General features: G+C 50.7%; 3 protein-coding genes and 4 non-coding genes across 8 annotated transcripts in view; 5 read left to right on the plus strand and 2 right to left on the minus strand.

The window, feature by feature from the left end:
- Positions 1–10,936: 10,936 nt before the first annotated feature.
- LASP1 (LIM and SH3 protein 1) lies at positions 10,937–46,256 on the minus strand. 2 transcript variants are annotated; one of them, XM_059379622.1, is made up of 7 exons: positions 45,974–46,256; positions 38,897–38,991; positions 29,617–29,701; positions 22,454–22,561; positions 13,645–13,771; positions 13,125–13,228; positions 10,937–11,228 (listed from the first exon to the last, which is right to left on the minus strand). In XM_059379622.1, the coding sequence occupies exons 1-7, from the start codon at positions 46,040–46,042 to the stop codon at positions 11,055–11,057; spliced, it is 762 nt and encodes a 253-aa protein (XP_059235605.1). In that variant the 5' UTR covers positions 46,043–46,256; the 3' UTR covers positions 10,937–11,054. The 2 variants fall into 2 exon arrangements, with proteins under 2 accessions (XP_059235605.1, XP_059235606.1); XM_059379623.1 differs by lacking the exons at positions 29,617–29,701; positions 45,974–46,256 and having other exon boundaries at positions 38,897–38,977.
- A 664-nt stretch (positions 46,257–46,920) lies between these two features.
- Positions 46,921–46,992, plus strand: TRNAC-GCA (transfer RNA cysteine (anticodon GCA)). The gene has a single exon. It is a non-coding gene; the product is annotated as a tRNA-Cys (tRNA).
- A 1,709-nt stretch (positions 46,993–48,701) lies between these two features.
- TRNAC-GCA (transfer RNA cysteine (anticodon GCA)) lies at positions 48,702–48,773 on the minus strand. The gene has a single exon. It is a non-coding gene; the product is annotated as a tRNA-Cys (tRNA).
- A 3,638-nt stretch (positions 48,774–52,411) lies between these two features.
- On the plus strand, positions 52,412–52,483 carry TRNAC-GCA (transfer RNA cysteine (anticodon GCA)). The gene has a single exon. It is a non-coding gene; the product is annotated as a tRNA-Cys (tRNA).
- Positions 52,484–58,990: 6,507 nt separating this feature from the next.
- RPL23 (ribosomal protein L23) lies at positions 58,991–64,309 on the plus strand. Its single transcript, XM_059379625.1, has 5 exons — positions 58,991–59,093; positions 59,666–59,749; positions 60,042–60,170; positions 63,957–64,070; positions 64,175–64,309. The coding sequence occupies exons 1-5, from the start codon at positions 59,081–59,083 to the stop codon at positions 64,255–64,257; spliced, it is 423 nt and encodes a 140-aa protein (XP_059235608.1). The 5' UTR covers positions 58,991–59,080; the 3' UTR covers positions 64,258–64,309.
- Positions 59,781–59,915, plus strand: LOC132004621 (small nucleolar RNA SNORA21). Its single transcript, XR_009400575.1, has one exon. It is a non-coding gene; the product is annotated as a small nucleolar RNA SNORA21 (small nucleolar RNA).
- A 4,076-nt stretch (positions 64,310–68,385) lies between the features above and the next one.
- The window catches only part of SPMAP1 (sperm microtubule associated protein 1), a 3,927-nt gene continuing 3,025 nt past the window's right edge, over positions 68,386–69,287 (plus strand). The window contains exon 1 of the mRNA XM_059379624.1: positions 68,386–68,592. Coding sequence (XP_059235607.1) covers positions 68,386–68,592 — 207 coding nt within the window. The remainder of the gene's footprint in view (positions 68,593–69,287) is intronic.

Raw genomic sequence — 69,287 nt, forward strand, 5'->3', positions numbered from 1 at the left:
CTCCTCATGCCCTTCTGATCCCTCAACTTCTTTATCATATTCACAATGCAGGCCGTAAATTACTGTATTGGGGAAGCAGCTTAATCATTCCAGAAGTTCAAGTGGTTGCTTATCAGGCTGCTCTCCAAAGCATGAACAATAGACACCTGACTTCACACTTTCCCCGTCCTTTGATGACTTAGTTTATGCTTCCTGTTCTTCCAACAAGAACAAAGATTTTTATTGCCAGGACAGTCATCCACCTTAAGTGGAGATTAGAGCAAGCATGAGGTGTGCAGGGAAAGATGCAACTGGAAGAACCATCTTATGTTAATAAAAACAAACCTTTATCTCTTCGTGTGATTATTACTTGAGACTCAGTCTCTTTAAGTGAATAGGACAGTACTCGATTATATGATTACAGATTTCTTTTCAGTTCTACTAGCAGCTAGCAGTGAAAACTGTAGGAAATCAGGTCATGGACATACGCTCCTTGGTTTATTGAAACATCACTAAGATAGGAAAGATGACCCAAAAGACATCTATATTTGATAGTCTTCTCTAAGTTAAAATAAAAAGTGCTGAAGTACCAAGAACACAGTTTTTTTTTCATCAAGAGAGCAAATATAATTCCAGAATATTCTTCAAGTAAACAGAGACCAAAAAAAAAAAAAACCAGCTTAGCCCTCGAAAGGCTTTCTTAGAGATATGTATAAAATTGAAAAATATGCATTGTTATTTTTAAAGTATTGTATTTATGGCAAAATGTCTTTGATACCTTAATATTTGCTAACTTTTATTTAATTTGTTATTTATTCATATTAATAAAATTTAAATTAGAAACATTCTGACTTGTATAGTGTTTGTTATTATGCCAGTCATTGAGTATAATTCCTTTATTTCTTATGGAGGAAATTTTTTTTTTAAGATTTTTTTTTTTTTTAAAGATTTTATTTATTTATTTGACAGAGAGATATCACAAGCAGATGGAGAGGCAGGCAGAGAGAGAGAGAGAAGCAGGCTCCCTGCTGAGCAGAGAGCCCGATACGGGACTCGATCCCAGGACCCTGAGATCATGACCTGAGCCGAAGGCAGCGGCTTAACCCACTGAGCCACCCAGGCGCCCCTTAAGATTTTTTTAAACTTATTTATTTCACAGACAGAGATCACAAGTACGTAGAGAGGCAGGCAGAGAGAGGGAAGGGAGCAGGCTTCCCGCTGAGCAGAGAGCCCAGGGCTGAATCCCACGACCCTGGGATCATGACCTGACTGAAGATAGAGGCTTTAACCCACTGAACCACCTAGGAGCCCCAGGAACTTATTTTTATTTAAGCTGTTAGTTGTAGCTCTACCATGATGAAAACACAAAACATCCTAATATAATGTTGCACGTAGCCATATGATCTATGTTTATTTATGCTTAGTATTACAGTACATAAGTTAATTAGTTAAATAATTTCATTTACTAGCAACAATTCATAAATTGAACGATAATCTATAAGTAGAACAGTGTTTTGTACTATTCTCCTATTTAATTCAGAGACCAAATTCCCAAGCAATTAATGTTCCAAATACTATAATTACCATCGTTTAACATCAGTTTCAAAAAACAAAGTGTGTAAGTAAGTATTGTGGATTACCTGCAATTTCCCATGACCACAAGCTCTCTTTTTCTAAGAAAAAAGAAGTTCTTAAATATGTCTAAATGTATCTGCCTTTGCATCTTTGAGTTCATAATGGAAGTTGTGTCAATCATTTTTTCTGTTTCCTCTTTTATAAATGAATTTGGTTTTTTGTTTATTTTATTTTTTTTTAAGATTTTATTTATTTATTTGACAGAGAGAGATCACAAGTCGATGGAGAGGCAGGCAGAGAGAGAGAGAGAGAGAGGGAACCAGGCTCCCTGCCGAGCAGAGAGTCCGATGTGGGACCCTGAAATCATGACCTGAGCCAAAGGCAGCGGCTTAACCCACTGAGCCACCCAGGCGCCCCGGTTTTTTGTTTAAAATAGATGGGACAAAACTAACTTAGAATAGGTCATTCTAGGTTTAGCAAAATTTGGAGTGTCATAAAGCCAAATCATGTAATTTACAATTCTCCACTTCAACTATGCTAAGTCTTTTCTTAAAGGAAATTCCTTTTTTTGAGTAATTTAAAATTAAAATGATACTTTTAGGGGATTTGAAGTCTGAATAATGCTAATTTTAAGCCCTTTAAAAGCAAACACATTTTCTGAAATTTAATAAATCATGTCATGCCAAGTTGCAAACTCAGAAAGTTTGGATTTGATTCTGTATACCCAGAACAATGAGTCTTAGGTGGCTCAAAACTTAGTAACATTTATCTTTCCATTATTTAAACATTTCCCAAAATATATCCTCTTTCTCCTGGAATAAAATACATCACTTCCCCATAAAAATCTCTATTTCTTGTCAGGAAAGCAGGAATTAATGTAATGCCACATTAATTTTTTCTAAGTAACCTACAATTATTCAGAGATGTTTTTAATGCATCGATATGGGCCAAGTACAATATCTACTCTATAGTACAGGATTGCCATATGACAGATTCGTAAAATTTATACAACTTCATATTATAGAAGTAACTTTCTTCCGTGTTTTATTATGTATGAGAATGCTAATATACGCCAGTATACAAATAGTTTAAATGTGAAATTTAAAAAAAGTATCAAAATGATGAACACCATAAAACTCTGTTATAAACTGGCATATTATAGCATGGAGATGGGCACAAAGTCCTAAAATTTCTTCCAAAACATAATCACTTACTTTTTTAAACCATAATATTTCACAGGTAATATGGGCACTCTTTCTATGTCCTTTCATTACATGCAATACCAGTGATATGTATCAATGGGGTATAACTGAAACTGCCTGCTTGTTTTCACTGAATGTTTAGTGGTTTCAGCTATGCATGTGTATAGGCTGAAGAGCCTTGACCTCATAAAAGTCTTCAGAGTGAACTTGGTTAGAGACTAAACCGTGAAGGTCCATACTACTATAATTAACTGTGTAACTTGGACCCCTCCAAGACACTGACATTCGCCTTGAAGTAGAGAAAATTTTAGTTTGAAACACGAAGTAACACCAAAGAGTCAGAGGAATGTTTTAGTGTCATGTCAAGGACTCCCCAGATAACTGGAGATCATCCCTGATTATATATATATATATATATTTTTTAAAGATTTTATTTATTTATTTGACAGACAGAGATCACAAGTAGGCAGAGAGGCAGGCAGAGAGAAGGGGAAGCAGATTCCCCACTGAGCAGAGAGCCCAATGTGGGGCTGGATCCCAGGACTCTGAGATCATGAGCAGAAGGAAGAGGGTCAACCCACTGAGCCACCGAGGTGCCCGCATCCCTGAATATATTAATGTTCAGACCCATGCCTCCTACATCAGTGTAGTGTTTGTCAAATTGCCTCTTGCTGTTACATACCACCACATAGCATTGCTTTTGTTAATATCCCCTAAACAACTTGGGCAAATTGTCACTGCCAAATGTTTGGAATAAGTAAATACTGTCATTTTCTCCTGGCAGTGTGGTTGGTGGTGCCAAAAAAAAAAAAGTTTTGCAGTTGAGTTTTTATTATAAAATGTCATGCGGAGAGAGCAGAAAAGCGAACTACTGGTAAACTTAAAAGTTTGTTCCATAAGAATTTTGCTCTCAAAGGTGTGGTTTCTAATGATAATGCATCCTAGAATTGTAGAATTTTCAATGGAAAGGGAAATTTTAAAATTAAAACTAAGTTAAAATTTAATAAATAATAGCATAATAAATAAGTAACAATTTTCTAGTCCAACTCTTTCATTTGTCAGAATAAACAGAAGCCCTGAAGGTTAAGTGACTTATTGAAGGTCATTCGTTACCAAGACAATGCTTCTAGAGCAGTGTTTTTCCTTGGCCAGAATTTTAAAATGCAAGTTTCCATTTTAATTGGATCATATGTTGTAGTGCCTCCATTTTACTTTTTTTTAAGACATGGAAATTGAATACAATATCATAAATCAAAACTCTTAAGTTAATCTTTCTCTTTGTTTATTTGTAAGCTAGCAAGGAAAGTCAAACGTAGAACAATTACGATGGACTTTTCACGGGAACAGGAACCACAGATTTGGGGCCCAAATCTACTCTGGATTCCACAATATATGGTTCCTTCAACCCTAATCAGACCCCTTCAAAAAAAAAAAAAAATATATATATATATATTGAAAGTTTTTCCCCCCCAGATGAGGAACATTTGACAATATAAAAGACATTTATTTGGGAGTGAGAGACAGATCCCCCCCCCCCAATAACAAGTAAGATGAGGTATAGCTACCCTATTTCAACAATTTATAATTCAGCCAGTCACAAAGAATGAGGACTATATATATATAACTATTTCTCTCTTGAAATGAGAAGCTGGGCCACAAATGGTATGGAGTGGGGGAAAAAAATGATAAATCTTAAAAATTCAAACGACAATTTCCTTCTTGCTGGGGAGCAAGACAAGGGCCACCACACAAGCTCACACTGCGGTCTGTAAAGACAGTGTCAAAGTGACTATTTCAGAGATGAAGATATACAATGTGCTCTTGAACTTACAAGGGGCCCCCTGCCTGTGAGAGGGAAAGGAAAGAACATATTTTAGCATCATCTGTTGCATTTACACCTAAAGAAAGGCTGTCACGATGAGTATCTGAGCAGTTCTCCATGGTAACTTTAATGAGTCTACATTTCAGCTAGGTGTCCTCAACACCCTCTATCCACAGCTGGAACGCACACAGCATCTGCCAGGCGTGCCCACGAATTCCTGAGGTCCCCACGGAGGGCCTCTGCGTCGGAGCTCAAAAAGCCCCTTGCTCGACAGTGGTTAACCATATCCGGAAAGCTCTGGAAGAGGTCTGCCGGGTAGCAGGACCGGTGCTGCTGCTAAGAGGCCTCTGGTTGGACTGGAGACCAGGAGCTGCAGGAAACCCAGAAACAGGGCTCAGATGGGAATACCCAGGACGCTCTCAGCAACCCCGTATTGGCTACGGATGAACAAATGAATGCGTTCCTCTCTCCTCGCCACCAAACCCCACAGCTGGAAAGAACTGACGTCTTCCCCCAGACCCCACACCCAAGTACATTTCATTAGCTACTTCATCTTCCGGTGAAAATGAGACACTAATTAATTAATGCAACTATGAGAGCTTAATTGCAAACCACTCTGCCGACATATAAAGATGTGTTTTACCTTTAATTACCAAGGGGGATGGGGTGGGAACAACAGACAGCTTGGAGTCCGAGCACCTACTAGGAGATAATAGTCCCCCCCCCCCCCCGGACCCCCCTCCCAATCCATTCTCTCTAAAAATGCTTTGCATTGTGGGTTTTATGTTTCATTGTAAAAGCTTGTTATTTTAAATTAGGTCTCAAAGAAAGAAGTTGGCATTTCTTATTCTTTGCAGAGTGGTCTGAGAAAGGCTATAGGAATGCATCGGAGGGGGGCAAAATACGATAATAAGATCTCTTTCAATTTTGTTTTTGAATCAATACCCGGAATAACGACCAGAAGCAAATATCCACCGGTGCGTCAGCAAAGCAGGATGCTCGGGCGGTCAGCTTCATCCTGCGCTGGGTTCAGAGGGCTCCCCGCCGCAGCTGCAGGCCCCTAGAGCAGATAGATAATGTAGGACAGAATGACCAGGCCTATGATGGCAAAGAACATCAGGATGAAAATATCCAGCATTATGGAGTCCTTGGCTGGGGAAGCCTCTGGATTCCGGGCAAACGTGAGCTGTGACCACGGAGGTTGCAGCCCGGAGGTTGCAGCCCGGGGAGAGAAATGGCTCCCTCTTCCCTCCACGGCTCCGTCTTTTCCCTTCCCCCTCCCAGGGCCGGAGACGAAGGGATGCTGCCGCTCCATCAGCAGCCTCCCTCCCCTCCAACCCCCCGCCGCCCCCCAGCCAACCAATCACGAAGCCCGGCAGCGGGTAACCAAGGCACTGCTCGATTTAGAGCCGGCCGAAGCGAAGAGGCTCAATTTCTCCGCAGGAACCCAATCCCAGCCCTTCGTATCTAAATGGAGCCGGCATGATAGGGACGGAGGGGGAGATCTGATCTCTATCCGGATCCCCCAGGAATGAATCCTCCTGGCTGCTCTCCTTCTGCCTTTGTCCTCTAACACGTTGGTGGCCAATTATCTCGGAAAAATAATGGCTGGACGTCGGGCCAGGGGGGGCCATGGGCGGGTTGTAAAGGTCGCGGTGTGAAGGGACATAGACAGGGGTCTCGTGGGAGTCCCAGTTGGCCTCTCTGGGGTTGGATTCCTTTACCGCACCCCGGTTGTTAAGTTCAGCCTCCCTACAACTCTTGCACAGATGAGACTCAGAGTCGGTCAGGAACTTGACTGATGTTTCACTGGGGGGGGGGGGGGGGGGTGTTAGTGGTCCAAGATGGAAAAGGAGGCTTACACACTCTGGAGTCCATATTCCTCTCTCGCCTCCGCCCCTTCCCGCACTGGCCCACCTTTGGTGTCCGACATGCCCCTCGGCCCTCCCGACGCTGCTCAAATCCCTCGGTGCACAGTGGGAGCCCCGGAGTCTCTCCAGCTAACTCCGTCTCTCTTCGTGGTCCTGACCCTCGTCCTCGTTCTCGTCTGTGTCCTGTTCCGAGAGCTCCGCGCAGTGTTCTACCCAAAGAGCGCGGTGTGGGCTCCTAGGCCTGTCCCTGGGCGGGGAGAGAGTCTAGGTAGGCAAATCAAGTGATGCCTTCTGAGGAGAGAGGGGAACAAATGTTTTATTTTTTTTAACTGGATGGTGGGTACTCAGTTCTGTCTTGTGTTGTTTTTATGTCTTTTTATATCTTAATTATTCCCTAGTAAACTGAAAACACTCCCCGTGTCATCTCTGAGGCCTGGTGTCCTCAGTTCCACCCTAAAGAGTTGTTTTGAAGGCCCCCAGGGTGGGGTCAGGGGAATGAGGGCATTAGGGACCCTTTGCACAGGCTCTGCGGAGGGAACTGAGGCCCCTTCTGGAAGGGGGTCTGGAAACTGCTCTCACCAGCCTGTGCCTAGAAGGTAGAGCCCAGAGCTTTCTGTGAGCAGGGAGTGGGGTCACCCCTTCCAGGCAGACTGCCCCCTCCGATGGCTCTGGTGAATGAAGCCTCCTGAGAGGGAGGACTGCAGCTCCGCACACGAGAGAGGGCAGGCCAACAGGAGGCCAGATTTGTCAACTCATAACCCCTCTGCTGGGAGAATATTAGTCGGCCTGCTCCTTTGGAGAGGGAGTGGGTGTCCATCCTGTCTTTAACGAGCCGACCCCCGCCTCCAACACTCCCTACACCTCTCCAGCCCTGCAGACCCACTTTTGTCCTTCTCCCTGTGACCAAGGCTCAGGAAGGGCCCTTCCAACTCCGCCATGGCTCTCCCAAAGCCAGAGCGCCCTCCTGCCGTGCCCACAGTGGGAAATGCCCCTTTCCACAAGGCAGCTGGATGGCTTCCTTCTCTACCACGGTCCCCTTCCCAACGCCACAGAAGGGAGGCCACCGGGCCTTCTGATGGGGGATCAGACCCAGGGCACCTGGAGCAAAGGACAGAGTGGTGGGGGAGTGGGTGGGGACAAAGATGTGAGGTGCGGAGAGCAGGGGCGCAAGGCCCACTGTGGCAAGGCAGAATGGAGTGAGGCTGCGGGTCCTGAGACCTCGGGCCCAGCAACATGCTATACAACTTGTGCCAAATCACAGCCCCCCTGGGCTTCAGAACCCCATCCGTCGGTACCCAGCTGATGAATACTGCTTTGGGCTGGTAAGATGGCTTCATCTCGTCTTATCCCACCCAGATGGTCCCTCCATCATTTCCATCCTCACACAGCACCAAGCTCTTTCCAGATGCTGGGCAGTGGCAGAGGGCGCAGTGCCCCGGGGCTGAGCTGCTGCATTAGGGCAACAAAGATTTGTTGAGCAGCAATGGGTCTGGCCCAGGGCAGACCCTGGGGCTTTAGAGGAATTAGATCCATCCCCTGCCCCAGGAAGGCACTGGCTCGTGCAGAGACAGGTGCGTAACTCAGGAGGTCAGACAGGAAGAGGGAAATAACAGCTCAGGGATGTTTTGGGAGTGTCACCAAGCTGGGCAGAGAGATACAGCCAGGAGCCAACTGGCTGGAAAATTCTGCACGAGAAGCAGGTGCCAAGTCCCCATCCCAGAACCGACTGCCGCGCCAGGCTGACAGCTTTCAAACCAGTCATCCCCTCCCTGAAGGGCATCAGGATTCTCAGGAGGGTGCCAGGCTAAGGCCCTGAACACTTGGCACGCGTGCACATGCACACACACACCTGCACGTGCACACACAGCAACACTTCAGAGCCAGAGAGAAAACCAAGTCCACAGGTAAAAATTATACTTTTATTATTTGAGTCACCAGGAGAAAGATTCACTTGTTGTGGTCCAAGTCAAATGTTGAGAATCGTTAACAGGCCAGAAAGAGTTGATCCCAAGCACAAGCCCACGAGGGAGGGGACCAGAACAGACCAAGAAAAGACAACCACCCCATATAAAAAGATGAACGGACAGCTTCACACACATACACACACATACATACAAACACACACACACACGGATGAAATGTTTGGACAGAGGCAAATTTCACATGGTCATTTGTTTCTTTTTAAATACAGGCTTGTGGGGTGGTATTTTTTTTTTCCAGCTATTTAAAAAAAAAAAAAAAAAAAAAGGCCCAAAAGTGCATATGTGAGAGGATAAAGGCAGAAATGAAGCAATAAAGTCGTTTTCCCTGGAGGGACATGAGGAAGAAAATAGGAAGCAGTATGACAGAATTCACTTTTCTCACCAATGGACTTCCTGCATTTTCTTATTGGTCCACTACAGTTATATTCACATTCTAGCTTTGATGCATCTTCTTTCCTGGGATTAGGTTGGCCAAAGACCTTTGGAAACTGTACGAGAAGGCCAGGGACTTGACCCAGCCACCGGCTCTGTGCTATAGTAGGGGTGGATGGTTCTGGAAAGGAGCAAGGATGCCTTAGCAGCCCCTGGTCCCTCAGCACCAGTATGACAGTCCTTCTCTCTGGGGGTGTGTAAGAAAAGGTCCCCTATTTTTAGGGCGGGGGGAGCAGGGGGGCTGGCAGCGAGATTCCAGGGGCTGGCCTGCCTTGTTGTGGAAGGAAAACGAAGCAAAGGGAGAACAGGCTGCTTCTTGCTCCTCTAGGCTTTCCTCCCCTCTCTCCCTGCACAGGTCCTCCAACGACAGGACGCGTCTCCGACCTTGGTCCCCAAATCCAAGCTGTGCTTTGAGATCAAGAGGAAAGGTAATGGGCGGCTCCCTCATCGCCCCAGATCGCCCAACATAGACCCTCCAACTGCCTTCACCTCGGCTGGGGCCACAGAGAGAGAGAGAGACAGGTCAGGCAGGGCTCTCCCCACCCCCAATGGTCATTTCTTCATTGTTCCGATTTGGGGAAGATATTCCAACGTCAACCCCCACGCACTGAGGACCTGACTGCTGAAATTTGCCTGTAGGGTCCCCCCTCCCCTGAAGGAACAAGGAGGCGAAGATGTCAACTGTGGAGCCTGAGGGGAAGACAGGAGGGGGAGACCCAGGATGTGTAGAGAAGAGCCCAGAAGAGATGAATGAAGCCAAGCAAGGGTCATCACAGCCGCCAACGAGCGAGAGAAGGGACTTGGAAATAGCACCATCTTTCCCTTCCTCATCCCGGGGTCTGTGCTTCCAGTTTTGAAGCCCTGGGACCTTCTCCTTTTGCTTCAAGGGGGCCTGAGGTTAGTAAGGGGGAGGGCACAGGGGTAGCGAGGCACCCCCGGTAGGGGTGACAGAGATGGGAGGGGAAGAAGAGGCCTAGAGCCATGGAGCCTGCCCCCACCCTCACCCCAGCAAGCTGCCGGCCCCCGCATCAGCCCGGCCAGCTCCACAACTACCCCCCTCCCTGACCTCTGCCCAGCACCCTGGAAAGGGGGCAGGTGGGCTTCCACCGTTTGGCAATTGAAGGAAAGGAGGAATTTTCATGCCAAAGAAGACACCAGGGACTTCTCCCCCACTGGGGTCCTCCCAGAGACTCCCACAGGCCTGGACCCTGACTGCCGCAGATACAGAAATGCTCCTTCCCCCACAGGCGGAGTCTTGGAGAGGCGCAAAGGCTCTGTGGCTTTGCACAGTTCCAGTCCACTTGGCTTTGGGCCGAGGACGGGCGGCTGCAGGGAGGCCTGAGACATCTTCCCATGGGGAGGAGGGGGTAGGACCCCCCTAACCCAGAGCTCAGGGGGGCTGGCTCTCGGTGCAGGAGCCAGCCAGGGCGCCTGGGGACTGAGGGGAGGAGGAAGGCAAAGGGCTCTGGGAGAGAACACCCTGTCCCCCGCCTTCCCGCAGCTGTCCCTGAAAGTAAGAAAGGCGAGCACTTGACCCAAGCCATGCTTCCTAGGGAGCTCCTCGCCCCCGCCTCTGTGCGTGGGCAGGAGAGCGAAATCACAGTGTGAGAAGGAACACATGCAGGGAGGGATGAATGAACCCCGAAGCGGGAACGCTCCCCTCCTCTGTGGTCCTTGAGAGTGGGAGAGGGTGGTGAGGGGCCCCCTCAGAGGGCTGGCAGCCCTGTCTTTGAGAAGCAGAGGCAAAGCCCATCCCAGGGACAGGGGTGGTGGGGTCCCATCTCGGAATGTACGGAGCCCCTCCCCTGGGAGTCCTGGAAAGTTGGGGTGTGTGAGGAGGGCAGGAAGGTCTGGGCGGAGGGGCGGGCAGAAAAGAGAGAAGGCAGAGGCCTGGGAGCCAATGGGTCTGCCATTCCAGACCAGCTCCCTAGGCCTCAGCCTCCCCCAGAGAGGTCCACACCTGTTCCGTCCAGAGAGAACACCAAGAAGTTGGTCAAGGGAAAAACCTGCCAGAGAAGAACCCGCGAAAGTGGCAGAACAAGGCTTCAGTTGGCAAAAGAAGCTGGAGGAGGGTGAGAATAAACAAGCTGTCGCAGATTTAAAAAAACAGACACTGAAGGGTGGACAGGTCCGCCCAGGACAGATGTGATGCAGTGGAATGCACTGAAGACGGGCGGGTTGGGTGGGGGTTTCAGATGGCCTCCACGTAGTTGGCCGGCAGCATCCCCGTGTCGCCAGTGCGCTCCACGGTCCCGTACATCCAGCCATCGTCGATCTGCTGCACGTTCACGATGGTGTCCCCATCCTGGAAGGAGACCTCGTCCTCGTCCGCGGCGCTGTAGTCATACACAGCGCGGTACCGCTTCTGCAAGAGTGGGGATGCGGTCAGCCTGGGGCCCGGCCCTTCTTTCTAACCCCATACGGCCCAGGCCTCTGATCTGTTCATCCACTGTGATCTCAGGGGGAACTTTCCAAACTGCAGACCTGATCATGTGACTCCCCGGCTTTAAGTCCTTCAGCGGTGTTCCACCTCCTTCAGCACCAGATTTTTCTTTTTTTAAAGATTTTATTTTTAAGCAATCTCTACACCACCTAACGTAGACCCCGAGATCTGGAGTCCTATGCTCTATGGACCCAGCCAGCCAGCACCAAATTGCAAACTTTCTTTCAAGCCACAGAAAATAGCTCCCATCAGCACCGAAGTCTGTATGTGGGGTAAGAGGTTACACCCTGCCCCACAAAGTGACCTTGGTCTCTTATCACCAACTCCGCCTCTGCCTCTATCTCTTGGGCTGAATTGCTGCCAGCTACGCCTGCATCCCGCGACAGCCTCCTCCCTAGTCTCCCTGCTTCCGCCCTCAACATTCTGCTGCCACTTCTCAAGAGCCACCCGTGAGCCTTTAAAAACAGAAATCAAAAACGTCCCTCTGCATAGCTCACCAATCACAAAGGCCTTCCTGTGGCCTACAAGTCCCTGCCTGATCTGACCTTATCTCCTACCTTTTTCCCCTCTAATTGCCTTGGCCTTCCTGCTGGCCCCAGGGCCTTTGCAGTTGCTGCTCTCCCTAAACCACTCACTCTCTCATCTTACTGAGGACTTTGGGGCTCTCCCTCCCAACATCCTGCTTTTTCTTCCCAGCATGTGCCACTATCCGACCTTATATGATTTACCTACTTATTTATTGCCTCCTTATTTGTCTTCCTGACTGAAATATAAGCTCCAAGACAGCAGGAAGGTGGTCTTTTATTCAGTGCCAAATCCCTAGTGTCCAAAACAGGTTTAGCTAGTATTAGAAGGACTGGCTGGTCTATCTGGAATCTTACCCTGCAGGTGACTTCTCAGTCCTGCCCAGCAGCCCCGTGGCATGGACACTCCCTTGTTTATCCCCTTAGGTCCAGGGCATGAGGCTCCAGGAGGACAGGTATCTCAGGGCTATTTTACTTCTCTAAGTAGAGTGTCTCCTACTTCTTCCTCCATGAACTACTTCCAATTCCCAGGAACCCAGCACAGAGGAGCTGAACGCAGCCAGGAGCTCAGGCTGGGGGTTCCAGCAGCCCCCTCAGTGGGACAGGCAGCAGAACTTACAGACCAGGAACTTTAACTCTAAGCACAGTAAGCCTGGTCCTGCCCCAGTTCCTATTTTGCTCATCACTGACTTGGCAGCATCGTTGAGCGCTGGCTCTGCACCTGGTTCAGAGCCGCTGAACCAAGAGGACGTGGCCTTGCCCGCACAGAGCTGCAAACCCAGCAGGGGATACAGACACAAGTTAACAAACAGAACATTCTGAGTTGCCAAAAGTGCTCTGAAGAGAACCAGTGGTGGGGAGTGACAGATGTGTCAGGGGAGACCCATGTGACATTGGGGGGTTTAGGAGGACCCTTTGGAGACAGGACTGAGATCTAAAGAATGTGGTCGGGCTTGGGGGTCATCCTCATGGGGAGTGGGGAGCAGGAGGCAGGAAACTGAGCAGGGGAGGTGACTTGTGCAATGTACACCCAGAGCTGGAGCGCTGGGCCCCAACCCCAGCCCAGGGCTCGGTGCATTGACCACACAGGTCTCTATCACCTGCAGAGGGCAAAAGGAGCTGGGGTCAAAGATCTGGGGAAACCAGGCCTCCAGGTTGGGTTTCTAAGGAGAATCTAGGAGCTGTGACCACGAAGGCCTTCTCTGGGCCCATCCACCTTTGGCTTCCCCAGACTTCTGACCCCCATTCCACCTCGTGGCTCCAGGACCTCTCCCACTTGGCCACAGCTACTTACCCCGCCCCCGCCTGGGGCCCTGCATGGTATGGAGACCGGGGCAGCAGGCTCCTTGTAGCCACCATAGGACTGTGCCACTGGCTGCTGCTGGGGCTGCTGGTAAACTGCAAGATGGGAGAGACGAGGCTCAGAAACCCGATCCCTCCCTCGGCCCCCTCCCTTCCCCCAAGAAGCCCCTATCATGCATTTCCACCCCCCACAACCTTACTCAGACACCACTTCTCAAAGGTTCATCTGTCTGCACATGTACATCTGCTGGTGTTGCACACTCTACAACAGGGGCTATACCTCTGCCAACATGCTGGCACCCGGCATGGACCCTGACCCGGGTGCTCATTGCCCCACTGGCAGGCGGCCTGAGGGTGTGTGTGTGTGTGTGTGTGTATGTCTGTGTGTGCGTGCGTGTGTGTGTGTGTGTGTGTGTGTGTGTATAGAGAGGAATTCTTGCCAACCTCCTCCCCATCCCAAAGCTGGCCTGGTCTCAGGCCCTCTGCCTAAATAGGGGCACTGGCTTGCTCACCTGGGGCGCTGGCTGGGATGTGGTGGGGCGGCTGCTGCTGCTCCTGGGTGTCTCGGCGCTCAGACTCCATGCCCTCGCCTCCGCTGGGGGCCATGCGGCTCTTCTCAAACTCCTCATGGTATTTTATCTGCAGTGGCAGAGAGCGCTGGGTAAAGGACTCACAGCAAACCAACCAAAGCTCCTTTCCTGTGGCCACTTAAGATCTCCCAGGACAGGAGAGACTCCCCAAGGGCTATAGGCAGACGGGACCAGATTCCTGTGGCTACTTAACCTTGCTGGGCCTCAGTTTCCACCTCTGTAAAATAGGACATTGGAGCCCACCTCTGGTGTTGCCGCAGGACGACAAGAATGTCTGCTCACTGGTACCTGTTGGGTGGCAGGCACTGTGCTGGGTTCTACCTCCCAGGCCCATTTTAGCCTGTCGGCACCTGGGAGAGGGATATACGACAGTCCCTGTCTAACCGACAAGAAGGAAATGAAGGCACTGACAAGCTAAATGAGGGAGGAGAGCAAACCCTGCCCTGTTCTCTGGAGCAGAAGGAACCAGTGACTGTGAATCCCAAGGCCTGATGGGAGCTGTCCCGGCCCAGGGCAGTCCCTTTTGGCCATCCTCTCCCACTTGCTCTGCTCCCTTCTCTTCCACTCAGTGGCATTCGCTTTGCCAGGAGGGCAAGAACTGACACTTGGTCAGGCAGGGCTTACGTTTACTAGACCCAGGCTAAAGGTCTAGAGGTGTGGCCGAGGAGAACAGGGCACAGCATCTGTGGCTCACTGCAGGCCCGGCTGGGAGGCCCAGCTGGGAAGACGGGCAGGGCGGGGGTAACATCTCACCTAGGAGTCTGGGTCCTGATGAGCCCCTCCTTTCTCTGCCCCTTCCCTTCGAGCCAGAGCAGGGACTCACCCCCAAATGGTGAGATGGGCTGAGTGTATTATGGGCTGACCATATTACTTAGGGGAAAGCAGCCAACCCTGGCCAGACTAAATACCGACAGGCTCCCTCAACTCCTGCTCAGAAGGGCACCCAGGAGGGAAGTTTTCAGACCTAAGGCCAGTGCCTTGCTCTAACATTCTGAAGACAAGAGCCAAAGCCGAGTGTCCCCGAGCCCCACTCCCTCGGTGACTCCTGTCCACTGGCTGGAGAGAGGGCGCGGCGACAAGGAGCGAGGCCACCCCTCCTGAGGTCTTGAGGCTCACAAGGCAACTGCCCTTCCGACTTTTGTCCTAGGGGTTAGAAGGGTGAGCTTCCTGTGTTTACTTTCTGTGGAAGAAAAGAGACCTGACCCCGGGAGCCAGTAACCAGGGGAGGGAGAGCACATGCGTAGAAGCAGACAAAGGCCTGCACTGGGGGGACACCTGTCCCTAATGCTGGGGGCCCAGCTTCCCTGCATGGCAGCCGCCTTCTCTGGGTGTGAAGGGGTGACAGAGAGCCCTGGGGGAGAGGGTACGTCCATCCCAATTCCTCTGCCATACTCAGAAGCCAACACCTAGAGCTATTCCCAGTCAGTGTCCTACAGACTCGGTCCCTCAGCACAAGAGTGGTGCCCCTCCCACGCCTCATCCCTGGAAGGTCATCAGCTTTTTGCTTACTCATGTGACCCTGGGAGACTCCCCACCGCTCTGGGCCTCACTTTCCTGATCTGTAAACTGTACCAGCTGTTCCCAGGAGGTCCTGAGGCTCCAGACCAGGTCCAGCAACCAAACGAGACTCCAGAGCTAAAAGCAAGTAGGGACATGCGTGCAGTTCCATGAGCGGCTGCTAAAATCGCTCTTGGTGCTTAGAAAACCACTACCCAGGATAAATATTTCTAAATGAGGGCCAGCTGCCCCAGGTGGATGGAGTCGTGGCAGCCTGAAAATAGCAGAAGCCTGCCCACCACCACCGATGTACACACCACCTGTTAGTGTGAATACCAAGAACCTTCCCATTTGCTCGGCGACTCACGCAGAGTGCTTGAAGGCTCTTTCCACCATCATCTCCCCCGGCCCTGGTGATAATCCCCGCTTCACACTGGGCAGGTACACTTTCGTTCCCACTTTACAGAAGATGGACATGAGCTCAGAATTTCAATGAGTTCCCAAGACAGAGCTTTCACTACTCAGGAAGGGCCGAGACTGGTGACACAGGGACAGAGTCACAGGGGACAGGCCCGCACCCAGGGGCAGGTGCGGAGCTGGGGGGCCACGTGCCCAAGGCCACCCCTCACCCCACTTCACAGCTTCGGTTTGGGCATAAATGTGAGTGGTGCACCTCTCACTTGAGTGGGGGTGATGACCCCAAGGTCACCCTAACTTTGAGGGGAGACGAGGCAGCGTGGCAGGGAAAGTGGGGTGCAGCTCCTCTGCCTGGGCCCACTGGGAGAAGACGCCACCACTCTCCACAACCTCTCCCTCCCTTCCCCAGCAAATGAGAAAACTGTGTTCTGTCTTTGCCGGCCTACCGAATGGCATGAGAAGCCAAAAGGCACGCTGAAGGGAGTTAGCCTATCCGAAAGGGAAAGAACATTTTCCAGACTCCAAGCATCTGGCTCGTCCCTGTTCCACAGTCAGCAGAATTTAATCTTCCAAGAGCCCTGAATGGGGGTCACCATAAACCCAGAGATGTCACCTAGGGCCTCAGCTTAAGAACTGTCACAGGCAACAGGGTGGCTCAGTCAGTTAAGCATCCCACTCTTGGTTTTGGGTCAGGTCATGACCTCATGGGTCACTGGATCAAGCCCCGTGTCGGGCTTTGCGCTCAGCATGGAATCTGCTTAAAAGCTTCTCTCCCTCTGCCCTTCCCCCCAACTCTCTCTCTCGATCTGTCTCTCTCAAATAAGTAAATCTTTTAAAAAATAAGGAACTATCATGGGCCTCCAAGCACTCTGTTCTATGCCCAGAAGATCCAAGTGCACGTGGGTTGAGAGGCTAGGACTCGGGGGTGACCAGTGGAGGGTCCATTCCATGGCTAAATACAGAACCCCATTTTCTCTGCTAGCCCACAATCTGTTTTCTGAACCCCTGCTCCTGATTGTGGTAGAAAACGGAGGTCTGACACCACACCGCACTCTCACATGACTCTACATCACAGGCCACAAGGGAACACAGACTCTGGATGGAATCATCAACTCACCAACCAGAGTCTATTTTTTTTTAATAATTTTTTTTTTTAATGTCTCCCACTCTCTGATTGTGTGTCCTTACATGGATTACTCATTTCCTTTTCTCAGCCAGCCCTACGACTGTGCATCACTATCACCCCCCCCCCCTAGTTTTCTAGATGGGGAAACCACGTAACAGGTGGAGTTAGCAGAATCCAGCTCTCACATCGCATCCTTACTTCTCAACTACCATGCAATACTGCTCCCTACTACAGACTAACAGTATTTTGTTTTTAAAACAAATGTGAATCTGTGTTCACCTTCATTAGTCATCAGAGAAATCATTGCAGGTTAAAACCACAGTAAGATGCCACTACACACAATCAAAATGGCTAAAGTGAGCAAGTCTAAGTGAGGAGGCAAAGCAATGGGAACTCATCACTGCTGGCTGGAGGGAAAATCAGTACCCACTTGAAAAACAGATCGGCATTATCTGATAAAGTGAAGGATCATAAACTCTAAGACCCAGCAATTCCACTCCACAGGAACCCCAAGAAATATGTATGCGGATGTCCAGAGCATGTGGAAGCAATCTCAAATCCTACACCAGTATCAATAAAATGTATTAAGCTTTAAATGGAATATTATATAGCAATGAAAAAGAATGGCACGTTAGCTACATGCAAGTATGTCCATGAATTTTTTTTTTTAAAAGATTTTATTTATTTATTTGACGAGAGAAATCACAAGTAGATGGAGAGGCAGGCAGAGAGAGAGAGAGGGAAGCAGGCTCCCTGCTGAGCAGAGAGCCCGATGCGGGACTCGATCCCAGGACCCTGAGATCATGACCTGAGCCGAAGGCAGCGACTTAATCCACTGAGCCACCCAGGCGCCCATGTCCATGAATTTTTAAGCATAATGTTGACCAAAGGAAGGAAGACACAAAAAGAATACCTAGTATATGTTCAGAAACAGGAAAAACAAAACTATAGCATTTAGTAATACACAGTAACATATTAAAATTAGAAAAAAGAGGGGCGCCTGGGTGGTTCAGTCTGTTAAGCTGAGTGTCTGCCTTCAGCTCAGGTCATGATCCCAGGGTCCTGGGGATCGAGCTCTACATCGGGCTCCCTGCTCTGCAAGGAGCCTGCTTCTCCCTCTCCTTTCTGCCTGCCGCTCCCCCTGCTTGTGCTCTGTCAAATAAGTAAAATCTTAAGAATAAAATAAAATTTAACTAGAAAAAATAAATCACAGCAACACTCTCAAAAATTATACTCCCGTTGTTCCACAAGCCTGTGTCCAGGTCATCTGACCCTGGGCATGGAATTTCTGTTTGATGTTACTACTTAACTACTGACTAGGCCCAGCCCTTAAAGAGTGAAGCCAACTTAACCAGAATATGCGCTGCTCATTATTTTTCTTTTTTTTTTTTTTAAGGATTTTATTTATTTGACAGAGATCACAAGTAGGCAGAGAGGCAGGCAGAGAGAGAGGAAGGGAAACAGGCTCCCCGCTGAGCAGAGAGCCCAATGTGGTGCTTGATCCCAGGACCTTTGGATCATGACTAGAGCCGAAGTCAGAGGTTTTAACCCACTGAGCCACCCAGGCGCCCTGCTCATTATTTTTCACTGATATAAACGCAAAGCATTTCTTCCTGTGGCAAAGATATTCCTGAAGTTTATGGTTTTATGGTCCTGTAGAACATTACCGAGTTCTGCAGATAACAGTAGAGTACTAACCAGTTCCAGTCTCATTGTATCCAGCACTTTCTTTCACTGACTAGGCAGCACATCTGCCTGTCCTAACCTCCAGCATAATTAGTTAAGTGAAATATAAGAGAGGTGCTCACTGTATGAGAGCTAGGTTTTTAGCACTTTAAAAACTCTATTCTGGGGCACCTGGGTGGCTCTGTGGGTTAAACCTCTACCTCTGGCTCAAGTCATGACCTCAGGGTCCTGGGACCTGTGGGTAGGGAGCCTGTTTCCCCCTTTATCTCTACCTACTTGTGATCTCTCTCTCTCTCTCTGTGTCAAATAAATAAAATCTTAAAAGAAAAAAAAAAACACAAAACTCTATTCTAAGAGGAATTCAGGTTGTGGCGGGCGGGGGGAGTTCAGGAATGTTTCTTGACTTGCACAGTGAGCACAGGTGTTCCCTCAGTGTTACTGGGTGTTACGTTTCACAGAAAAAGACCCAGGGTTGTATACAGAAAATCAATATATAAGAAGATACGGAGATAAACAAAACCAGAACTCCCCCACTGTTTAGCAGGGGCTCAGCCGTGAAAATTTCCCAGTGCATTAGAGCCACTGGCGTTTGGGACCAAAGGTCCTTCCAGAAGGATACGCTGCATCCCAGAGCACACAGCCCTGACCTCCCAACCCTTCCCATGCCTTTAACCAAGACACAGTTCCCCCAAAAGTACAACTTACTGGACCCCGCCTCAAAAGCTTTCACACATTCTCAGTACCAGACAATGGCCCAACTTTTCAACCAAACTTTATCCCCTACCTCTTCCTGAGCCACAGTGAGGAAAGTGGACAGGTCTGCCTTTACAGAGATGGTAACTGTACTGACCACACTGATCTGACAGATGACAGACCGCACACATCCAAGGCCTTTAACCATTATTCCTCTGGGGATGCAATCTCATCCCTTCACAAGATGGTCTGACCTCTCCGGGAGCAGCTGGAGGTCACCGGGTGCTAACCTGGGAAGTGAGTGACCAGCTACACAGAGGACATTGTTTTGGATACTAAGCAAAAGGTGTGGCTCTCTTCTAAACACTATCTTTACGCCCAACTCTTCTGGAGGTTGGGACAACCTCACAATGGCTCTCAGCATGGTTTCGAGCTCCCTGAGAGTTCGGGGATGTGGCCAGGCCTGGCAATCCCTGACTTAAGGCTTGAGAAAGCACTTTTTTTTTTTTTTTTTAAAGATTTTATTTATTTATTTGCCAGGGAGAGACACAGGCGAGAGAGGGAACATAAGCAGGGGAAGTAAGAGAGGGAGAAGCAGGCTTCCCGTGGAGCAGGGAGCCTGATGTGGGGCTCGATCCCAGGACTCTGGGATCATGACCTGAGCCAAAGGCAGTCGCTCAATGACCAAGCTACCCAGGCACCCTGAGAAAGCTTTTTCAAGCTTTTTAAGGAACAGCTCTTAAACTTCACTGAGCATCCCCAGAATGCAGCTTCTCCCCAGAACGTTGCTTAAAATGCTGGTTCCTTAACTGCGGCTCAGGTCATGATCTCAGAGTCATGGGATGGAGCCGCGTCGGGCTCCCCACTCAGCCAGGAGTCTGCTTGGGATTCTCTCCCTCTCCCTCTGCCCCTCCCCCTGCACTCTCTCTCAAATAAATAAATCTTAAAATAATAATAATGAAACAAAATAAAATGCTGGTTCCTGGGTCGGGCTCCCAGAGACGCTGAGTTAGGCAGCCTATGAGGAGCCGGCCTATGGGCCTGCATTGTCAATAAACCTTTCCACATCGGGACATCTGGGTGGTTTAGCTGGTTAAGTGCCTGACTCTTGGTCTGGGCTCAGGTCATGATCTCAAGGTTGTGAGATTGAGCCCCACATCGGGCTCTGTGCTCAGTCCAGGACTCTGCCACAGATTCTCTCTCTCTGCTCCTCTTCCCCTGTGTGTGCACTCTCTCTCTCTCTAATAAATAAATAAAATCTTTAAAACAAAACAAGACCAAAAAAACCTCTCCCATGTGATTTTAGTACAGTCATTTACTGAGGCCACATCTGACAGACTAACTGGGTTCACTAAAACTGAGAGCCCTCCAGCTTTGTGGTCACACCTCAGACATCCCAGCTAAAGCTGCAAAAAGCAGAACCCCGTCAGGTTCAAGCCACCTCCCCCACCTCCGAGCAGAGGGCAATCAGCTAATGGCAGCCCTGTGGTTAATGATAAGATGGTTATCACCTTAGGTGTAGATGTCTTGGCCACAGTGAGTTCAGTTACCAGAGCTCCTCACATGTTAACACCTCCAATAACTGGGTATGGAATATTCTGGAAGCCTTCCAGTAAGGGAGGCAGGGATGACTGGGCTCGCTTGTCTTCTGCCTCTAAAAGCCACAGGCTGGAAGAAATGAGTAAATGTGCCGGGGAACTGGGGTTGTAGATGAGAGCACGTATCCTTGCAATGGAAACACCACAGAGGCCTGGAGAGTCAAGACTCCAGCTTTGCGAGCCATTCCACGTTTTCCCCACTGCCCAAGGCTTTCCCCCTCCCTCCCACTTGTCATGTGGAGAGCTGGAAGACACAGACCTTTAACCCTCTTTACCCTTCAAAGAGTCTGGGCAGCATCCTTGGGGAAACTCTAGGGTACGAGGCCAGACCCTGGCTTATAAAGCAACTGAAACAGGTTTTACTAGAGAGAGAGAGAGAGTGTGTGTGTGTCTGGGTGGTGGGGGGGTGAATTTGAGCTCTTCTAGCCCAAGGGAAGCTCTCCATTTCCTCAAGCCACAAATTTCAAACCGTAGGTCAACGGCCTTGTTGCAAAACCCACTTAGTTACTCATTTAGTTAAGTCTGCAGCAAGCATCTTTACAAGATAAAATAGAACAGAAAATATCTGAATCCTCTCCAAGGACTCTTCAAGGAAAGCTCTGAGTCGGTTTTCTCTCTAAATAAATAAGCAAGCCTGTTTGGTGGGTCATCATGTGAAATGTATGTTGTATCGTAGGTTGCAAAGTCTAAAAGCCACTGACTTGGACCTGACTGGTTCTCCTGGCCCTAAGCCCCTGCCCTGGAACCCATGCGAGCCACTGCAGAGTCACTCTAAGCACAGTGCCACCAAGGAGGCTGGGAGGGGGGGGGCGGGGAGATGGGTGCCCCAGGGGAGCCTGCCTGAATCCCAGACCCTCCACCCCAAGTGACCTCGGGCAACCTGCCGACTCCTTTCTGTTCTAGTCATAAAGACAACCGTTTGCCCAGGCCTTCATTTGTAGGACCGCCGCCACCCCCCCCCCGCCCGCCCCAACGAGACTGGCTGGGCACACACTGCTATTCTGTGCCCTGGGACCCTGGGCCATGGGGCCCCGCAGCCCAGGTTCATAGCATGTGCCCCAACCCCCCCACCCCCGCCCCAGGCAGCTTCCCTGCAAACTCAGATACACAGACTGCAGGTCTGTGGCTCTGCAAGGCAGGATACCAATGCCTATTCCCCGGCCACAGGTGCCACGGCCCCGAGAGATCGACCACCCACGCTCTATACCCAGTGCCGCCACCTCCAGACACGCCGACCATCTCTAGCCCGGGGGACCGGCCAGCCAACAAAGCCAGCTGGGGTTTTTACACAGGAAGGAAGAGCAAGCCGAGGTGGGGGTGGAGGCTGAGGGAGGGAGGAAATACTGCAGTATCAGCACCCAGAGACAGACGAAAGGGGGGCCGGCCCCTCCCCACCTAGCCAGCCACCCAGTTATGACCTTTGTGCTCTGACAAACAGTCTGTCTGGACCCTGACGCCCACCATAGCCGCGGTGGGGGGGGCACTTTAGAGAGGGTGGGGAGAGCTTCAGCACACAGGCCCTCCCTGTACAAAAGCTGAGTGCTTTTCCAGTAGAAGTGCCATGTGGGCCCAGGGTGGGATGGGGGAATATGGGGGTGCACAGAAAAAAGGCAAGTGGGAAGCCTAGACCCTTCCTTCCTTCGTGACAGCTGTCACCCAGGTGGGCCGGGGGACGCGAGGCAGTGGGGGTCCCACAGCAGGCAAGGGAGCATACGTTACTGATCTGGTCCTGGGTTTTCTTGATTCTCTGGAGCTCGGGCGTGTCCGCCACCACGCTGAACCCTTTGCCCTTGTTCTTCTCGAACTCCTCCTTGTAGCGCACCTGGAGGACCAAGTTGGGGAGAAAAATTAGCGTCAAGACAGGGGCAGCAGAGGACTCCTGCCCACGGCCACCTCTGACGGAACAACCAGCCAGGATGGAGACCCTGACCAGAAATTCCCTGCAGTGACGTTCACCGCCCCCGCACCCCGAAGTCAAAGCAGGAGGCTTAGCCAAAAAGTGTTTGACTACTAACAATAACCCATGGAAATGTATTCAGTGCCTTCTGAGTGCCAAGTGCTTTACATGAATTATCACAAGTAAGTCTGCAAGCTCCGTTTTGCAGATAAAGAAACTAAGCCGGAGAGAGGCAAAACCCCCTGCCAAGGTCATACAGCTTGGAAATCAAGTCCAGAATCACCAGGGTGCAAACTCTTGGCTGCCTGACTCCTGACCTCTCCCCGCTAACCTATCTTATGTGAAAGCTATAGGAAGAAGGTACTTTCCAGAGCTCCAAAGGCTGCCCCAGCCCTCACCCTAGCCAGAATATGGCCCGACCCACCAAGAACCCGGAGAAGTCTTGGAAGCGCCCAGCTGAGCAAAGGCTGTGCCAAGTGACAAAGCCGGCACCCGGAAGGGAGGGCGGAGAGACAGCCACTCGGAAGGACTCCATCAATGAGCCTTTGACGGGCCCGGCGGCTTCCTGGAGCCTGCCCGGCCTGCTTCTAAGGTCAATGCCACATGAGTAGATGACATCGGTGGGGGCAGAGACAGGACTTCGGAACAGGGTTCCAAGCTCTGGGAAAGAACCCTACCCTCCAACACTGCCTTCCTCTCCTGAGAAATTCATGGAAACTCAAGTACCAGAGGGACTCGAGTCAGACCTAAGAAAGGACTTCCCGAACGCTAATGGAATTGAAATATGAAAAATATCTCATTCTCCCCAGGGGGTTTTAAAGAATGGAATGGAGGCTAGAAACGCCCATGGGACACAGAACAGTTCCTTGGTTTCCAGAGACTTCACTGTCCGCTCCTGAGCCACCAGCTGTTCCAGCCCCACCAGCTGCCTGGATTGCCTCCGGGTGTGTGTGTGTGTGTGTGTGTGTGTGTGTGTGTGTGCGCGCGCGCGCGCGCACTGTCCTAGAAGCAGGTCAGCCCAGGACACGAGGCCTAGGGCCTCGGGAGTTTCCAGGATAGGATGCCCAGGCAGCTCGCAGGCGTGGAGTCAGGAGTCACCTGGCCACACCGCTGAGCTGCACCCTGACCCAACCCAGGACAACACTCTCGGGTTCATCCGGCCACACCCACGAGTTCCTCGGCACACCGCCCAGGGGTCAGAGGTCCTTGTTCATCCTCTGGAGCCCAGCTTATCCACCTAAGGTGTTCTCGATCCTACAAGGTCTCAGAAGCGCCCCTGTTTATTTATTTATTTTAAACAAGCCCCTTCATTCTAATCCAGACTGCAAGTTAACACAGTAATACATGGACTGACCCACCGCCAAGGGCCCAGAACTGCCCCCAGCATCAACTCTTCCAGAAAGCCCTGGAACAGCGTGGTGACCTTTAGTGCTGAGGGCAGGGAGACTCTTTGGGAAAGGAGCATCAGGGAGAAGGTGGCACTGGAGTCAGAAAAATACAGCTCCTGATGCACAAGCCCCAAATCCAAGGCCTCTGGCCTCGGTTTCCCCATCCATAAAAGAGCTGTAAGAGGAATCAGTTAAAATATGGGGAGGAGGCTTCCCATGCCAAGCATGGGCAAACAGCTAGAGGGAGTTGGTCCTAACCGGTGCTCAGTCTCGCACTTGCCAGGCGGTCTTGGGCAAATGACTTCACCTTTCGAGCCTCCATTTGCAATCTGTAAAATGGGGATAGCACCACCCATTCCAGTCAGTGGCGCCAACTACAGACAGTGGCTTGAACACAGTCAATGAGTCCTGGAGCATCCTGAAGCAAGGCCGGGCTCCACATCTGCTGCTGAGGGCAAGTGTGGAAGTGCTTTGTCAACATTCAAGTGCTGACCACGTGCCAGACCCCCACTCCTTCCTCCACTTCCTGGCCCTGTAAGGGTCAGGTCCCTAATCCAGGGGAATAACTGCCATGGCGACACTACAATGATGTCAGCTAGTTCCCAGGCTCAGGAACTGCCTCTCCCTCCCTGCTGGGGAAGGAGAATGTGTTTCACTCCTGGCACAGGCCACCAGATAGGGCGGAGCTGGGGTGGAAGCAGGATGCAGAAGGGCTGAAGGGAGGTCAGCCCCTCAGGGCTGTGTGTCACTAGGCAAATCCGTCCCCCTCTCTGGACTGAGCTGGGGGGAGGGGGGGACTGTCCAGCTGATCTCTAAAAACCTACCCAGCTCTGGAGTTTGTGATCATGTTTAAGTACCTGCAGATCTCAACTATGAAGATCAAGGTGAGGAAGATTCTCTGTGAGGCCTTTTGGGGCTGGAGTGGGTGGCAAAAGTGAAAGGTAGACATCCAGGGAGTGTAGGGGAGGCCCCTACCCAGAGCCCCTCTCTCAGGGTTCTCTGGTCTCCCAAGCAGGAGTGTTTGCCTTCACCTGGGATGGCTCAGCAGGATGTGGTGGGGGCTGGTCTCTCAGGGAGGAAACCTGCCTAAGGTCATTCAACCCAGTTGTGGGTAGGGACAGGGGGCAACTCTGCTCTGGGGACAGATGACTCTATGTCTGGGAGCTGCCTGGGCCGCCCATTCTGGAAATTCCCCACGCAGGGCCAGGTCTGAGGCCGAGGCTCCTCCCACCCACCCACCAAACAGGGCCCTGGAGGCTCCACTTTCTCTACACGTGTTTATTAATAACTCCCTGGGTCTATCTTGTTCATTATTTATCCCAGCAAAGTAGGTACAAGTAAGTGTTTGTGGCGTGCATGATGGGGGACTTGAATAGACACAAAATATCAAACAGACAGCACAATTTAGAAAGTCACTGTTTTGGGGCACCTGGGTGGCTCAGTGGGTTAAGCCACTGCCTTCGGCTCAGGTCATGATCTCAGGGTCCTGGGATCGAGTCCCACATCGGGCTCTCTGCTTAGCGTGGAGCCTGCTTCCTCCTCTCTCTCTCTCTGCCTGCCTCTCTGCCTACTTGTGATCTCTCTCTGTCAAATAAATAAATAAAATCTTTAAAAAAAAAAAAAGAAAGTCACTGTTTTGCTGACCCAACATAAGAGCAAAGATCATGACTTGAACAAAAAATTTTTTCTCCTAAATAAACCAGTATAAAACAAAACAAAACCAGAAAATTTGGGTGGGGGGGGATACAGTGCCATTTCTTTTTTGGAAAAAAAAGAAAATACAGTGCTTACTGTGTGTCTACTATATGCCAGGCCCACATACTGTGTAACTTACCTCCTTCTAACAGAAAAGAAACCAGCTTGAAAATTAAGACACAGATGGGGAGGAGAGCGAATGAAGAAGATCAGTTGGAAGCAATCTTCAAAAGGTCAGTGTCTACTCCCCAGCTTCACTGAGCCCAGGCTCTACTTCCTCCCCTTTCTAAGATAATAGTTAACTAGTGAACACTGATTGAGTACTGACTCTAGCCAGGAACTGCTCTAAATGCTTACTCCACACTAAAATCCTCTATATCCTAATGATGTTCTAGGTCCTTCATAACATCTGCTATATCCTCACAACAACTTTTGGAGAAAGGTAACCCCCATTTTACAGATGAAGGCACTGAGGCTCAGGAAGGTGAAACAGTCCCCCCCCCCCCCAAGGTCACACAGCTAGGGTGGCGGACCCAGGATCTGACCTTTAGCAGGCTCAGGTCAGAGTAACACCAGGTATGCTGGACAGACCACACTGTCCAATGTCTGGGACTGTACAGCGCCACAGGGGGGACGATGGGGGCAAGAAAACAAGAAAGAGAGATTTATTCTCCCTGAATTTCTGCCTGGGTTCTGGGGGCCACATGGATGTTGCCTCTACTCAGCTGGGAGCTGGGGGAGGGAGAGCTGCCTTGGGGAGGGGATGCAGCTGGGGCCCCAGCCTACGCTTCCCTGCCTCAGCCAGGCCTGGGCAGGACCACCCACAGGGTCATTTCTGGTCAGTTCTGTGGTTACCTCCCCCACAGGGGAGGCTCCAGGTGTCCCAGACACCCAAAGTACCACTTTGGGAACCAATCTAGACACAGGAAAACAAATAAAGTTGAACTAGCACTGGCAGCTTCCAGAGACTGAGGAGGGCTGGGACACACGCATACAGGTCAGGAAGGGGCCCTGGAAAGAGCCCAAGTGACACCCTGGTGGGGTGGGGCACGGTAGGCAGAGGAGGCTCCCACTTCCCTTCCCGCCAGCCACAAGCTGCTCTAGCCAGCCCTGCCCCCACAGGAGCCACAGGAACCAGAACCTGTCACCACCCCCGGACAGGCCCACTCAGCTCTTCCAAACCTCAGTGCCATCAGCACAGCCCCCAACCACTAGGCAACTGGGGTTCGCTGTCTCCATTTTACCAGGGAGTTCTGAAAAAAGCTAGGAGAGGAAAGCAGCCAGGCTCAGACCACAGACCCACGCTTGCAAAGAAGCCAGGGCCCCCGCCTCTATCCTTGCTGCCTACCCCAGCTTCCAGGCCCAGGAGCCCAATGCAGGTTAGAGGCCAACGCAGGTTAGAGCCGTGTCCTCAGTGCAGAGCCCTGACTCCCTAACGCCCCCACCCCTCTGCTCAGAGCAGAAGCAAGGTGAGCCCCAGCTTCCTGCCTGCCCCTCTCAAATCTGGCTCTAAGTCTCACAAAGTAAGTCCAAAAGGCTCATGAGAATCACCAGGGCAGTCAAAATGCAGATTCCTGGGCACTGCCCCAAATTGCCAACCAGAGACAGGGGCCTGGAGGCCCAGGAAGCAAGCAGAAGTCCAGACCCTGGGGAGCAGCGAGCAGAGGTGGGGCAGAGAGGGCCTGAAGAGCACACGGGAGCCTGAGCTCCTGCTGCTTCCTCCTACATACCCCACCCCTCAGGGATCTGGTTCCAGGGCCAGAAAGGGCTACAGCCGTGCCTTTGTGGGACGGACAAAAGCTAAGGGAATTAACAGGGTTTGAATTTCTCCTCTTGAGAGTAGGGGTGTGTGTGTGTGTGTGTGTGTGTGTGTGCGCGCGCGCGCGCGCCTCTGCCTGAGTGTGTGCACACACTCTCACACACCTCTGGGAGCTGCACCTTTCCAAACACCTGACAGCCCCTCCCACATCTCTTCTTCCAGGTTCCCCTGTTGGGGCCCCCACCACTTGGGGGTCTGACTGCCCCTCTCAAGCTGTGGAGTGAGTCCAGGTTACCCTAGATGCTGTGGCCTGCACACTCCCCAAAGCCCCCTCCACCTCTGGCCCCAGGGGGTCCCTCTCCAGGATGAGGGGGCGCCTCTCCAGGATGAGGGAGTCCCGGGTGGTCGTCAGCAGCCAGCTAGAGTCTGGCCAAAATCTTCCCTGTGCAGACCCGGTCCAGGCCCCAGGGCTGCCTCAGCCCCTCTTCCTGCCAGCTGGACCACCCGTGCCCTTCTCTGCAGGCAAGGTCTGGTGTCCATACCAGCTCCCCGCCAACTGTGGGTTTCACGCCCGGCAGGGTCAGCATCCGGGCTGGCAGCTGCAAGCTGCCGCCTAGGGAAAAACCAGCTTCCCCTACTTGCTCCCAGCTATTGTGGGACACGCACGAGGCTTACGCCTCACACCTCACCGGGACTGTACATGGTCAATATCACTGTACTTGGGAGTGGAAAAACCAGAGTCCGGATCCTGAAACTTCACTCACTGTGCGTGTCAACAGGCAAAGCCTGCATTCCCCCATCTGATGGTTACCCAGAGTGGGGTCAAGGATAAATGAGGCAAAAAGTAACTATAAGCACTGTACTAAGCTATAATTCTCAGCAGCACCAGGAACTAACGTGTTTATTATCAAGGTAGAGATAAGTTCTCCTGAGGGAGTTGGGTGGAAAACTGGAAAGAACGCAAGTCTCAGGATTCGACAAACCGGCCTTCAAAGTCCGTAGGATCCCTTCCTTCTTCCTTGGAGTGGGGGTGATCCTGCCAAGGTCTCAGGCTCGTGAGAACTAAGGGCACTCAGATGCCCAAGGCATTTGGCACTCAAGACCGGAGCAGTCAACAGTCTTCCCACCCGTGCTGCTACCCCGTATGATCTTAGCAAGTCCTCTCATGTCTCTGGGCTGTTTCCTCATCTGTACCACAGAAACAGCACCTTCCTCCCAGCTGCCAGAGGACACAGGTAAAGCCCTAGAGAGCACAGGGCTGGTTCTCTTTCACAGGACCTCCTGGGACACAGGGACCTAGAGAGGTCCTGTAAACGCCAGAGAGCAGGAAGCCCACTCCAGGGGGATCAGGAGAGATTCTCCCCTGTGGCCCCAGAGGGATCCTCTGCCAGCAACATTTTCCTGGCCCTGGGCACCCTGCCCACTTGGCTAAGTCCCTCAAGGGGTCTTTGTAGAAGCCCCATTCCCTCGAAAGTCCAGGCCAGGTTGGTCCCAGAAGCCCTCCCAGACCTCCAGATAGAATGTCCTGTTCAGGGCTCAGGGCTCTGGATTCTTTGCTTATTCCTCACTGTCCCCTAAATTCAGAGTCTTGCCTGGACAAGAACCCATCTCCCCCCCAACACAGCGGCATGTACCCCACTCCCCACAAAGCACAGGCTCCAAAAATCAGGCCCAAGGAGACAAAGGTAGGACAAGTCCCCAGGGGAGACCCTCTTTGCAGCCTGCCCTCTGAGGGGCTTTGGAGACATGGCCATAAAGGGAGGGCGGACCTCCGATGGCATGAGCCTGGAGAGGTGAGTCCTCTCCTTTGAGGAGGGGTATGAGTGGAAAGGAGGGAGAAGGGAACAGCTTCTTGAAGGAGACGGGCTTCAGAGGCCCCACAAGAAATTTCTGGAGCAGAGAGAGTCAGACACCCATACCTCCCAAACCCACTTCCTCCACTCCTTTGATAAGGTCAGGAAATATGAAGTAACCAGGAGCAGGGGTGGGGGCAGGGAGACATGGCAAATGCCAGGATTTCAGCACCTCGGCCCTGCTGAGTAACCACAGCAGGGAGAAGGAAGCAGCCCTTGCCAAACCCAGGGGTTACAACACCCCACGCTCCCCGCCAGGCCGTAGGGCCTGCCCCGCCCCCTCACCTGACTCTGGAGCTCACTCTGTTGCTTGAGGCGGAGGTTTTCCGGGGTGTCAGCCACCATGGTGAAGGACTGCTTGGGGTAGTGTCTGAGGAACAGAAAGAAAGAGTGAAGGTCACTCTGGGGAAGGGGTAGGAACCTCTGGGCTTCTCACAGGCCTGAGTCTCCTGGAAACTTCCTCTTATCCATGGGCAGCCCCTGCCCTGTTCAGCAACAGGACCACGATGTGTACCAGCCTTGGCTGAGGGGGGGCAAGCATGTCTCAGACTTGGCCGGGGCCGAACCAGGAAAACATATCAGACCTGAGGGGCTGGCTGGCCATGGAGAGCTGTCCTGAGCCAATGGAAGGCCCTGGGGACAGTGTCTGAGGGTTTCAGATGGCCCTTGTTTGGAGAGAATCCATGTCTTAGAATCTAGCATCCAGCGGGGTTGAGAGGCCTGGGCTGCCCAGGACAGCCCCACCAGCCGGCAGCCAGAACAAAGCATCCAGCTAAAGGTAGAAATGGAGACCAACCAAGCAGAGGAAGGGCAGGAGGGATGTGGAGACAGAAGTAAAGGAGAAAGGAAATGAAACAGACCGAGCAAAGGGGAAAAAGAGAGAGACAAGCCAAGAAACAGACTCTTAACTCCAGAGAACAAACTTATGGCTAGCTAACCAGGGGGCAGGTGGTTGGGAGATGGGTGAAAAACATGATGGGGACTAAAGAGTGCCCTTGTGATGAGCACTGGGTGATTAAAATAAAAACTTAGCGGCGCCTGGATGGCTCAGTCGGTTAAGCCTCTGCCTTCAGCTCAGGTCATGATCTCAGGGTCCTGGGATCAAACCCTACCCACATCGTGCTCTCTGCTCAGTGGGGAGCCTGCTTTCCCCTCTCTCTGCCTGCCTCTCTGCCTACTTGTGATCTCTCTCAAATAAATAAATAACACCTTTAAAAAAATAAATAAAATAAAATAAAAACTTAAAAAAAAAATAGTAGTAAAAGGGAATGGGACATGCATATCCGGGGGGCAGAGGGGATGTGGGGGAGCTTCCTGGAGGAGGTGGTAAGAGAGAAAAAGCACACAGTCCAGAGTGGTATTATGAAGGGCTAACGTGGTCTTACTTAACTGGAAGGTAGGTGAGACATTGGTTTGACATCAGAAAATTAGCCTGAGGCCCTCAAGTGACAGGTAACGCTCTAACAATGGTTGATCTGTGCCCAGTGTCTCAGTTCATCAAATCCCCACAAATGCCCTTTTTTCCTGCTTTGACAGAAGGGAGAACTGAGGTTCAGACAAGTTAAACAATGTGGCCAAAGCACGGGGCCAGTAAGTCATGGCGTCTAAATTTGTACCCCATGTCCCCAGGGACCAGCATCCTGAACCAAACCCTCCCGATCCCAGACACAGGGCAGAGCAGGAGCCTGTGCCCCAGAAAGAGGACTGGCTTGGAGGTAACAGGAGCTAGGGCAGCCCTTAGAGGGAAACCCACAGTGACCTCCAGGATCAGGCAGGTCGTGTCCCCTCAATTCCCAGAAGAGGAAACAGTGTTGTGATGCAAGGCACTTAGCACTTAGCTGATTTCATAATTCATTTATTTATCACTGGTTTCTTGTCTTCTCTCTACTTCTCCATGATGTGAGGGGTTCTGGTCTCTTTTGTCCACAGATTTATCCCAAACTCCTTCAAACAGAACCTGGTGTTAACAAACGTGTGTTGGATAAATGATTTTCCACCAGGCACTAAAGCTGGGTCAAGACTAGAACTCAAGTCTCTCATGTCCCCCTTGGTCATGCCAAAGGTCCCCAGCAAACCAGCTAGAGGAACGGCAGCCCTGAGTCACTGCTCTGTGGGAATGTGCTGGAATGGGAAACGGCTGCGGGTCCACATGGGCTCCAGATACCTCAAGGGTTGGCTAGCGGCTTCTCTGAGCAGGAGCTGAGGTCTGGCCATTTGCAGCCCTGGGTGACGGACACCTCACCACAACCGTGACCACCTGCAGATCGCTGCGTCACAGACTGTCCTCAGGTAAGCAATGGAGCACCTCCTTCCAGGTAAGTTCAACCCTGGCTGGTCTGGCCGACAGGCCCTAGAGGTGGCCTCCTACTGTGTGCTCACCAAAGCTGGAAGATTCCTGGGGGAAGAGGGGAGGCGCCCTGAGCAAGAGCTACCTGTGAACTCATGACTTCCCCGAGCCACCACTTGTGAAGGGCAGGACTGGGGTTTGCAGAACTAAACCAAGGTCAGTGGTGGGGGGGGTGACTAGAATGGACACAGAGCTGGGCTCTGGCCCTGCCGCGGACTCGCTGGGTGAGTTCAGCATTCCTTTTTCTTCCTCGGCTAGTTTCACTGTCCAGGACCCAGGTGCTCCCAGCTGTGCCCCTCCCCCAGCCTCCACTGCTCCACCTGGGTCCTGCCTCCCAGTTAGGCTGAGCCCTCTGCTCCTCCAGCAGCGAGGGAGGGAGAGGACAGAAAAGTAAACACAGGTGCCTACAGCTGGCGGGGCTAAGGCTACCGCAGGAAAGCTCGGCCACCCACAGCACAAGTGCTCCCTTCAAAATTCCTCCGCAGTTCCAGAAAAAGGGAGGGCCCACTGGGAGTCTGTTTCTGGAGATTAGAAAGAGACCGGCAGGAGGGATCCAAGTTCGGATCTCTAGCAGAACTGGCTGGCCCTGATGGCCTAGGAGGGAAGCCTCGAGACAGGACCCTCCCACCACATCGGGGCCCTTTAGAAGGTGGAAGGTGTCCGCAGGTACTGCAGGTGTCACGGGGTAGGGAGTGTGGAGAGGAGAGCATCACTGGCAGAGAAGAGAGGTGGGCTCCTAAAGCAGGGGGACCAAGGGGAAGACCTCCCGGGCAGCTCTGGTCAGTTTCCAGATGATGTCACTCAGCTCTGGGTGGGGAAGGGTGGCGGGCAGCAAACACACGTGCTCCCAAGCCAGTCTACACACCTGGGCTTTCCCATCTGCCTGAATGTCCAAGGTTAACATGGAGTGCCAGTTCTGGTGGCCCAAGGACAGCCCGACACAGGCGGATGACATGCCCCCCCCCCAATCTGCAGTTATGAGGTTCCTTTGTTCCTCACACCCACAGAATACAGAGACGGGCCCTTCGCAGTGGCACATGTCTCTGAGATACAGGGGCCAGTGGGTCTCTTGTCTCTGACGCTGCACCAGAGCAGTATCAGGACAGTCTCCCACCCCTGCAACATGCAGCAAGGGCCTCTGGATGGGACAGTCAGGTGTTTAACCTTCACTTTGGAACCACCATGACCCCCAGATCTCAGCCCCCCACAGCCAACCCCATCAGAAGGGAAGGGGAGACCAGCCTAGATGCTCACGCAGCTTAATCTGGAGGGAAGGTAGGGGGAAAGATGGGGAAGATTTTAATCCTGCATCAGATTAAATAGATTAAAGAGGAGCTCCAGAACCTCTAATCTCTTAGCCCACCGCCTCCTGGACCCCAACCCTGGATCAGAGGAGGGCAGGCAGATATTTCCTCCTCCTGCTGGGTCAAACCTGTCCCCTCCCCACAGCCCTGGGCCCCTGACGAGACAACCCTGCCTTTCCCTTCCCCTGCTCACTGCGCTTCAGGTTCCCATGGCAACCCCATCCTCAGCTCCAGGCAGGAGAGCGGAGCAGAAGCAGACAGAGAGAGGCTGTGGGGGTGGGGGGTAGAGGCGCAGGCGCGAGGGTGGCTGAGGACACCCAGGAGGGCAACACCAGGAGGCTGCAAACTCAGGATCCTCGCAGACAGTGTCAGTGAGGAAGACAGGTGCCACGAGTGTGTTTTGGGGTGGGGGTGAGGATGCACAAATGTGGATGCTGTGCCCTTCCCCCACCCACACAACTGCCTTCCAAGAAGCCTGCAACTGATCTGACCTGCTTCCAGAGATAATTGCTGGAAATTCTACCTTATCCATCCCTCTCTCAGGGATTCCCATCTTCTCAGGTTGGAGCTCTTCCCACCCATCACCCGCAGATCCCAGTCGGGATGAACAGATGTGCGTGGAAGCCAGTGCAGGGCGCTGAGGCCACTGAGGTCATGAGGGGTTACCACCTCAGCTAGTGACCCTGCTGGGACCCCAGCCCCACCAACAGCCCGGGGCCAGGGTGGGAAGAACTGGGTGTTCCAACCCTACCTGGAGCTCGGCACAGAGCGCAGCTGTTCTTTGTCCCTTCTGTGGGCCAGGCTGCACCCAGCCCCTTGTTTCTTTCTCCCAGCAGTGGGCCCTCAGTTATGTCCCTCCCCACTTCTGACAACTGCCATCAGCTGCTCTGGGGAGGAGAAGTGCATGGAGACAGCCCAAGTCCACTAGGAGGGGAAGCTTTGGGGGTAGAGCGGGAGACCACGGAAAGGGATCTAGCAGCTATGAGGGCAAGGACAGGGAACAGCAGGCCAATCAGGCAGCGGCTGGCAGCAGCGAGGACCTCTAGGAGAATTGACAGGCACACCAAGTGACTTCTTGATAAGACTATGTCCTGTGCCCCGTCTCTCTTGAAATCCGCCACAAGGCTTTGGGCTAGAAAAGGCAGGCATTATCATCGTGCCCATTTAACAGATAAAGAAACTGATGCTCAGTGTCAAGGACAAAGACCTTGCCTAGGGCACTCCCCCTCCCCACAAGGGCCCCAGCCATCTAGGGGGAGGCTGACATCTCTCTCAGATGGACCCTAGACCGCTAGCTCCCAGAGCTCTGGGGAAAGATGCACTTGGCAGGGTGGGTCTTGAGCAAAGTACTTTATCTTTCAAGCCCAACCAGTTCCTAAGCTTGGTCATTATGAGACCCTCTGGGAGTCAGAAGGCTGGTGGACAGTCAGAAGCCACTTACTCAATACTTTTCTAAAGCAGGAGCGCCTGGGTGGCTCAATGGGTTAAGCCTCTGCCTTCAGCTCAGGTCATGATCTCAGGGTCCTTGGATCAAGCCCCGCATCAGAGGGAGCCTGCTTCCCCCACCTCCTCTGCCTGCCTCTGCCTACTTGTGATCTGTCAAATAAATAAATAAAAATCTTTAAAAAAAAAAAAAAAAAAAAAACTTTTCTAAAGCAGGTGTCTCAAGAGGGGAGAGTGACCTGCATGGTTGTGGGAGAAGGGTCCTCTGCCTCTCCTAGGTTTGCCCTAAGGACCTCTGAGTCAGCTTCCTGTTCAGAAGGGCAAGGAAGGCAGGGAGGATGCTGAGAAGTGGTGAGGCTCCCACTATAGACACACTGGTGACAGGGATAGCTTACAGGACACAGCCCTGCTCCGCTCCTGCCCTCAGCCGCATTCCAGAGGCAGAGCCAGAACCAGAATAGACCAGAGATCCTGAAAGCCCGCTCCCCCTTTCTACAAGCAACCTGGCCCCTTCCAGCCTTACACCCCTTCAAAAACCACAGCTTTTTGTTCAGGGAGGAACAAAAATACATCAACAAAAGCAACAAGGAGCCTTTGGTTTTACCAAAAGAAAAAAAAAAAAAAAAAACCAGCCCCTACATCCTGCCTGTGGAAGGAGCTGCTGATTCCCCTGCTGGGAAAACTGCCCATGTTGGGGGGGGGGGGAGCTCCTTTCTAACCCAGTTTCTCACCCGTCCCCCAGGCCTGAGGGGCTGAAATGGTCGGGACAGGAAGCAACAAGGAAGCATTGTTTGACCAGAGGGGGAAAAAAAAAAAAAAGAGCAGCCAGAAAGATCAAGGCCAGACATGAAGAAGAACTTACCAGTCCTCAGGCATGAGAGACTGGATGAAAACTCAAAGCTGGTACCCATCCCTGATGGCAGAGTACATTAAGAGAAATGATTCTGCCAAGGTGGGGAAGGCATGCAAACACTGGGCCTCAGTTTCCTCATCTCTAAAATGGGCGGTTAGGAAACAATCCCTGAGGTCCCTGAAGGCCCCGACCTCTCTGAGTGGTACTGGCCCTTTGAGTCTGCCTTCTCCATTCCAAACACACATCACACACACCCCTCTCACTCCCGCTCCCAGTCAGCGCTGCACCTGCTCCCTGGGACGTCTGATCCCACTGTTCCCAATCAGAGGCAGGAAAAAGGGAAGTAGAAAACTCCAGGCCCTAGTCCCCGATTTACCCACTAATGCCCCCTCCCTAAGTGTAGCTGGGATTCGGGACAGTTTGTTAGAACCGGCAACCCCAGGAGCACAGGCCCACACTCGGACACCGGAGGGAAGGAGCAGGGCGACAGTCCCTTGTTCTCCAGAGTCAGCCATCTCCATCCACCCTCTTCAACCCCTCACCTTACAGCTCAAGGAAACTGACAGAAGGATCTGGAAATCTGCAGTCAGTGAAGAGGTGGGGAAGGTGCTTCTGAGTGTCCTCACTTCCTTCCCCGGCCCATGTCCACTCCCACACTCAACACCCCCCAAAGCTGGTTCCCCTCTCTGCCTGGCGTGTGCGGCCTCCGTGAACTCCTGGCTCCCAAGGAGGAGCACCCCACCCACCCATGACCTCCACATTCCGGGACTATGTGCATGGAGACAAAGGGGCAGGTTTGTGGGTGTGGACACATCAGCCCCCCTTACACAAAACATAGTTTACAAAACAAATAACCGAGGGCATAAATAATCCTTTAATCAAGGGAGCCAGCAGGCTCACCCCACCTACCTAAAAGTTTCGCGAAAGCATTTGAGGGTGGTTCTTGTACCTACAGCCACTGTGCAAAAGCAGAAAGGCACACCTCTCCCTTGCCACAGCAGTGGCTGTGCCTGGGAGCTGTGAACACACACGCCGCCCATTCCATCTGACTCCTTGGCATTTCTCCCCGGCCCCACACCCAAGCATGTGTGTCTGTATACGCATGAGGCACGTGTTTATTAAGGCCCCATCTGTAGGGGCCCCTGACCGCCCAGCAGGCTGGCTGTAAGCTCTCGCCTGAGTTCTCTTTCCTGTCTAACCCTGAAACAAGTCTGGTGCAGGGAGAGAAACAGAAGAGGCCTTTTTGCTGCTCACAGTCACTTTATGGAACATTTTAAAATCTCAGTCTTGAGAAGCCACCAGGGAATGACAGCCAGCCTTCTTCTCTCTTGACCACTCCCCCTGCAAGATTCTGGCTCAGGGACTGGCCCAAAATAGGCACACCATAGAAGCCTCCCTGCACGCCAAAGTCACACCCTCACCCACTGAGGGGGCACGGTCCCACTCCCTGGCCAAGTGCCAGGAGAGATCAGCAGCCCCTCTGGGGAAGACCCAGAGGAGCTGAGAAGGAAGGAAGCCAGGCCCGAGGTCTACAAGGCAAAGCTGGGAGCGGGGTGAGAGCACAGCTACCCCCTGGGAAACCCCAAGATTTAGAAACCTGAATGCCACTGAAGGATGGGGCCAGAGGCAGAAAGGAAACAGGAGGGAATGAGAGGGGATGTCAGCACAGGGCCTGGCCCGTGGCAGGGGCTCGCCCTCTTTGGTCTAGGGGCCAGCATCCCTGAGACATCCCTAAGACACCTGGCATCCATAACAGGGGAGAAACTGAAGGTCAGACAGGTGCAGAGGGTACTTCCTGCAGGCCAGGCCTACTACATTTGGCTTCTCCTGGACTCACCAGATCAGGTGTGTGGGCCAGACCCACTGCTCAGCATATGCCCTCCCAGCTGAAGTGAGAAAGGACTGGGGGAATGAGGGGCCAACCTGCTTCTCAGGCAGGGTGGGGAGGGGGGTGGCAAGAACCTCGGGGAAATAGCACCCAGGAAGAGATTCAACTTCTGCCCCTCCCTGGAGACCCCAACACCTGCAGGAGCCCTCACCCCACTTACTGTGACCTCTCTGGGAGAGGGTAGAACAGCTAAGCTGGGACTCTGGCACTAGGCTGAGAAGATACGGAGAGAACAAGGACAAGCCTCTGATTTCTCTCACCAACTCCCATCGCTCACTGAATTCTAGGCTACTAGAGTCTGAGCCAGAGACATGAGAAAGCATCAATCCCTGCCACCCACGCCAGGCTTGGGGCTCTGCCACACTTCGGCCATGGAGGGGCAGAGGCTCAGCAGATGCCCCCAAAGGAGCCTTGGGGCCCAGAATCCAGCTTCATGTGGTCCAGCTACGAAGGGGTTAAACTGTCCCTGGCCTCTGGCTTCACTGAACCCCACCCCACTCCCCATCGGAGGGAGGAAGTGGCAGAGAATCAGGGCTTGTGTGAGCCCTTAAGAATTCTAAGAATGTCCCATTTCCCTTGGGGGGGTGTGGGGGGAGAGGATCCGTGGAAGCTAATAGAAAAGCAGAGGCAGCTGCAGAAGAGCCAGGACCAGGCTGTGACCCTCCTTCTACCCAGGGGCAACCTTCCCAGTGCCCCAGTCTCACCCAGAAGGGACAGTGTCCAAGCTGCCCAGGGACAAGACACGGTGGGGTTAAGAGGCGACTGGGGTGCTATAAGCAAGAGACAGCCTTTCAAAGGGGTTTCAGCCCCCCAGACCTTTTAGCCAAGTCCCATGGTTCCCCTCCTTAGCGAACTTCAGTTGCGAAGAGCCTCCTGACTGAGAAAAAGCCAGGACTCAAGTCAGATCCTGGCTTTTTCTGAATTTTCACTTTGCCACTACTTAGTGACTTGACCTTCTAAAGCCCTCATCTGCCAAGGGTGCCATGAGGTCACACACACGTGGCAGCCCCCACGCGGAGTTTACACTTGCTACACAGGGGGTCAACTTGAAGGCGGTAAATTTTCTGGAACTGCCCAGGGTGGGAAGAGGGTGTCCCGGATAGAGTCATACCCCACCTCTCCCTACCTCCCTGCAGCAGGACGGGTGGCAGGACCCAGTAGGTCCCAGTGCAGCAGGAACAGAGCCCCAGCCAACTCCGATGGGAAGGACAAGGATTCTATAGCCAGGAGGGAAGAGATCTGCACCTGGGGCCACGGCCCCTGCAGGCTGCCCCCAGTTCTCAGGGGGCGAACATCAGAAAGGGCTACAGCCAGAAGCCCCCAAAGCCTAGGGTGCTGACCTTCTGACAGGGGGCAGGGGAGAGAAAGAAATGAGGGAAGGCAAACACAACAGGGCAGAGCACCATGTCCTCAAGGGCCCCTCTCTCGCAGTAGGGTGCAGTGGAGGGAACACACTTGCCTGGCAGAGAGCAGCATGGTTACTGGGTCTGAACCAGCCTCTCACTGGCCATGTCATTGTGGGCAAGTCCATTCCCTTCCCCAGCCTCAGTTTCCCTCCCTGTAAAACGGGCCTATGAGCTGCCCTTACTTCATCCTGCCCAGGTGAGGACTAAAGGTGATGAGTGCTTATTCCTGCGGTAGTGCTGGGCAATATCCCCGAACAGGAGAGAGGATGGGGGAGGGGGGGGGGGGGCCCAACATGGAGGTGGGGGGGGGGGGGGGGAACTCACGCGTTGCAGTAGGGGGTCTTCTCGTAGCCCTTGTAGTTCTTCATGTTGAGTGTCATCTTGCAGGTCTCGCAGTGGAAGCATGCTTTGTGCCAGAACTGGGGACAGAGGCAGAGGGAGCACAGCTGTGAGACACTGGGACTCAGAGAAGGGGGACTCGGGCCCTAGAAGGAGCACTCCGTCCCAGGGACTGGATCACAGCCTCGGGTCACAGGCTCCGGCAGACATGCTGGGTGAGTGGGGGGGAAAGGCCCCCAGAAGGTTGGTTCCACCTCCCCCAGACCACTTCTGCTGCCCCCACTCCCCCCGCAAGCTGGAGAAGCCTCATTGCTGATGCAAAGTTGCACCAGAGTTGCTAAGAAGCCATCACTGCTGAACTTGAAGGGGCAGCTCCGTGGCCTTGACAAGGTCTAAAGAAGCCAATGGGGGCGGGCCCGGTGGCCATGTCCTGGGCAGGAAGCCTTACTCCCACTCCAGCCCCACCCCCACCACAAGGCTGTTCCTGCTGTCACCTCCCACCTCCTTGGGGCTCCCTGTGACCACAGTGGGGTGAGTGCCCCAAGCTCTGGTCACCACACCCATGCCCTTTCTACCTTCCCTCACCCTTCTCCCAGCCCCAGCCAGGGAACTGGTAGGAGAGGCCCCCACAGGGGCTCGCTCTCCCTGGAGGCACTACAGAGCTCTGCTTGGAGGCTTATGCCACAGTGGGGACATCAAATCAGGGCCCAGGCCTCTAAGCCATTTCCATGTCTGTAGAGTGAGAACAGTAACAATGAGGAGTCAATGAGAAATCACCTATACAGGGGCATCTGGGTGGCTCAGTGGGTTAAGCCTCTGCCTTCAGCTCAGGTCATGATCTCAGGGTCCTGGGATCGAGCCCCACATCGGGCTCCCTGCTTGGCAGGGAGTCTGCATCCCTCCCTCTCTGTCTGCCTCTCTGCCTACTTGTGATCACTCTGTCAAATAAATAAATAAAATGTTAAAAAAAAAAAAGAGATCACCTATAGAGCACTCAGCACAAGCACTCAGCTTGGCCCCTCTGGAACGTTAGGTGCTGGGCACTGTGACAGGTATAAACCCACCCCCAGGGGCTCATCAGCTCCCAGTGGAGGTCTGTGTGTGCTGGGGAGCAGGCAGGGGGTGGGGTGCCTCTACTGGCCCAACCACAGCTACAGCGCATGTGCATGTGCGAATGAAGGGAGCAAACCATGGGGTGGGACAATCGAGGGGAGCAACCGGTGCAACAGAAGTGCCCCCATCCTGAGAAATGTTGATCCTCACTGGCAGGCAATCCCCTGCCAGGGAAATAGAGATCCTGCCCCAGGTAGCCCAGAAAGAGATCAATACCAACCTGGAGTCCAGCTTTCAGGATCCCAGAATCTAGGCTATCTGCTGACCTGGCTGGCCCCTCTCTGCCCCATTTCCTAGTGGTCAGAGGAAGGCACTCCTGACCCCTCAGAGAAGGAGGCCGGAAGCCAGGGAAAGGCCTAGGGGGAGACTTCTGGAGGTGCTCAGCACAGAGCTGACTCTCAGCCCTGTGTCAAGGAAATCCCCCTAGTCAGTGCTCTTCAAAATGTGCTGCCCTGCCAAGGGGTGCTCCTGGGTCACTCTGGAGGAGGGGGCAGAAAAATGGAAGCTGAGAGGCTAGGATACCACCTCCTCAACCCTGGCCCCCCTCAACCGGAGACCGGGGATAATCTGGGGGTAAGAGCCACTTTCCCTATCAAGGAGACTGGCCCAAGGTGGAGGAGTAAATGAAGTGGTAGGAGATCCACTCTTTAGGGAAGAAGGCCAACAGGAAGTCTGGAAGCAAAGGCATGGCTGCTGTCAGATTGGCCTTTACCCCCACCTGGGCCTATCCCAGAGCCCAGCCCTGACTCCTCCCAGTACGAAACCCATACACACACAACCTGGCTGGAAAACGAGACCGGGGTAGTCCCGGCCCCCCATCAGTGCCCCCAAGTGACAGCCCCCCTCTCTCCCCCAGTGCCTGGGAGGTGCTGGCAGAGTGCCCCAGCCCTGTCACCACCCAGTCTGCTGGCCTCTGCCTGCCTAGCGGCACAGGCCCCTTGCCTGGGCCTCCACCTCCCCACCACCCCCTCAGGGGCCTGCCAGGAAAAACATTCTCTGGAATCCGGACCATGACCCACTTTCACACACACACATACGCAGGAATATGCACTGTCCTAGGACTGGGGACCTCCAAAGCTGCCTCCTGACTGACTTGGGGGAGACACAGGGCAAGAAGGAGATGGCCAGGTCCCCGCGGGGGGGGGGGGGGGGGGGGAACCCCCCAGGAAGGGGGGGCAGGGCATACTGGAGAGGCTGGGGGTACAGGACTGCCACAAGAAACCTCCCAGCTGTCTTCTGGAGGAAGGGGAGCCCCCAGGAGGGGAAGGCGCCCATTTCCATAGACGGTTCATCCCCCCTCACCCTCAGAGACCCCATACTCCGTCACTGGAGAAGCAGTGGGGGGCTCAGGAGCGGGATCATGGAAAGGAGGGTGGACTGACGGCCTCCAGCAGCGCTACTGATCTCAGGCTCCCCGTCCACAGAGTGGTCTCACAGAGGTGCGCGACGGGGGCATGTGAGGGACAGGGTGACCCAGATGCAGGCTCCAAGCCCAGCAGGGAGAGCCGCTTCCAGTCATTTCCCTCCTCCCTCTAGGGGAGGACTCCAAGGTTAAAGAAAATCCAGTAGCTGTGTCCTCTTTGGACAGGGGAGGGGAGAAGTGGAAGGGGGAACAGACGATGGCCCTTGGGGGCCAAGTTGGGGCTGCGGACCCCAAGGGGATCCCAAGATGAAGGGGACCCCATCCCTGTTTCCATCAGGTCTGGTGAAGGACGCAGAGAAATCAGTCAGTACAGCCCCACGATGACCTAACTGCCTCCCTCCCCTGCTCCGACTGCCCTGGCCCAGAGCCAGAGATCCCCCACCCTTTCCTGGAGGCCCCAGGTAAGATTTCAGAGAGGCATGCCTGAGACTCTAGCCTCAGGGGAGCAAAGTACACCTCTGGGTACTGCTCTAATCCTTCCTGCTGCCTGCAGGAAGTGTACTGTTTCCCTTGTCACAAAAACCAGAGCTGGGGGGGGCCAGTTAGAAGCCTCTCACCCCCTCTCCAGGCTCCGGAGGTGCCCACGACGCTCCTCCACCTGCACCTCCAAAGCTGCCATCCGTTCCACTGCAGACCCATTCCACAGGAAGGCAAATGGAGGCTGATGCGGGCAGAAGCCAAATCTCCCACACTGGTGGAGGCTTGGGCCAGCCTCTCTCTCTGGAAGCACCATGCAGGGGCGGAAGGGTTTCTCACAGCTCTGGGGGAGCGGGACGTGGCGAACCTCAGATCACTGTGCCTGCAGCCTGGCACCTTGCCCTCTGCGCCCAGCCCAGGCTACCCGGGGTGGCCATGAGTCAGGGTTAGAGGGTGAAGCCGTCCCCTCCCTTCCTGTTGCCAAGGGTTACAGAGCCTCCCTCCTCTGGGAGCAACACCAGCTATACCCTGGCCAGGCTGGGGTCACCACCCTAGCTCTGCTGGCCACCTGGGCTACTGGCTTAAAGGCACAGACCCTCGCTGTACCTCCCCAATTCTTGAGGGGGAGATTACCATTCCCAGTGCTCCAGCTCCACACAGGAGCCCAGGCCCAGAACATTCCTCAGGCCGGGGTCAGGAAGTGGACCACTAAGGACATTAGGAGACGGTGTAAATCAAAGTACCTTTTGCGAACACAGAACAGACAGAAAAGCTGAGCACAAAGAACTTTAGATTTGAATTCCAGCTCTGGCTGAGGGGGAACAGCCACATGATGTCGGAGCCTCCATGGACAGGGTTCATAATTTATAGGAGCAATCACATCTGTTTTGTGAAGACGGAACCTGGCACGTCAGTCAGTAGTAGCTACTATGAACGGATGGTCACGAAGATCGTGGGGTGCGCTGAGCTAGGAAAGTGGGGCACCACGGCTATTTGACTTGTCCTCTCTCACATCTAGCCCAGCCACCTTCTACCTTGCTGCCCCCTGTGGTGGGGTGGCTCAGACCACCAGAGCAGAGCTCCCTCTGGCCAAGGTATTCCAAGTGGACCCAACAGTCCACCAATCCTCTACCCCTCCTGAATGTCTCCACCAGTTTTCAGGGTCCTGGCAAAGTAAGCCAGGGGACAGCATCCTCCACAGTACAGATCCCTAGATATAAATGCTTCCCCAGCAGGGTCCAGGACAAAACTCCAACCTTCTCCAAACGTCGAGGACGTTCTGAGTCACAGACTCCTCTCCTCCCCAAAGGCCCCACAGCAACCATTCAGAGAGCCCGGCACAAAGCAGGTGCTCAATAAATATTTGCTGAATGAATGAGTGAATGAGGTCACCCCATTTCTCCCCCAACCCTAAGCCTAGAAGTCCTCTGGGAAAGCACATTCTGACCTCCCTCCTCAAATGCCATCATCAGCAATGCATATTTATTCAGCATGCAAAGCATGCTGGAAGCTGCAGGTTGGGGACAGGTTGGGGGCAGGGTGGCCATTAGAGGTGACACAGCCTTTACCCACCTAAGCCTTTGAGAGATAAAGCTCAGGGAGAAGAAAAAGATAACAGCAAGGACGTCGCTTGTGCTCTGGGTCACAAGGTGAGCTATGTACCATAGGGAAATCATAGTGAAATGCGTCTAATTTGACTCTCTCCTATAGTAAATGGGAGGCCTTGGGAAATTGGTTAGCAACCACACCTATGAGACGGAATGCTTCCCCCTGCCAAGTCTGTCATCTGGGCACCAGGTCCCTAGTCCAAGCTCCTGTCCTTACTGCATAGAGAGAGTTGGGAGGATTAAGTCTTAAACCTGAATATTCTAGGCCTGCTGCTCAGTGGAGGTGGGGGCCTTGGTCTCCCCAAGGCCATCACCTGTAAGGAGGGCTCTAAAAAGGAGGAAGAACCAAATTCCACTTCCCAGGGCAACCCAACCTGAAAGTCTTCTTCTAGGTAGGGCAAGAGAACCCCTGGAGAAGCACCTTATAGAATCCCTACCCCCTCACCTCTGGCACCCAGCACCAAAAGACTTTATAAGGGAGATGGATGTCGGGCTGGACCGAGTATCCCAGAAAGACAGGCAGGACACAGAGTGCATGCACCACATCCCCTGCAGGCACTTTAGTACACTGCTCCACCTCCAACGAAATGACATCATTCATACCCGTAAGACAGATGGTGAATACTGAGGCCTAAAGCCATTCATAAAGCTGGTGGGAGCAGACCCAGAACTAAGACCAAGTTTCCCAACTTCCGGCCTAGCAATCCCTCCACTATATATAGCTTCTGCCTTATAAAGGTGAAAGAGCCTACAGCCTCTTCCCAGTTCATGACTATGGAGAGAATAGGGGGGAAGGGGGATTTGCGGCACATGGAATGCAGAGGCCAAAATGCAAGATGCAGAGGCCAAAGTAGGCGAAACCCCAGTGTGCAAGGACAGTTAGCTCTTCAGCCTGTGCCTCCAAGCTTAAGTCCTGCCCCCCAGAAGCTGGCAGGGTCTTTGGGAAGCTCAACACCCCCACTGTTTATGCCCACAATATGGCCCTCCTCTTCTGCCCAGCCAAATCCAGGAAAGACAATGAAACAGCAGAAACACATACATATGCCCATGTATCTCCTTCCTCCAAGAGCAAGTTCAAAATTATTTCAGGCCTACTCCCACTGCCCTGACTCAGAGGCTAAAGATCATGGGGGAAGCTCCAATCCCAAGGGGGAGAGAAGAGACAGAAAGAAGCCAATGAACTATCCTTTCCCAAACAAAACCTTGGCTCCAGGTGCTCAATGAAGTTGGCCCCAGGGTTCTGCACCCCTCTTCCATCCCATGCCCCTCAACCCCTACCAGTTCAGACAAATCAGAGGGGTATCTGGATCTGGGGTCAGCTTTGGGAGGTGAGTGAAAGGCCTGCCAAGGAAGGAGACAAAATCAGAGAGACTTCTCCTGCAGAGTGGAAAGAATATGCAAAGGGGAGGCATCGCCTTAGGATCTTAGGGAGCTCACAAGACCAGATCCTACCCCAAACTGCTGGAAACACCCAGTTCTACTCTTCACCCCCCTCCAGAAGTATAATAGCAACCAGATGAACAAGTCCAACATGGATGAGGGGGGCAACGCGTAAGAGCCCCTAGGGGACTGTGAATTTCTAGAAGGCCACCTTTCCCTCTCCCTAACACCTCCCCCTTTTCTTGGCTTCCCCTGAACTCAGCCAACCCCACCCTCCATTGGGGAAACCTGCTTTGAAAAGTTAGCTCTTTGTTCTACACGCCGGTCTCAGGCTCTGAGCACAATTTCAGGAGATCTCTGCAAAGCACCCTCCACCCACCCTACTCCAGCACCCGACCCCGCCCCGCTCTGGCTGGGTGGCCCAACCCCGGGAGTTGGCTTCTAATTTGAGGTGGGGGCTGGGAAGCTATGGAGGAGGTCCGCTAATCCATTAAGCGCGGAACCACCGAGGGGGGTGCAAGTCGTCCAAAAAAGAGGGGTCTCGCAGTGGGGCTTGGGTCCTTATTCAAAGCCCAGTTCACCAGATGCAACACTCGCCGCGGATAGCCCCCGCCCCCGGTCTCCAGGCCCTGAAGTCCGGCCATTTGCGGCCAGAGCTGACGGTTTCGCTGAGCCCCCCAGCCTCTGCCCCGCCCCCCCGTCGCCCCCTCCCCCAGCGCCCCGCGCTTCCGCCTACTTGGCGCTCAGCGCGGCGGGGAGAGGGAGCGGCCGTCTCCTCTCACTCTCCCGGCCTGGGGGCGGGACTGCACCCCTAACCTTCCCCCACCCCCCAGCCTCCTCCCCGGGGCCTGGCCACCCTACTCCTCTTCCGTCCTCCCAGCTTCAGGGCACAGAGCTCTACTATTCGCCACTAGTGGCTGCCGCCACGCGTGGACTCCTTGCCGCGCCGCAGATCTCCCGGTTTCCAGGCTGGGGTCTGTCCCCACACCCCATGACACCGCCCTCCGTCCCTCCTCCCGGGATCGTGGGGATGAGGCGGCACAGACCCGGCCCTTCTCTCCTCCCCTAATCCGAAGCAGTGCTCGGGACTGCAACGACGTGCCTCCCGATCCCGGGGCTCACCTTATCCAGACAGTTCACCTTCTCCGTGGGGTACACGATCTTGCCGCACCGGGCGCAGTTGGGATTCATGGCTCCGGGAAGGGTTGGGGCGGGGACGCCCGAGCTCGCGCGCGTTCTCTTTCCCCGGAGCGAGCTGGCGGGAGGCGGCCGCGGGTGCAACTACTCAGTGAGCGGCGACGGCGGCTGGAGCTAGGAACTGGCCTCCGCCTCCGCCCTCCTTCCCCTAATAAACACAGCGGGGAGGAGGGGCTGCACCGGGGCGGGGACGCGCCGCGGCCGCGGGCAGGGGCGCGCACGGGCAGCGCGCTTCCCGGGCGACGTGGGGCTGCGCGGGGGCGGATTCCGGGGAGGGCGGCGGGGCCCGGGGCGCGCGCCTAGGTGCGTCTTGAGGGTCCCCAGTCCGCGGGCGCTCTCTAGCAGAAGATGCCCGCGAGAAGCGCGCCCGGAGGCCAGGGACCCGTTGGCGCTGGAGGCGGCGCGCAGCCGGTGTGGCTGCACATCTGGGGCGCCCGGGCTGCGAGAGGCGGGCCAATTCCTCGCACCCGTCGAGGGTGGGGGCTGGAACCCTTCCGAACGCGGGATTGGATTCACCAGATTCGGGGACTTTCCTTTGTGCTGGTCGATACCTGGCGTGAACCTGCGGACGGAACGGGAAGCCCCTACCCCGCCCCTCCTTTAGCCTCCCTTCCCCCACATCCTTTCTCACATTTGTAGGGCGGAACCCGTCCCTACAGCCCGGACGCGGCGCGGGGCAGCCCTGGCCGGTTCTTCCTTCCCTGCGCTCTGCCTTGCGCTCTCCTGGGGTTCTCCGAGTCCCGATACCTTCTGTTTTCCGCCTGGCCCTCCTTCTTCCTTCATTCCTTTCTCCTTGGTCTTACTCCCTACTCTCTCCCGTGTAGCAGTGTTTTAGTACCCAAAAGAGCCGTGTCCGGGCGCAGCATCGGCGTGGGGGTATAGCTCAGTGGTAGAGCATTTGACTGCAGATCAAGAGGTCCCTGGTTCAAATCCGGGTGCCCCCTTCCTGGCTTTTCCTTCACCTTGAGATGAACATTTCGCGAATTGGATTTACTGTTGAATTAGATCCTAGGTTGAAAAAAAAAACCCAAAGTTGACTTAATTTACAAATGCCTTCCTCATTTTCCTAACCTTAGCAGAAAGCTTTCGATTTTGCTTTGTATCCAGCTGAAGGAGTGCGTGCGCGCACAAATCATGTTCAAAACCTGCAGCTCCCTATTATCCGCGCCGGACTTGTCACGATCTCTGCGGCAGCCGCCAGCAGCCTCAAGTGTGTCAGGCAGTTCGAGGCACCCGGGTCGGAGGACAGGATTACTCCCCCAACTTGGCTTTCCGTTTCCGATGGGGGAGGTGGATGGTCAAAAGAGGGAAACCCGCAAACACAACCTTTCCCCAACTTCAAGTTTCTTTCTTAAAGTCTGGTGTCATGGACCTGCTGTATTCACCCCTCCCTATTGTTCTTGACACAGGCAGAGGGAACGCGCTTCAAGAATGTTAAAACGGCGAATGCACACCCACCGGCTCATTTTAATTTACAAAAATAGTTACGTCCGGATGCAAACGGATATATACGGATGCGGTGACTCTCAAACTCCAGCGTGAGCCAGAATTACCAGAAGACCTTGTTGAGTCCCGTTTCTGAGCCTGGAGGGGTACTTCAAAGAATTTGCATTTGTAACCAGTTCCTGGGGGCTCCCGCCGCTGGTGGTCAGGGGCCACACTTTTGAGAACCACTGAACTAGTACTAGGAGGCAATGGAGTTTCACAACCTGAAGGTAGGCCATGTATCTCCGTTGGCTTCCTGACTGAGAGTTAACCATTGTTGGGTCACGGGGAACGATGTGTGAAAGCAGCAAGGGTGGCCCCCTCGACTAGGTTTTGCCCAAAAAAAGGAAAAATAAAGGAGAAAGGGAGAGACATGCTGCCTGGGTCAGGGGGCAGCTGTGATATTTTAAACCCGGAATCTGATTATGTCATCCTTGGGAGCCCCTGGGGAATCCTCCGTTGCATTTTTCCCCATGGCTCTCATAACTGTGGGAGGCGTTAAAAGCCAGGACATGGAGACTGAGCAGAGGCCAATCCCAAGGAATAGCCAGCTTTTCACCCCTTTTCTGGACACCAGGCCTCAGGCTTACCACCTGCACTTTTGTCAGACCAAAGCCCTCCCTTTGAATAATATAAAGAAGGAGAAAACCATATACTTTTGACCTGTCTTCTGTCTGCGCTGGGACTTAAACTTCTCAAGCACGTAAATGAACCTTCTGAATGTAGATTCTGTTCTCCGAGTCTCCTCTGTCAGAATATGAATAAGGCTAAATAATATTACCTTCCTCACCGGGCACTCCGCTGTTTGCCCCGCCCCGCCCCCCAAAACAACCTGTAATTAACATTAAACCAATAGATCTCAGTCTCAGAGATGAAAATAGTTTGATCCCATCTTTCACCCACAAGTGGGGTTCTTGGCACTGCGTTGAGTTATATCATAAGACTGGACAGAGTAATAATCACTGTTCAACCTCTGGGATGTTAAATGCTTGCTTCTCAGGTACAAGGAAGAGGTAGCTGCCAGGAGAAATCAGCCAAGTGGAAGAGACGGGGATTCCAAATAGTTTTGTATTCAGAACCTGCTGATATTGGGGTCACACAGCTATTCAGAACCTACAGATATTGGGGGTCACACCTGAACAACTGTGAAAAACAGTAAAGGTAACCAAGGGGGCACCCGGATTTGAACCGGGGACCTCTTGATCTGCAGTCAAATGCTCTACCACTGAGCTATACCCCCTCTGCTGGCAAGGGCTTGTTAAATTCTCTTTACTGCAATCCTAAATTTTTCATCTTGAAAATTCTTTGTTGGAAGTTTGTTTCTTCCTGCTAGGTAATACTGAATTTCCTAGTAAGAGGAACAGAGCTAAAATACCAATTGAAGATGTGACATTTTGAAAACATGTGAAGCCAGGTACCAATCTGCCTTTTCCAAAACAGACTCCATCTCTTTACCCAAAGAAGTCAGAAAACAATCTTTTGCAAAACTAGATAGGGAATCCTTTTCTCTGGTCTCTCTAAGAAAAATACAAACAACAGCTAGCAGGACATCACTGGGAGACGTCCCCTGGCTATACTTTCTAGTGGTCGCTCTCTCTTTTTATGGAGCAACTATTCCCCTTTAGATGCAGAATATATTTTCCATTCTCACTCACACCGAATTAAAAATCTAATGAAGACAAACCAGAAACTGGAGAGTTAGGATCTGAAAGACATGAAAGGGACACTTGGCTACCTGGGAAGACATGCTTTCTAAGTAGCAAGACTAATGCCATGTCCCTAGAGCCAGAGTGGGAGGAGAGGTGGACAGGGGAAGGACAATTCAAAAGAGCTGGACAGGTAGCCAGGGCCAGTGAGGGCCTTGTAACCCAAGGTAAGGAGTTTGGATTTTATTCCAAATAGATTAAAAGGCAGCCATCGGATGGTTTTGGGGGGGGGTTGAAATCATCACCCACACTTCTGGATGTATAGGGATCCAAGAAGGGACATAAAGAATACATACAATGGAATACTACTATGCCTTGAAAAGGCAGGAAATTTTACAGTATTTGACGACATGGGACATTATGCTAAGTGAAATGAGCCAATCACAGAAGGACAAACACTGAATAATTCACCTAGATGAGGTATCTAAACAGTCAAATTCATAGAAGCAGAGAGTATAGAATGGTGGTGGCCAGGGATGAGGAAAGAAATATGGGGAGTTGCTAAGCAATGGGTATGAAGTTTCAGGTATACAAGAGGAGTAAGTTCTAGAGCTCTGCTCTACAATATTGTGCCTATAGTTAACAATATTGTATTGTACGCTTAAAAATCTACGAAGGGACATCTGGGTGGCTCAGTCATTGAGCGTTCAGCTCTTGGTTCCGTTTCTGCTCAGGTCATGATCCCAGGGTCGTGAGATTGAGCCCCACCTCAGAGTCCAAGCTCAGAACAGAGTTTGCTTTAGATTCTCGGGCTCTCCCTCTCCGCCTCCCCCTCTTGACACCCACACGCGTGCGCACACACACATACAGTCTCTCTCTCATAAATAAACAAACAAATAAATAAAATCTTTTAAAAATCTGTGAAGAGAGTAAATCTTATGTTAAGTGTTCTTACCACAAAGGAGAAGAAAAAGATGGACACGGAGAGACAGGTTAGGATTCTCTTGCATAGTGGAGGTGAGAGACGGCACAAAAATATTATCTTAAACTTCTGCAGGTCAGAATTCCAAGATCAAATGTACGGGGCTAAACTCAAGGTGTTGACGTGTCTGTATTCTTTTGGAGGCTTTAGGAGAGCCTCAGTTCCCTTGGCTTTCACAACTTCCAGAAGTCACCTGCATTTCTGGGTTCATGGCCCCTTCTTCCATGTCCAGGGTAGTATCTTCTCGCCCTCTGATCCCCACCACATCCATCCTTACATCTTCTCTCTGTCTCTGACTCTGATCCTTCCGCTTCTCTCTTAGAAGGACCCTTGTGATTCCATTGAGCTTATCCACATTGCCCAGAATAATCTCCCCAACTCAAGATTCTTAACTGCAACCACATCTGTCTTTTATAAGCTAACAGATGCACAAGGGGTTGGGGACATGGACATATCTGGAGGGCCATTATTTAGCCTACTGCCATGGGAACAGCAGAGCTGGAGAGGAGTGTGGGCCTCCAAATGGGCCACAGGAAGGGGGTTACATGCTTCCTCTACTTTGGATGGCTTGAGGAAGAAGAGCGAAAGAGAAGAATCGAGAGCGACTCTTCTTTTTTGTCCCCCATCTGGGTGGATGGTGGTGTTGTTTCCTGAGATAAAGAACACTGGGAAAGGAGGAAGCTTAGAGGAGAAAAAAAAAATTAAGTTTCTTTTTAAAACTCTTACACACAAAGTAAGACAGTATCACGCCCTGCCCTCATGGACCTCACATGCTCGTATGGCTCCACATGTTAAGGGTGAGATGCCCCATAGATATCGAAGACGGGATGGTAAGCATGCAGTTGAACACCCAGTGAATTCTGGGGGCCAGGGAGAGGTCTGGGCTGGAAATGTAATTCCGTGTGTTGTCAGTATACAGTGGGGTGTTGAGGAAGAAGGAAGTCAATCCCAGAAGTGTGCTAGACTTGGCTCATGCTGCTTCTGAGAACTGATGACTGGATTTTCAGGAATTTTAAAAGCCAGTTGACTTCCCTGTGGTAGCTTGAAATTGGCAGGTGGGGATATTTGCATCATGGGAATTAGCAAATGCTATAAACCATGTCCTTTGAAGCCAGTTAGTTGTTAGCCATTTACCAGCACACCACTGCTTCCGACTGACTCCGATTTTCTCCAAAATGGAAGAAAGAGGCCAGCTCTTCGGCAAAGCGAGTGAAGAGAGATAAGATGTGGGAGGTTGGAGACAGGAGAAAATATGTGAAATAGACATTTTGGAGACTGAGAACATGAACCTAGTCAGCCAGTGGTGTAGGAATACTAGACGGGGAAGCCTAGCCTGTTTGAGATTGATGAGTTGATGCGGGCCTTGTGAGCTCTTGTCCAGCAAAATTCAGTGGCTTGGGTGCTAGCTGGGTGTAATGTGATGGTTGAGTTTAATCAGGACTGATTTGGTTTGCCAAGTACCAACTAGGGCGTGCAATGAACCAGGCAACAGTGCCAGCTACTCTGGGAAAACAAAGAGGAATGCAAAGTGATCCCTGCCCTCAAGGAACTTACAATCCAGTTGGGGAACCAAGATATGTAGTCCGGGCGGGGGGTGGGGGTGGGGGGTAGGGGGGATTGCTGACAGGAAGGGAAATGTCGAGTAGCAGAATGCAGAGATAGGTCGACGATGTTGAAAGAAATGAAGTCACTGGCTTTCTTAAAAATGGGTAGCAAGAAAGAAATGTGCAGGCGACCACAGCTATACAAAGCAACAGAAGGGCTTTCCGATGTAGGGGAAACCTGTTGATGTTTGAAGAAACCAAGGGAGAGGAAGTGACTGAAGAAGATGCAGAGAATGGGGACAAGAGAGGTTCTTCTGGTACAGGAGCAGAGAGGGTCTGAAGAAGAACAGGGGAAGCGTTTTCTCTCTTGCACAAAGCACTGGGCTGGGGATTTAGGACAGCTTGGGATGCAGGCAATGCACAGAAGAATTCCCAGATGCCATAGGTAAGAAAAGCCTATAGTTGATGGAAAGAGGGAATCCCGTCCACACGCACCTACACAGAACCTTCAAGCCTGGGTCAGAGCAGGCCTCACATTCCTCCCCTGCCACTTGCGTCCAGAATCCCTCTGAAATCTCATTTTGGATCTTTGCATCACCCCGGGAAGCCTGAAACAGTCAATCACAGGTACTAAACTATTATTAATCACTGAAGGACTGGTCAGCAAACACTACAATTAAAGTATAATCCCTCTTTTTCCAGCAGAGGGGGTATAGCTCAGGGGTAGAGCATTTGACTGCAGATCAAGAGGTCCCCGGTTCAAATCCGGGTGCCCCCTACTGTATTCACTTTTAAGCCCTACCACCCTCCAGACCAGGAGAGAGAAGAGATGCAGATGCTAACCAAGCAAGCATCCTCCTGTCCGTTCTGCAGAGTGTTAAGCTGCAGCACCAAGGATTCCAGGTTCTGACACCTGAGTCAACGGGAGAACAGTGCAGTTACCCTATAAGGTGAGAATAGAATGTCTGCAACCATTCCAGGGTTCTCTGTCCAGGTCAATTCCCAAATATGGTCTGGGGGGATTTCTTCTAGACCTCTCTGAGACCCTTTGTAGCAAGAGAAGAGCTCATTTCATAAGACTACACGATCTGTTTCTTGTTTTTTCATGAGTACACAATAGAACTTTCCTAAGGCTGCCACAGTGTGTGCTATCACGACAGATTAAGAGTGGGAACATGAAAATCCAGGTGTCTTCCATTAAGCCAGACATTAAAGGGATCTCCAAAAACATGTAAAGCAAAGTCATTCTTCTCATTAAATTATTTTTGTTTGGAAACATGTATTTTTCATGTTAAGATGTTATGTATTTTTTAATAGGCAGTGGACTTATTATCCTCAGTGAATTAACAAATGCTTAAATATTTCACAGTTTGTTTTTTAAAGGATTTTATTTATTTATTTGACAGACAGAGATCACAAGTAGGCAGAGAGGCAGGCAGAGAAGGGGAAGCAGGATCCCTGCTGAGCAGAGAGCCCGACATGGACCAGATCCATCCTAGGACCCTGAGATCATGACCTGAGCTGAAGACAGAGGCTTTAACCCACTGAGCCACCCAGGCACCCCAACATTTCAGTTTTCATGGCTAGTCTGGTCAATGTGAGTAGATACAACCTACATAAACAAAAACTCTTTGGGGTTCCCAATAATTTAAGAATGTTAAGGGGGCTTCAGATGAAAATTTGAGAACCTCTACTCTTAAGTAAAGAGATGGCTCAGGAGAGAGCATCCTGGGGTTGCAAAATGGCACAGGGAAGACATGACATTTGAGTACAATGTTGAAGAACAGAAGGATAAAGCGAGTCCTGAAATCCTAAGTAGCTTGGTGTTTCTGAAGAATGAAGTATAAGAGGAAAGGTGATTGAAGATGAGGCCAGAGAGAAAGTAAGCCATTTCAGGAAGAGATGCCCATACTGTGCTAAGGAGCTTAGATTTTATTCTATAAGCACTAGAAGGCCAGCACAGGGTTTTAAGCAATGGAATGTTATGGTCAGACACTGGTGGTAGCACCAACTGAGAAGACTAATATAGGGGAACCTGGGTGGCTCAGTTGGTAGAGAATACAATCATTGATCTTGGGGTTGTGAGTTTGAGCCCTGTGTGGGGCCCATTGTTTACTTTAAAAAGTAAAAAAGAAAAAATAAATAAATACAGTCAGAAGAGCAGATTTCCTGGTAAAATGAGGATTTATATTTTGGACATGCCAGGTTTGAAGTGCCTGTGGGGTGGTTTCCCAATCACCATTTCCATACATTGGTGAGAGCTACGCAGAAATGGCTGGGCTGGAGATAGAGACAGGGGAGTGGTGGTTAGCAAAAAGACAACTGAAGCCATCTGGTTGGATGTGATCACCCAGGGAAATACAGGAGGAAAGAGCATAGTGGCTTAGAGACTGTGCTTGGGAATCAGCTAGGTTTGGAGTGGCATTCCAGCTCTGCCTTGCACAACCTGGGTGATCTTGGACACATGACTTCACCTTTTCTCCATTTTCTTATTGGTAAAATGAGAATGATAATAATACCTATATCATAGGTTTGTTGGGGGGATCCAAGAAGTCACATTCTTTTTTTTTTTTTTAAGATTTTATTTATTTATTTGACAGAGAGAAATCACAAATAGATGGAGAGGCAGGCAGAGAGAGAGGAGAGAGAGAAGGAAGCAGGCTCCCTGCTGAGCTGAGAGCCTGACCCTGAGATCATCCCAGGACCCTGAGATCATGACCTGAGCAGAAGGCAGAGGCTTTAACCCACTGAGCCACCCAGGTGCCCCAAGACATTTGGATTTTGAAAATGAGTAGGTCATGGTGACCTTTTTAGTAAAAATTTTCAATATATATCATTTCTAGTATAATTTCAGTCATAAGCTACAGAGAAGGAATGTGTACATGTAGGAAATAAGGAAGTAGAGACCAATGATTTCCCATTGAAATGACCAAAAAAACAATAGCATTGGAAGGATGGGCAGCCAATAAGAGCGCTGTAGGGAACATTTTTTTCTTTTAAAGATCTTATTTATTCATTTGACAGACAGAGATCACAAGTATACAGAGAGGCAGGCAGAGAGAGAGGAGGAAGGAGGCTCCCCGCTGAGCAGAGAGCCCAACTCGGAGCTCGATCTCAGGACCCTGAGATCATGACCTGAGCTGAAAGCAGAGGCTTTAACCCACTGAGCCACCCAGGCGCCCCTGTAGAGAACATTTTTAACACCAAAAAAGATGAAAGAAGATAATTCCAGAATAATAAGCAGTCCTTTAAATTGAGCAAATGTAGCTTTATAAGAAATGCTGTATTTTCCAAATATTTCTAATTTTGCCATAAGCGAAGGAAAGCTTCTTCATGAAAGGATGCTGACATATGGAGATGATCAAGATTGATTTCTTAAAAAAAAATTGATTTCTTCATTTGTTCAGCAACAATTCAACATGTATTTATTGAGCAAGACTCCGTGCAAAGAGCTAGGGATATACTGTTGAACAAAAGGATGTGGACCCAACCTTTATGAAGCTTATAGACTAGTTATAGACTATTTGGGGGGGGGCTGATTCAACAAACAATCTTCAAATATATATTTATGAACTGTAATAAGTAGTATGAAAGATATGAGAGAAAAATGCCGTGTGTTAAGACTTATGACGTAGAAAGAGAGTCAGGGCAGATTTCCCTTAGAGACAGTTAAGCTGAAATCTAAAAAAATCAGTAGACATGTTGTACATGACAAGAGTAGGCAGGGTAGAGTACTCCAAGCATGCATGAGGCCTGTGGGTAGTCAGGAGCATGGGCATCAGGCTAAGAAAAGTCGACAAAAAAGTTAACTCACGGGATGCCTGGGTGGCTCAGCAAGTTAAGCCTCTGCCTTTTGGTCTGGTCATGATCTCAGGGTCCTGGGATTGAGCCCTGCATCAGGCTCTCTGCTCAGCAGGGAGTCTTCTCCCCCACCCCACCCCACCATGCTTTGTCTGCCTGCTTGTGATCTCTGTCTGTCAAATAAATAAATAAAATCTTTAAAAAAAAAAAAAGTTAGCTCATGAGAACAAGAGCAAATGTGGTGTAAGGCAAGGCTGACAAGATAGGGCAATACCAGATCAGGGCCTAGCAGGCCATGATAGGGATTTTAACCGTTGATTCTATGAGCCCTAGAACCACTGGAGGATTTTCAGGAGGGCAGCGTTGTAATGTTTGTATTTCAGAAAAATTATTCCTGGCCATTGTATGAATAGTCAGTAGGTAGAGGGAGAAACAGAGGTCAGGAGGTATGCTGGGAGGCTTCTGAAGTAACTTAGGTAAGACATGGACCAGAGCAGTATTAGAGAAGATAAAAGAGGATAGATATGACAGGCTTTTTATTTTTTAAGTAATCTCCATGCCCAACATGGGACTCAACCCTGAGATCAAGAGTCACATCTCGGGGTGTCTGGGTGGCTCAGTGGGTTAAACCTCTGCCTTCGGCTCAGGTCATGATGTCAGGGTCCTGGGTTAGAGCCCCACATCGGGCTCTCTGCTTGGTGGGGACCCTGCTTCCTCCTCTCTCTCTGCCTGCCTCTCTGCCTACTTGTGATCTCTCTCTCTCTGTGTCAAATAAATAAATAAAATCTTAAAAAAAAAAAAAAAGAGTCACATCTCTACCCACTGAGCCAGCCAGACACCCTTGTAATGTTTAGGAGACGAACTGAAACGAACTTGGACAAGAGGCTCCGATGGGACACCCGGATGGATGGCAGTTCCATTTACCAAGAGAGACTAATTTGGTAAAGAAATCACATATTGAGAAACACATGGAATTTGGTTGAGAAGTGAAGGAGCGTGAAAAACTGGTAGCTAGAGAAGCTGGCAGGATCAAGTGAAGGCATGTTAAGAGTGGTAAGGGAGGTTGATAAATGTACAGATTTATAGACGTCTTAATGTTGAGGTGCCCCAGAGCTTAGCTCGTGGTCTTTATTTGCCCTTACTTTTTTTTCTTTTTTAGATTTTTCTTTTTTTTATTTTTTAAAAATATTTTTCAGTGTTTTTTTGTCTTGCATTTTTTAAAAAGTTTACTTATTTGTCAGAAAGAGAGAAAGAGCGAGTGAGCACAAGCGGGGAGAGCGGCAGGCAGAGGGAGAAGTAGGCTCCTTGCTGAGCCGGGAGTCTGATGTGGGACTCAACTCCAGAGTCCTGGGATCATGACTGGAGCCAAAGGCACCCACTTAATCGGCTGAGCCACCCAGGCATCCCTAGAATTTTTTAAAAAAAGGTTTAAAAAATTTACTTATTTTACAGAGAGAGAGAGAGAAAGAAGGATCACATGTAGGCAGAGAGGCAGGCAGAGAGAGAGGGGTAACAGGCTCCCTGCCTAGCAGAGAGCCCTATGTGGGGCTCGATCCCAGGATCCTGATATCATGACTCGAGTTGAAGGCAGAGGCCTAACCCACTGAGCCACCCAGGTGCCACTAGATTTTTTATTTTTAATTTCTACACCCAACATTGGACTCAAACCCACAACCCTGCAATTAAGAGTTCCACCCTCCACATAGGGGTGCCAGGCACCCCTACCCTTACTTCTTTTTTTTTTTTTAAGATTTTATTTATTTATTTGACAGAGATCACAAGTAGGCAGAGAGGCAGGCAGAGAGGAGGAAGCAGGCTCCCTGCTGAGCAGAGAGCCCGATGCGGGGCTCGATCCCAGGACACTGGGATCATGACCTGAGCCGAAGGCAGAGGCTTTAACCCACTGAGCCACCCAGGCACCCCAACTTATGTCCTATTCTTAACCACAAATCTGTTCCTTCCATAGTTTTCCCTATCCCAGTTGATAGCAATGACATCTTCAACTCAGACCTAAAACCTTGGAGACATCTGACTCCTTCATTTTTTTCCACACCTTGCCTTTTGTTGGCTCTACTTCCAAAACATATCCAGAATCTGACCATATCACATTTCCTCCACTGCTACCACTGTAGTCTGAAGCACCATCATTCCTTTCCTGGGTATTTCAAGAGCTTCCTAACACATCTCCTTATCTGCAACTTTGCATCCTCTCCCACACTCTAGTCTCAATTAGAGTGACCCTTCTGAAATATTAGATCATGTCCCTCTGCTTACCCTGGGGCAACGGTTCTTCATTCCAGTCCCCAAATGCTGAAGTCCATAGTACAAAGCCATACACAATCTCATTCCATTACTTCTGACCTTCTCACCTGAGACTCTTCCCTTCACTTACTCTGTCCCGTCACATCCACTTCCTTGCTGGTCTTCATATTGCTTAGGCACACTTCCACCTTGGGCCAGATAATTGGCTGATGACTCTCTCCCCTGTTCTTCCCAGACATTCATATTGCTAACTCCCTCACCTAAAGTCTTTGCTTTAATATCGACTTCGTCCATGAAGCCCACCCTGACCATATTGTTTCAAATCGCAATTCGCCCCTATTCCGACTTCCTGATACCTGATACTTTAACTTTTCGATAGTACACATCATCGTCTTATCTGATACACTGCAGTTATTGTATCTATTTAGTGCGGAATATCCACTATCATTGCCACCCTTGCAGAATCCTTAAGGGCAAAAATGTTGATCTGGCGTTTTTCCCTGATGCAGTCTAATGTATACCCATGATAGTACCTGGCATAAAGTAGGCACCCAATAAATAAATAAATGTATGGGAGGCGAGAATTATACCACTGAACCACCAATGCAATAAATGTATGTTTGAATGAATGCATCGGCAAAAGCAAAAAAGCCAGAAGAGGAGGTTGAAGCCGCGAAACGGTAACTGATAAACAAAGATATCTGAAATACAAATGAGTCTGGGACCAAACATACATAAATGGAATTATCTGTAGTGCTAAAATGGCACTTACTCAAAACCACATCCTTTTTTGGGGTGGGGGTTGTTGATTTTTATTCTTAATCTTTTTCAACACAATTTTTTTCCAATACCACATCCTAAAGATACCATTCAGAGCTCTTTCTCGCTCGATACCCCACTCTCTTGTGTTCTTTGAGGCTCCTACACAGGCCCTTTTAATCATTTCTTAATTTCGAGTGTCCAGCGAAGTTCCTGACACATACTACGTGCTCAGTAGACGTTATTGGGTAAATTAACCAATGTTTCTGTATCCCCTACAACTTTAGAGCTCGTAAAGAAGAGACTCCGGGCGTCATTTCCTCCAGCAGCCCTCAACACCCACACCTCCCACTTCGCAACGAGAACTCAACCCGACGTCCACGACTTACTACGTGATAAGACAGCGTGCTTGCGGAGGGCGGGGCGGGGGTGGGGGGGGAAGAGGAGGATTGCGCAAACTCTGGGTCACGTGACGAGGCTGGGCGGGGCATCAAAGTTCATATCCCAGAATCCTTTGTACCTACTTCCTTTTTGTCTCTTTCCGGCGTCCAAGATGTCGAAGCGAGGTGAGGGTTTGACTTTTGAGTATCCTTTGCCATCTGTCGCGGGGTGACTGCTGGCCTCTCCCGGAGCGGTGGCCATGGGCAGCTGGGGCGCTTTGCTCTTCTCTGGGGCGGAGAGGGAGAGGAGGGCGCTGTGAGAGCACTGGAAGGGCCGCCGAAAGTGGCGGCGGGGGGGTGCTTGGAGAGTTGAGTTGGCAGCATCCGGACAGGAGTTTAGACCAAACCGACGGGATCCCTCTGCGCCTAGCACTCCAGTAATGGTGTTGAAGTGAGACTGGCTGAGGCCCCAGAGTGGACGACTTGTGCGATCTCCCGCCTTGCAGGGAGAACTACGTGGTGCAAAAGGTGGAGTGAGGGTTGAGTAGCTCAGGCCCCTTAACCGTAACGTAAGGGCGGTAACAGTGAGGAATTGGCTGTTCGCTATGGGGAACCGGGTGACTCGTGGGGAGGGGTAGGCGGAGTCCCAGAGAAAGGGACTGGAGGATACCGTCGCCCAAAGCATGTGCGAGTGTGAGGGGAAACTCGGAACCATGGCTAGTCAGTGACCCCTATCCTGTTTTCCTTCCTACCCACAGGACGTGGTGGGTCCTCCGGTGCGAAATTCCGGATTTCCCTGGGTCTTCCGGTGGGCGCCGTGATCAACTGTGCTGACAACACAGGTGAGACCTTCAGCTGCACTCCGCCAGGCTCCCCCTTTTAAAAGCACTCGTTGGGCCTTGACTAATGACCCACTGAGCCGTCAAGAAAGGGCAGAGTAAAAACACTGCTTTTGGGTGAAGCAGCAGCGTGCTGTGTTGTTTTGCTTCAATCGGTGGTGTGACAAGGTGTTCCGCCTTGGTTGGGGGGTACTAACTGGGAGTGTGAGCTGAGGGAGAGGCTCTGGAAGTGCCGGGGAAACGTTACACAGGTCCCCGCCCCCCCCCAAAAAATCACTGTTTACATTCTCAATAGGAGCCAAAAATCTGTATATCATCTCTGTGAAGGGGATCAAGGGACGATTGAACAGACTTCCTGCTGCGGGTGTGGGTGACATGGTGATGGCCACAGTGAAGAAAGGCAAACCAGAGCTCAGAAAGAAGGGTGAGTAGAAACGCTGAATCTTCCTTAACTGGTGAGCAGTTGAGGGATTTTTCCCTTTATTGGAAAATGGAATCATAATTTTACCATTCTGAAGGCTCAGTTTCCTTGGAGGGGCAGTGTGAGATAAATACCTGCAATGGAAGTTCTGCTGCTTTTGCTGTCTTAAGTGCTCTCCACTACCCGGTCTTGCTGTATTTGTTTCCATTTTTGAGTAATCTCTAAGTCCAAGGAGGGACTTGAACTCCTTACCCTGAGATCAGGAGTCGCATGCTCTACTGACTGGTCCACCAGGCACCCCAGTAAATGGTTTGTTTTTGTTTGTTTGTTTGTTTGTTTGTTTTGGTAGGCATTTAGAGCTTGACCAGGTGTCAGGCAAGTTTCCTTTTCTGGAACTACTGATTTGAAGGGGAAGAATGATCCTTGAATACTTTCTCAAGTGGTTGTTAGATTCGGGTAATAAACTGAGCATGTAGAGCATTTGGCCTCTGACCTAACACTTTGTAAGTACAGAAAAACCTATGCTTCCTGATTTAAGGAAAAAAAAAATTAGGCTTTATTTGTTTATTTGACAGAGAGAGCACAATTGGGGGAGTGGCAGGCAGAGGCAGACAGAGAAGCGGGCTCCCTGCCAAGAAAGGACCCTGATGTGGGCCTCTATCCAGAGACCCTGACACTGGGACCCAAACTGAAGGGAGCAGCTTAACCCACTCAGGCGTCCCTAAGAATGATTTTTGTTTGTTTTTATAGAAGAGATTAACTCAGAATTATGATTAACTCAGAATTGTGACTTGTCAAAAGTTAAGCATGGTTGCTTCCAAATGTCTTCTGGTAGAAACTAAAGTAGGAGCTGCTCATTACTTAATCCCCCTAGGTGTATGAGTTGATGGGGAGGGTTTTGGGCACTTTGATTTGTCTGTCTGGCTTTAGAGCTCCTGATACTCCATGCACTAAACTTCAGCTCCTGAACTTCCCTCCTGTACCTAAGTAGTCTGTCTCTGATCTAGGGTATCTTGCTCTTCTGAGAAGTCCTAGCCATCTCTTGATGGACAGTGCAAATACAGGTCTTGGCTACATACTGCAGTCTCTCCTTGTAGGCCTGTACAAGCACCCCTGCCACCCGCTGATGATTTGGTGGGGGTGGTCAGAAATCTTTGTTTACATTTAATACCGACTTGAGGGCGTGGAGTAGCAAGCATTGTGGTTAAGCATTGATTAATTGATGTGTAGATTGGGATCTACATGCAACTGGACAGGCTCTCCTCTTAGAACACTTGCTGGGTCTGGTCTGTGGCCTGGGAAGCTGTCAGAGAAGGGCAGAGCAATCCACTGTCACTGTTGGTGAGATGGCAGCAGGGTGTGTTGTTGGTCTCAATCAGGTTGTGGTGGGACAGACCAGATAGTGAATTGCCAGCTCTTAATTAATCTTACTTGTCCTTGTGTCTGCTGAATGAATACGTTCTCTCACCTTAGACTTCCATATAACAGACAGAAATGTGGAAAGGAGCAATTCTGGAAGTCCAGAGTCTTGGATTTGTGTGTGGCCATATTCATCTGCTAGATTGGTCATTTGTGAGAATTTAAATGGTTATGAGTAAGGGCTCCTGGCTGGCTCAGTCATAAGAGCATGTGACTCTTGATCCCCACGTCATGAGTTCAGGTCCCACATTGGGCATAGAGTTTACATTAAAAAATGTTTTTTCTAGTTAAAAAAATAAATGGTTATTAGTAGATGAGGGTCCAACAGAGAAGGCTCTCAGTAAATACCAGTTACCCCTCAATGTGTATTTCATTCTTAAAAACCTGATCAGGTAGAGCTGCCTGGCTAGCTCAGTCAGTGGAGCATGCAGCTTGATCTCAGGTGGATCGTGAGTTTGAACCCCATGTTGGGTGTGGAGATTTCTTCTGAGGGGGAAAAAAAAAAACCCTGATCAGAGGCCATCTTACATATAGAAATAATAATGGCCTCAAGGATAGCCAGGATCCCTGTCCTTGTTTAAAAAAAAAAATTCTTGTATTTGCAGTGTCTGATGTTGAATGTGGAAATGTAACTGTTATCCCTATTTACAAAAGGAACACTTGAATGTCAGTTTAAGTAACTTGTTCAGAGTCTAAGCTAATGATGGTCATGGTTTGCATGCAGGTGATGTCTGACTTCAGTTCTTTTAAGTGCTGTAGATGAAGGTCTGGAAAGGGTTCATTTTAGTGCTGGTAGGTTTTTTTTTTTAATTTAACTTAAGTTTTGAGGAAAACTGTTCCTCAAAAGTTAAAATTTTATTTTATTTTATTTTATTTTATTTTAGTATTTGACAGAGAAAGGTCACAAGTAGGCAGAGAGAGGGGGGAAGCAGGCTCCTTGCTCGATCCCAGGGCCTTGAGATCATGACTTGAGCTGAAGGCAGAGGCTTAACCCACTGAGCCACCGAGGCATCCCTAGACATAATTACATAGGAAATAGAAATTAAATTTCTATTATCCAACCTTCAAACTTCCAAGAGATGACCACTGTTAATATTTTGTTGTGTCTTTTTTTTTTTTTTTTTAAGCTTTTACTTTATTTGAGAACAAATAAGCATACAGGCCCAGGGAAGGGGTAGAGGGAGAAGCATACTCCCCACTGAGCAGAGAGCCCGATGCAGGGCTCCATCCCAGGACCCCAAGATCATGACCTGAGTCAAAGGCAGATGCTTAACTGACCGAGCCACCAGGTGCCCCAGCCTTTCTTTTTGAGTTACATGCAAAAAATTAGCTTGTAAACTACTGTTTGAATGGGACCACAGCCTTCCCATAACTCGTTGCTTCACAGATACTGTCCTACATGTGAAAAATTAGATAGACATAATCTTTTTTTTTTTTCTTTAAGATTTTATTTATTTATTTGACAGAGAGAGATCACAAGTAGGCAGAGAGAGAGAGGAGGAAGCAGGCTCCCTGCTGAGCAGAGAGCCAGATGCGGGACTCGATCCCAGGACCCTGAGATCATGACCTGAGCTGAAGGCAGTGTGGCTTTACCCACCGAGCCACCCAGGCGCCCCGACATAATCATTTTTAAGTGGTTCTGTTTTGTGTATTTGCCATGAAATACATAGGTTAATTCCAGCTTTTTGCTCTAATACAACAATACATGTGCCCACAGTTAGGCATTTGAGATAAGGTGTAGAGTGTGTGGTCAATATCTTGGATGTACTTCTGGGGTTCAAGGAGTGTGTAGACATATATGCATACCTTGTTGTAGGTTTTCTTTGGTTAAATTGGTGTGTAAATGAACTTCTCTTGTAAAATCTAACACGGTGCATATTTAATGCCAGTAAACTCTGAAAAGCAGTAATTTTTAGATCAAGGTATGTGCTTTCTTGGAGGTTTTGATATATACTGGGATGGAATATATCTAATGAGTTCATTAATAGCTGGGCCTCTACTTACTCCATCCAAGAGGGGGTCCCATTTTGTGATACTAGGATCTTAACAGCATCCACCTGTTGGGTGAAGTGGGAACAACTATAGAATGTGCTTAGCAAGTTTCGTGCTAGTGTTGCTGATTGTTTTAAGAAGAGTACAGATTTACATTTGTAGGAAGTGCAGGCAGTTTTCCCTTGAAGTAAGGTCTTTCCTTAAGGGCTGAGTGGTATTTGCACTGTCTCTCACACTTTAGGAAATGAAAAGCAAATGGTGAGTCTGCATTCTGTTGAAGTGGGAAGTGTTGGGAAACTAGGTGAGATGTAAACTGCTTTCTTGTGGTGGCACTGGGACCTGACAGGTTAGTGACTACTGTCCTGTTTTCCCTCTTAGTACATCCAGCAGTGGTAATTCGACAACGAAAGTCATACCGGAGAAAAGATGGTGTGTTTCTCTATTTTGAAGATAATGCGGGGGTCATAGTAAACAATAAAGGTGAAATGAAAGGTAAGAAAGAAACCCCACAGTGTTGCCTAAGTCTTCCAGATGGGATGATTTAACCTCTGGGTCTATCTGATCTTATCTGTCATCTCACTCTTTTTTTTATGTAGGGTCTGCTATCACAGGACCAGTCGCAAAGGAGTGTGCAGACTTGTGGCCCAGGATTGCATCCAATGCTGGCAGCATTGCATGATTCTTTGGTGTAATTGTTTAAAAAAAAAATTAAAAATTATTTGCTCCCGAAATTTGTCTTTCTGTTCTTTTCTACCTGTCACTCTTCTTGACAACCCCAAACCTTTTGTAAAATGAAATTGCTTAGTGCAGTACTTGGTTTTGTGATTACAGAAACTTACAGACTTTCCCATTTCTGCTGTGAAAACTTAGTTATTTGTGTTCAGAGTTCTTAAAGTAAATTGCAGGTAGTAGTTACTATTTGAGAGGTTACCCAAGGTAACTGCACTGTGCTTAGTTTAAGATACGGGATGGTGAATGGTCAGATGGTGGACACAAACGGAGTTCACTGAGTGATGTGGGGAAGGCCCAGGTGTGTGAGTGTGTGTGCACACTTGAGTTACAGGTATCCTTCCCGTAAACCACATAAAGGACTGTATTTGTTGTTTGTTTGTTTGTTTGTTTGTTTAAGATTTTTATATTATTTTATTCATTTGACAGAGATCATAATCAGGCAGAGAGAGGAGGAAGCAGGCTCCCTGCCAAGCAAAGAGCCAGATACAGGGCACGATCCCAGACCCTGGGAACATGACCTGAGCTGAAGGCAGAGGCTTTAACCCACTGTGCCACCCAGGCGCCCCATAAATGGCTGTATTTGTAAAACCTAACACATGATTACCATGTTAATTTGCTCTTGTGGAAGGCAATTGAGTTACTAAAAGTATCTGCGTGGTATCAAAACATTTTGATAGGAATCGGGCTCCTTGCTCAGCAGGGAGCCTGCTTCTCCCTCTGACTCTGCCTTCCACTCTGTCTGCCAATGCTTGCTTTCGCTCACTCTCTCTGACAAATAAATAAAATCTTTAAAAAAAAAAAAAACAAACATTTTGATAGGATAGCTCTATGTATCTGCAAAACCTTAGTTGGGAATGAAAGGTAATGTAATGAACCAGCACAGTGGGTGTAAACCTTGGCAAATTCTGCCTGAAAGCATTGGACATTGTGCTTTTCTAAACCATGAGAAGTGATGTATGTGAAATTTGGGGTCTGATGGAAAAAATGAGTGCTCAGCAGGTTTGGGTCAATAGTCTGGCCTAAAGATGTTGGAACAGGCTTTTCAGCCTAGATTTGTGTTCACACATCTAGTATCAGAATATACTCTACCTTATGTGTTCTTTGTAAGGCTGAGGATTAGACTATGTGTGGACCCTAGCACATGGTAAGATGACTACCCTTTTGTCCAAGATTCAGAATGGAATGTACTAATCTAATCAGTGGTTCTCAGCCAGAGTGTGTCCAGGCACTATCCCAGACCCAGTTAAGTCAGATTGTGGAGGTAGGACCCACGCATCAGTACTTTCTAAAGACACGCCCCCCTCCCCCCCCAGGAAATTTCAAGGTGTAGCCAGGATGGAGAACCAGGGCTGTCTAGAGAGGCTATTTTGGTTTTAGGACCAGGAATCTAAAACAGACATGTCCTCCTACCCTATTTTCCAACCTGGTGAATTTGAAGTTTTTAATGTGACCTGAAGCCCTCGGGTCCTCCATTTAAAATTAATCCTTTTGGGGACACCTGGGTGTCTCGGTTGGACGACTGCCTTTGGCTCAGGTCATGATCCTCGGGTCCTGGGATCGAGTCCCGCATCAGGCTCCCAGCTCCATGGGGAGTCTGCTTCTCTCTCTGACCTTCTCCTCACTCATGATCTCTCTCACTGTCTCTCTCTCAAATAAATAAAATCTTAAAAAAAAAAAAATCCTTTTGGGGGGGTGCCTGGTTGGCTAAGTGGGTTAAGCCTCTGCCTTTGGCTCAGGTCTTGATCTCAGGGTCTTGGGATCGAGCCCCACATCGGGCTCTGCTCAGCAGGAAGCCTGCTTCCTCCTCTCTCTGCCTGCCTCTCTACCTACTTGTGATCTCTGTCTGTCAAAGTCTTTAAAAAAAAAATCCTTTTGGGGGTGCCTAGGTGGTTCAGTGGGTTAAGTATCTGCCTTCAGCTCAGGTCATGATCCCATGACCTCGCTCCCTGCTCTTCCCCAAACCCCCAGCCCCAGCTGTGCTTGCTTTTTTCACTCTCAAAATCTTTTAAAAAGTTAATCATTTTTATCCCCTTGTGTTAACTCTATATATGAAATTTCTCCAAGAGGTACGAGGGCTGAGCCTCCCCTCTACCTCCCCCCCTGCTCCTGCCCCGCATCTTCTGTCTTCCAAGCTCTGTCCAGGTTCTTTACAAATTTTAATAGAATGGGCTCAAACTATAGACTTAATTTTCTGTAACTTCAGATTCCTAGGAATTTACCTGTTAATGGAATAGAAACATGCTCAGGATTAACTTGCCAGAATTAGTGGGGTTTGTATATACATAGAGGCAACTTTTTCTAATTAATACATGTGCCTTTGGGGCATCTGGGTGGCTCCATCGGTTAATTGCCTGGCTTTGCTGGGGTCATGATTTCAGGGTCCTGGGATCAAGCCCCACATTGGGCTCCATGTTTATGGAGAGTCTGCTCCATCTCCCTCTGTCCCTGCTCCTGTGCTCTTTCTCACAGTCTCTCTCAAATCTTTAAAAAACAAACGTGGGGCACCTGGTTGGCTCAGTGGGTTAGGCCTCTGCTTTCGGCTTGGGTCATGATCTCTGGGTCCTGGGATGGAGCTCTGCTGAGCAGAGAGCCTGCTTCCCCTTCTCTCTCTGCCTGCCTCTCTGCCTCTCTGCCTGCCTACTTGTGATCTTTCTCTCTGTCGAATAAATAAAATCTTTAAAAAAAATTAAAATAAAAAAAATGTGCCTTCATGTAATAGTGACTATAAAAGATTTCCTTTATCCTTTTTTCTCATGTTAGGATGATAATAGCACCTCATAGAGTTGGTGTGAGGAGCACTGAGTAAGGCACCTTGATGTGTAAAGCATCTATGTAAGGTTATTCAAGGGGGAAAATTTGGAAATAAAAAGTAAAAATCACCTGTAACTGGTAACTAGAAATTATTGTTCATGGTTTGCTGTGTCCTGACAATTGTACATAAAAAGAGCTAGAGGATGGGGCACCTGGGTGGCTCAGTGGGTTAAAGCCTCTGCCTGCGGCTCAGGTCATGATCCCAGGGTCCTGGGGTCCAGCCCCGAATCCGGCTCTCTGCTTGGCGGGGAGCCTGCTTCCTCCTCTCTCCCTCTGCCTGCCTGTCTGCCTACTTGAGATCTCTGTGTGTCAAATAAATAAAATCTTTAAAAAAAAAAAAAAAAAAAAGCTAGAGGAAAGTAATGTGGTAATGTGTTAACCTGCTGGTTTTTGGTTTTAGCTTTTTTTTTTTTAAAGACTAGAGCACAAGCTGTGAGAAGGGCAGAGGGAGAAGCAGACCCCCTGAGCACACAGCCCCAGTGGGGACTCTGTCCCAGGATCCTGAAATCATGACCTGAGCCTGACAGGGGAGACGCTTAATGACTGAGCCACCCAGGCAACCCTGTTCTGTTTAAAGATTCTATTTTTTTTTTTTTTTAAAGATTTTATTTTATTGACAGAGAGAGATCACAAGTAGGCAGAGAGAGAGGCAGGCAGAAAGAGAGAGAGAGGGAAGCAGGCTCCCTGCTGAGCAGAGAGCCCGATTCGGGACTCGATTCGAGGACCCTGAGATCATGACCTGAGCAGAAGGCAGTGGCTTAACCCACTGAGCCACCCAGGTGCCCTAAAGATTTTATTTTTACATTTTTATTATTTTTTATAACAGAAGGAGGACTAGTATCTCAGTGTTTCTGAGCTTCAACTTAAAATTACTAAAAATGAGAGTTGGAAGTAGATGGTCTCTGAACTCTTTCTGATCCATTCTGGGTACAAGCTTTTCAACGGAGCTGAGTTTGGGAAGGGTAGTACGGTGGGGAGGAGGAGGAGGCTAGCCCAACGCGCACACCACCTGAGTTCCGTAATACCTTCTCCAGTCTCCGGTTCCTCTGGCTTGGTGTCTTAAGTCATCCTTCGCCCCCAGGGCCTTGAGAACAACTTAACCAGGCAGCCCTAAGAGCCTACCCTGTTCAGACACAATACGGTTTGTGTCACTGGAGTCTTTGACAACGTACCACCACGTAACAATGCGACTAATGCGCAGGGGAGCCCCTACCCCATCCCTGCAGTCCCAGCAGAAAGGTCCTTGGGGGCTGCAGTGGTGGGGATGTCGTACTACTGCGAGTGTCCTCTGCGGCTGGAGAAGAGCTTCATCTTGGATGGCGTGGCGGTGAGCTCTGTGGCCCGCGCCCATGAGCGCCTGAGGCCCAAGCTCTGGTCAGCGATTCCGCCCTACAACGCCCAGCAGGACTGCCACGCCCACCGCTACTTCCAGAGCCGCGTGGTTCCACCCATTCTGCGGAAAACCGAACAGGTTATTGGCTAGGGCCCCTATCCCACGGGCTGCCCCGCAAAGCTTGACCCTGATGGTGGGGCCTGACTTCCCAAATCCCGAAATCCGGGCATCTTAGCTCTAGGGAGGGCTCCCCGCTCCCACCCACCCTCGGCTTGCTTTCTTTTTTAAAGATTTTATCTATCTATCTATCTATCTATCTATCTATCTATCTATTTATTTGTCAGAGAGAGTGAGCACAGGCACAGTGGCAGGCAGAGGGAGAGGGAGAAGCAGGCTCCCTGCTGAGCAAGGAACCCGATGCGGGACTCGATCCCAGAAAGCTGGGATTATGACCTGAGCCCAAGGCAGCCGCTTAACTGAGCCACCCAGGCGTCCCCACCCTGGGCTTTCTTAATCAAAGCCCAGAACTGGTGCAGGCAGGTGAACTGGTGCAGGCGACAGGGACTGAGCTCCCTGAGCTCACAGAATCACTTTCCAGCCCTGCGTTTGAGAATGATCTCATTTTGGGTCTCTGCAAGCCTTAGGGAATGGGGCTGGAAGCCTGCCTCTGCCAAACCAGTTTCATTGTCCTTTTTGACGTCACGGACCCACCTTTTGGGGTGATCACATGCCACAGATTCTCTAAAAGCTCGAAAATCCTTGTGACTTAAGCAAACGAAACAAAGCAAAGCCTAGATCCCCCAGGCGGGGTGTCCTCTTTTGGTGATGTCACA

This window comes from Mustela nigripes, chromosome 16 (assembly GCF_022355385.1).
Source record: "Mustela nigripes isolate SB6536 chromosome 16, MUSNIG.SB6536, whole genome shotgun sequence".
Classification (NCBI taxonomy): Eukaryota; Metazoa; Chordata; class Mammalia; order Carnivora; family Mustelidae; genus Mustela; species Mustela nigripes.

Bases quoted from the DNA above. Each gene is read 5' to 3' on its own strand.
- RPL23 (XM_059379625.1), top strand. The intron at 59,750-60,041 runs GTGAGACCTTCA...CATTCTCAATAG, and splicing joins CAACTGTGCTGACAACACAG to GAGCCAAAAATCTGTATATC. The intron at 64,071-64,174 runs GTAAGAAAGAAA...TTTTTTATGTAG, and splicing joins CAATAAAGGTGAAATGAAAG to GGTCTGCTATCACAGGACCA.
- LASP1 (XM_059379622.1), bottom strand. From the start codon at position 46,042: ATGAATCCCAACTGCGCCCGGTGCGGCAAGATCGTGTACCCCACGGAG. The intron at 29,702-38,896 runs GTGAGTTCCCCC...TCTGTTCCTCAG, and splicing joins AAGACCCCCTACTGCAACGC to ACACTACCCCAAGCAGTCCT. The intron at 22,562-29,616 runs GTGAGGGGGCGG...TTGGTCCTCCAG, and splicing joins AGAGTGAGCTCCAGAGTCAG to GTGCGCTACAAGGAGGAGTT.